This window comes from Helianthus annuus, chromosome 5 (assembly GCF_002127325.2).
Source record: "Helianthus annuus cultivar XRQ/B chromosome 5, HanXRQr2.0-SUNRISE, whole genome shotgun sequence".
NCBI classification, from domain to species: Eukaryota; Viridiplantae; Streptophyta; class Magnoliopsida; order Asterales; family Asteraceae; genus Helianthus; species Helianthus annuus.
Window position 1 is genome coordinate 141,553,941 of NC_035437.2, and position 72,089 is coordinate 141,626,029.

Consider the following 72,089-nt stretch of genomic DNA (forward strand, 5'->3'; position numbering starts at 1 on the left):
GGTGAAGATTATCAAGTAATGTATACAAAACCCCACATACCGGCTGTAATATGGTGACTACAAAGACTTAATCCCTGTAATTATAACTTTGAAAATAATTTGGAGTTTTGTAAAATAGTTGATAAAAAGAGAATGACTCACATTATAAGCATGCAGATTCATACGGGCAAAGTTTAATCTACAGATATGCCTTGATATATTGCAGATTTATACAGGTAGAGCTTAGCCTATTGATTTAGCCTTGTAACCTAGTGCACACGATTAGGTAAATAACTAATACAGCATTTATGATAACTCACGATATTAAAACCCTCACAACGAATGACAAAGTGCAATCACTTAAACATCCATCGGATTCCCAACGAATGACAGAGTATTCCCCGAGTTCGGGTGGTACTCAAACATCATGTCGGAATCACGACTAATGACAAAGGATAGCGCTTAAACATCCTGTCGGATAGTTTACATCGACCGGACATTGAATTGTAGCAGCGATCGAGTTAATACCCTGTATCGTAGCAGCCCCCGCTATACTAATTAGTGATTGTGTGTGTTAATTGTAGTAAACAGGTGATATTTCGACGTAGAAAATGAATTTGAACGTCGTTCCAACTCCAGAACTCAAGTCCCAACATCCTTTATTTATAGCTGAATTTTGTCCTGGCTTACGGACCGTAAGCCTTTTATCCCTTACGGTCCGTAAGAGACACGAAATGGGCATAGGTTTGCCGCGTGTGGGTGTAGGCTTGCTGAGTCGACAATTTCTCGAAATTCAATTTAGACAGCAAGATATATGGATAATCGTCGAGTAGGAAATACCCCCCTGAGTTTTAGGGGCCCTGATCCTGATTCTGATTGTTCTGAAATTTGTAGGGTTTGTGCATAATCACTTGGGTGTCTCAATTAGGGTTTCCAATTGAATAAAATAATAAAATAGATAGGACTTTTAATGAGGGTTGTTACAAACAGTTATCATTCCAGCATTCAAATGGCACCATTTGAGGCAGTATACGGAAGAAAATGTCGATCGCCTATTGTATGGCACGAGTTTGGAGACTCGCAGATAACCAGTCCTGAGCTGTTGCAAGAAACGACTGAAAAAATCCTCCAAATTCGAGACAATCTGCTGAAAGCTCAGAGTCGTCAGAAAAGTTACGCCGATAGACGACGCAAGCCCCTTGAATTTGACGTTGGCGATCACGTACTCCTAAAGGTATCACCTTGGAAGGGTGTGGTCAGATTCGGCAAGAAAGGGAAACTCGCGCCTCGAAATGTTGGACCCTTTAAGATTCTGGAAAGGATCGGAAAAGTGGCCTACAGACTCGAACTTCCAGAGGAACTTAGCAACGTCCACCCGACTTTCCATGTTTCGAACCTCAGAAAGTGTCTGGCTGAGCATGATTTACAAGTTCCACTGGAGGATCCTCAAGTGGACGAAACATTACACTTCGTGGAGAAGCATGTCGAGATCATGGACCGACAAACCAAGCAGCTCTGGCGCTCATGCATTCCCATTGTGAAAGTTCACTAGGAAGGCAAACGAGGCGCAAAGTTCACTTGGGAACTCGAAAGCGACATGAAGGCAAAGCACCCCTAGTTGTTTGTTACGGCTAAAGACTAATTTCGGGACGAAATTCCCTCAACTATGGGAGGCTGTAACACCTTGTGTTTCAAAAGTCAAAGTCAAAGTCAAGATTGAAATCAAAGGAAGAAAAGATTGCTAATTGCGGTCTGCCACTCCCTACTCAACTACTGTTTTGACTTCTTTGACTTGTACTCGAATCTATATTTTATTTGCGTTAGTTGTATTATGTGGAGTATTTGTTAATAATCGAGGTTAAATCGATGTTTATCGCATGTTTTATCGCTTTATCGCTTATCGCATCGCAATCGCATTCGCAACCCGAATTATGCGTTCTGGATATTGTTTACGTGTGTGCTATTTATGTGTTACTTATGCATGTTATTTATGTTTATGTTGTGGTGAATAATCGAAACGTAATCGCAACTCTATCACAATCGAATCGCAAACGCTAAACGCCAGTTACTTATGATGATTCTATGTTAGATATAGTATTTATGTGTTTATTATTAATCTATCGCATCGCTCGCTCGAAACGCATCGCAACGCTCAACATGCGAATCGAAACGACGAAACTCAACACGCCGGACACAAGGATCGAGTGGCCAACCGATCGAGTGGCCATCTGATCGGATTGCCATCCGATCGGACTATCATCCGATCGGTGACCAATCCGACCCTGCACACTTTCCTCTTTTGGAAACCCTATAAATACCCTCCTGTCATATCATTTGTGATGTGACAGCTCCTCCACTCGACCAGCTCGTCTCCAGCACTCTTTTCTATCGATTTCTCGTGATTCTTGTAAGTTTTCAACCTAAATCTTGTACTTCTATGATCTACACGCATTCCTTCATCTTTTTCACCTTTGAATCTTAACTTTTAACCGTGAAATCAACTGATTTGAGGTGTTCTAGGATGATGTCATCATGGAGTCCTTCTGAACCTCAAGTGTTGGCCTCATTCCACCAAGAAAAACTCAGATCTGAAGGATTTCCACATGAATCAACAATGTTTTCGCATAGATCTGCACATATTCATGGTTAAAAGGATTGAAAGATAGTTTTTCAACTTTCTTTCAACTCTTTTACACTCAATTCACTCAAACCGATAGAATCGGAGCTCGTTCTGATCTTCTACTCTTCCTTAGTGATGTGTCGGTTCAAGATCTGAATTCTAACTAAGAGACAACTGATTTCGGGTTGAATGTGAACCACCGTCTTGAACAGTTAACCGATCGGACTTGGGTGATTCCTGTTCGATCGGATCACTTGGGTCTTGATGGGAGTTTCTGTTGTTTAGCACGTTGTCATATCATCTTGAACAAACCGCAAACTTAACGAATTTCCAAGTTAGCAAAACGATCGGATTCAAACATCTTCATTCTTACCATTCATTCTTACTTGTTTGATATGTACTTACTTACGGATTCAAACATTTTCATTCTTATCTTTCTTTCATATATTTAACCTGATTCTTGAAGAATCGTTGGACCCCTTCCATTCCGCACGACCCCTATTTCCCAATTCGTCGGGACATACATGTAATGATTTTCATGGTCTCACGAGCGTCCTATGCTTCTTGCACACTGGCCAGGCGTGCAATCCACATACTAGTCTCGTGTCTTCATAAGAATCATCACTTTATATCCAGGGAACCGGTCTTAAGTTTGTGCCACACTCATTTGAATCCTTCTAGGATTACACCCTCATATTTAAAGGTATGCTAAATACTAGTACTTGCCAAATTTAAAATTTGTGTACCTGAGGTCCGTTTGCCTCACTTATCACGCGCCTTAACCTTCATACTAGCTCGCGACTGCGGAACATCCTCTTTGTCCAAGAAGCTCACCTTACAACATTCATCATTGTTAGTATCATCACACATACTTACTTGTATTAAATTTTACCTTTCGGTCTTGATCGAGTCTCGGATTGTACCAGTCACTAATCACAAGAGCACACGGGTTTGAGTTCAAGTACTCACTTATTTGTACTTGATTTCACTCAAACCTAGGCTCTGATACCAACGAATAACACCCGTCTCATTAAAAACAATATTAAAATACTTTGCGGAAATAGGCCCATAATTTTTTTTATCTTACTTAATAAAGTTTATTATTCCATAAATATATTAATCCACATATTCGGATTAATAAAACATTTACAAATCCTTATCTAGAAAATTTTGCCATGACCTGTTTGCAAAACGACCATTCCTTACGAAGACAAAACCTGCTTAATAACCAAAGTTTTTATAAAACAAACATAACCAACTACTACATTGACATACTAGCGCTTAGCGAAAACGAACATTAAAGTTAAACTCCAAAATGTAAATAACTAGGTCAATTTGACCCGATAAGAAAAACCATATACTTAATGAGCAAATCATCACTAAATGTCACACCCCGATTTCCACGTGTCTCACCGGTGGGCCCGGTGGGGGATTACCGTGACGTAGTTGGCAACATTATAGTCAAACCACACAATATATATGAATGCACAGCGGAAGCATAAAGATAAATATATATTTCAACGTTAAGTGTAATATCAAGGTATCACCATTGTTGAAATAAAATCCACAGGGTATCAATAAAAATAACAAAAGTGTTGTTCAACAGACTTCAGGCATCTTAAGCTTGCGAGACTTCTAATGATGCTAAGGAGAAATCCCAGCCAATTACGCATAGTACCTGCATTTAGTCTTTTTGGGGAAAATACGTCAGTTTACACTGGTAAATACATTCAACTGACACTTCTGTAAAATGTTTAATAAAATTGGTTTAAATGCTCTAGGCACAAACTCTTTATAACTTGGGATAATTTATAATTACTTTCTTGTAAAGAATTACATGTTACTATGCGTTCGGTCGCCCGGGTCGTGCCGGGTTAAAGTTTAATAGACACACCACATAGCATAAAACCGTGGCGGGTAACCAACGGCTACACTTTTATAGTTATGGACAATGCCGGGTGTACGCCGACACCGGGATGTCAAGGTCGTGGCCATTCCTAAATGCTGCCAAGGATATCCGGGACATGGTCATTAAGCCCCCAAAGGCGTCAAGCCAACAAAACAAGTTTTTAAACGGGTCACATTGATAATACCCAACTACTAATGAGTTGGGGTCAATTGCCCGACCAAGCGGTATTTTGAATACCGTAACCCAGCCCGTATAACGGAAAATAAGTTAAAAGTATTTACCTTTGCAAGTATAATTCCTTAATTGAAATAAATTGCAGATAGCTTTTACTGGTCCCCTAATCTGGAACGAAGGTATAAATTAACCTATTAGAATCCTAACGGGTCTTTAATTTAGCCGTAGCTTAGACCGGTCAGTTTCGTAGGATAGTTACGGTTTAATCGCGTGAAAGGCGAAAACCGTGAATGGAGTGTGATTTTGACCCAACAAGTTTGAAGACTTGTTTTATAGGGGTATAATAATCATACTCTGGGTTTTGGGGTCAAAACAATATGGTTTGACCCATTTCGGCTAATTTATGTAAACTAGTTACATAAGCCGAACCGTGTGCGCAAAAGGCGCAATGGGTAACCGTAAGAGTCCTACACTGTTTTCCTAAGTCAATATGCTTTAAAGCGGTTGTGGTATCAGTAGGATACCTTCCATAATGCTCGTAACGAGTTTAAGTTCATATTATGCCCCGTAGGGGTATTTCGGTCTTTTTAAAGATTATAAAAGAGGTTTTAGAGTTCTACATGAAATCTGAGTTTCCCGAACAGTTTATAAAGTCTAAAATACTTTATTTATTATTTAAAATCAGTAGCAAGTGGAATCCGGTCAAAAGACCTTGTAGAACTCAAGTTATGGCCGAAAATGGCATATTCGGTATTTACCGAACCGTTGCCATAACCGCAGGTTATGAGCAGGTTAAAAATAATTAAAAATATTTAAAAATCCCAAAATATTATTTTACATCAGTGAGTAAAAGGTTTGGTGTCAAAATCCGGGTTTAGATAGGCGTTATGCTAATTGCGCTATTTAATTATTAAAGTTTCGCAATTTGCGCTATTTAGCATAACTCATATTCTGGATCTCGGATTGACGTGAAATTTTAGGGACATGCTTAGAAATCAGTAACCAAGGTTATGATCCTTTCACATGTCCGAAATTCTCGTTTTAATTCAAAAAGGGCGTTACGGTCAACTTTTAAGTATTTAACGGAAATGTGTAAAAGACTCGGACAAACAACGAACCGGTCACAGAGGGTTATACCATCATGTAACCTGGTCCTAAGAGAGTCCTAAGGCATATCTAAATCAAACATTACGGGTCAGAACTGAAGTCAATGCAAAAGTCAAACTTTTACGACTTTTGGCTCCGAACCGGGTCTAAACAGAAAATGGTCGGATCAAACAAGCTTAGACTAGTTTATATACTTATTATCATGTTTTATGAGTGTTCAAACAGGTCACATATCATCTACATTACAGATTATGCAAGAAATCGCAAAATGACATTTCTGTTGACTTTTTCTAAGCACGTTTGACTCGATATTTGGACTAGTTAGAGTGGGAATCAGAGGGTGCCCTTTTAGGGGTTTAATGCCCACATGATTACCATCATATAACTATTTTTGATTCGACAAATCACTGGACCATTCGTGATTTATCGCAAAGTCAATCCTTAATTACGACGGATTGACTTTTAGGCTAAAACTATGGAAAAACGAAACCACAAAGGGTTAGGCAACTTACAGAAGCTTGGTGCACGACTTAGAATGTTAGAAGAGTGCTTGAGAGCTCCAGAGATGGTTTAGAATGCAGGTTTGAGGTGTGTTTCACTTATGCACAATGCCTTGCCTTTTATAGTGAAAAAATGGACTTAAGATCATCACACACCAACCTACAAGGCATCATGGATGTTCTGCAGGTGGCCCTGGGTGCTAGGGGGCATGTAGAGGGCACCCATGCTTCATTTATTGCTCAAATGATCGTTCACAACTTCAAACAGCAAGTCTGTCCAAGAATTCTGCATCTGGGACTTGTACGCGGCCCGCATTAGATTCAGGCTACATGCACGCGGGCTGCCTGAATCTTCATGTCAGGAAACGTATCCACAGGTGGCTCGCGGCCCGCATTAACTTGTTTATTTCACTCAGGCGGGCCGCCTGAGGCCTGATTTCCAAGATTTTCAAATCTTTTGTAATCATTAACCTGACCTTTCGGTTTCGAAGGGGTAACTTTGCGATTTGGCCCTCGATTATTTACCGTTAAGGGCCTCGTGACCTTTACTCGCATTATTAAGTCCCCGGTTAGTTTAATTACTATCCGAAAAGCCTTAACTTTCATTGTTGACGCTTTTAACCCCTCTCGTACGAATTTGATCATAACTTTCTCGTTTTAAAACGGAACTTCGCGAAATTTATAGAGTATTTTCTAGTGAGTATATTTTACTGTTACAAAGCCTTGGGTTCGTCAAAGGGTCATTCAGAGGTATAATTAAACATGTTGACACAGTTAACCCCTGCAGCTTGTAATTCCTCACTTTCTCCCGCGTTTCGCTTCGTACGATCCATGATTTATTCGTTTGAAGGTACGAGCATCATTTAGGGTTACTATACAGTATATTTACCCTTCGTTGACATTTATAACCCTCGAATTTACATACTTTCAAGGTTTGTCAACCTTAGTCCTTTATTTAATATTCAATGCCACGTGTAAACTTATGACACGTGTTAACACATTATTGGACACAAAATTTCGAGGTGTTACATCCTCACCCCCTTAAAATAAATCTCGACCCGAGATTTACTCAAACAAATAAGGGTATTTCTCTTTCATCGTGGCTTCAACCTCCCACGTGAATTCGGGACCTCTACGGGCATCCCACTTGACCTTTACTATAGGTACATGCTTCCTTCAAAGCTTCTTTACCTGTCGATCTTCAATCGACAAAGGCTTCTCAACAAATTTCAAGCTCTCATCTATATGCACATCTGTGTGTGGGATCACCAATGATTCATCAGCGAAGCACTTCTTTAGATTGCAGATGTGGAACACATTGTGAATTCCATTGAGCTCCTCCGGTAAGTTTAGCTTATAGGCAACGGACCCGACCCATTCGATAACCTCGAAAGGTCCTATGTATCTCGGGCTTAGTTTGCCTTTCTTACCGAAATGCATCACCCCCTTCCAGGGTGATACTTTAAGTAACACTTTTTCACCTACTTCGAAGTGAAAATCTTTACTCTTTGGATCCGCGTAACTCTTCTGCCTATCTCGGGCAGCTTTGAGACGGTCTCGAATCTAGACAATCATGTCCGTTGTTTCGAAGACTATCTCTGGTCCTGATAATTGGACATCTCCAACTTCCGCCCAACAAACAGGCGATCTACACTTTCTACCGTATAATGCCTCGAAAGGCGCAGCCTTAATGCTGGTATGGTAGCTATTGTTGTAGGAGAATTCGATTAATGGTAGGTTCTTATCCCAACTACCACCCAAATCGATAGCACATGCACGTAGCATGTCTTCCAACGTCTGAATAGTACGCTCACTCTGACCGTCTGTCTGAGGATGGTAAGCCGTACTAAAATTCAAACGTGTGCCCAAAGATTGCTGGAAACTCTTCCAGAAATGCGACGTGTATCTAGTATCCCGGTCAGAGATAATAGACACAGGTATGCCATGCAAGGCTACAATCTATCAATGTATAACTGGGCTAACATGTCGGAGCTATAAGTCTCCTTGATGGGTAAGAAATGAGCTGACTTAGTCAGTCTGTCGACTATAACCCATATTGTGTCATTTCCTTTCCTTGTCTTGGGTAACTTGGTAATAAAATCCATAGTTACACATTCCCACTTCCATTCAGGAAGTTCAGGCTGTTGTAGCAAGCCAGATGGCTTTTGATGCTCAGCTTTAACTTGCGAACAAGTTAAGCATTTTGCTACATAAGCGGCTACAGACTTTTTCAAGCCTATCCACCAATAATTTGCCTTTAGATCCTGATACATCTTATCAGCTCCCGGGTGAACAGAATATTTGGAACTATGGGCTTCCTGGAGGATAACATCTCGTAGTCCTCCATAAATCGGAACCCATATTCATCCATTCAATCGTAATATTCCGTCCTTGCTAAGAGTTAACTGCTCCTCAGTTACTCCCAACTTCTCTTTAGGATAGTTAGCTTCCAACACAGCTTCTCTCTGTGCAGCTAACAACCTCAATCAAATTATTCTTTACTTCAATGCTCTTGGCATTGATTCGGATGGGTTTCACCCTCTCCTTCCTACTTAAGGCATCAGCGACTACATTTGCCTTGCTGGGATGATATCTGATTTCATAATCATAATCATTTAAAGTTTCCATCCAACGACGTTGCCTCATGTTTAACTCCTTCTGATTAAACAGGTGTTGAAGGCTCTTATGATCCGAATAGATCACAAACTTGATACCATACAGGTAATGCCTCCACAGATTTAGTGCGAACACAACGGCACCCAGCTCCAAGTCATGGGTGGTGTAATTCTTCTCATGCACCTTTAACTGTCTCGAAGCATAGGCAATAACCTTGCCTTTCTGCATGAGCACACATCCCATGCCAGTGTGTGATGCGTCGTAGTAAACTACGAACTCTTCGGTACCTTCAGGTAATGTCAGCACAGGAGCGTTGCTCAGCTTTTGCTTTAGAATATCAAAGGACTCTTGCTGCTTAGGGCCCCAAACAAACTTTACTTTCTTCTTGGTCAGGGAAGTTAAGGGCGCAGCAATCCTTGAAAAATTCTCGATGAATCGCCAGTAGTATCCTGCTAACCCCAGGAAACTACGAATCTCTGTAGGCGTCTTTGGCTCTTGCCAATTCATGACAGCCTCTACTTTAGCAGGATCCACCTGGATACCACGCTCGCTGACAACGTGTCCTAGAAATTGGACTTCTCGTAGCCAGAATTCGCACTTGGTGAATTTGGCATAGAGTTTCTCATGATGTAGAAGTTTGAGAATACAACGAAGGCGTTTCTCATGGTCAGCTCGGTTCTTCGAGTAGATAAGAATGTCGTCGATGAAAATGATGACAAATTTGTCTAAGTACGGCTTGCAAACGCGATTCATGAGATCCATGAACGCAGCCGGCGCATTAGTGAGCCCAAAAGGCATCACTAGGAACTCGTAGTGACCGTAACGAGTCCTAAATGCGGTTTTATGTACGTCTTCATCTCTGACTCTCAGTTGATGGTAGCCTGACCTCAAGTCAATCTTCGAAAAATAACTTTCCCCTTGTAACAGATCGAACAAATCGTCGATCCTCGGCAAGGGATATCAATTCTTTATCGTGACCTTATTAAGCTCGCGATAATCGATGCACAGACGCATCGATCCATCCTTCTTCTTAACAAACAGGACAGGTGCTCCCCAGGGAGACGAACTAGGTTTGATGAAACCTTTAGCTAGTAGTTCATCCAGTTGGGTCCTCAACTCCTTCATTTCGGTCGGTGCTAGCCTGTAAGGTGCTCTAGCAATAGGTGCTGCTCCAGGGATGATATCGATCCTGAATTCCACTTGCCTATCTGGTGGTAACCCAGGTAGATCTTCAGGGAAAACTTCTGGATATTCCGAAATGACGGGAATGTCTTCTATCTTCGGTTTAGGCTCTTCAATAATCACATGTGCCATGTAGATGACACAACCTTTCTTTAGACATTTTGAAGCCTTGAGCATAGTCACTTGCTCAGGCAATCCGTACTGGGTATCTCCCCGAATGGTAAGCGATTCACCAGACGGAGTCTTTATTACTACCTGCTTTCTGTTGCAGATGATTTGGGCCTGGTTGTGAGATAACCAGTCCATACCCAATACTAGGTCAAAACCGGCCAATTTAAAGGAAATTAGAGATAGAGGAAAAGAGTGGTTCTTAATGGATACCACACATCCATCTAACACAGTGGAGACGGTTTCTATGGTACCATCTGCTAGCTCTACCTCATAATTCACATCTAAGGTTTTGACAGGCATATTCAGCAATTTGCAAAATTTATGATCTACGAAAGACTTGTCAGCGCCCGAATCAAAAAGTACTCTTGCAAAGATATCATTTACGAGAAAAGTACCTGTGATCACGTTATCATCCAGCACTGCTTCTTTCGCCTCCATCCTGAAGACTCTAGCATTTGTCTTCTTGGCCTCTTCAGGCTTCTTGGCATATTTAGGGCAGTTGCTTTTAATGTGCCCTTTCTCGCTGCAGTTATAGCAGGTTGCATCTTTTATCTTCTTGCAGTCCACGGTCTTGTGGTCCTTGGACTTGCACAACCCGCAAGCATACGACTTCGACTGAGTCTGCGAGTTTGACTCGAGCCTACACTTTCCAAAGTGATGTCTCTTGCAAGTCTTGCACTTGGGCTTCTCACCAGATTGTTGCCCATCCTTCCTTGACTCCGACCCCCTCTTGTTATCACCGTTCCCACGGTGCTTCTTGCCCGACCTCCGTGAAGTATCATCTTAACGCTTTCTCTTTTCAGCTTCTTTGTTCCTTAGCGATCTTTGTCGGACCGCATCCAGAGTAAGGGACAAAGATATATCGGCTACAGATCGAAAGGTCGCTGGCCGAGAGGCCTTCACGCTTGCCTTTATTTCGGGGGCTAACCCACCGATGAAACGGGCGATTCTCTTTGGCTCCGGGGTTACCAGATATGGAACCAACCGGGACATCGTGTTGAAGCTCGTTAGGTAAGCTTGGCAGTCAAGGTTTGTCATCACCAATGACAGGAAGTCAGTCTCTATCTTTTCAACCTCATGTTGAGGGCAGTAATTCTCCTTGATGAGAGAAATGAATTCCTCCCATGTCATGCTGTATAGAACAGCCTTTCCCGAGGCCTGAACCAACGCCCTCCACCAAGCCAGGGCCTCGCCCTTGGATAATTGTGACACATACTTTACCACATCTCTTTCTGCACAGCCGCTGATGTCCACCACGGTGTCCATCTCGTCTAGCCACGTCATGCAGTCAACCGCGCCTTTCTCCCCAGTAAAGTCTCGGGGTTTACAAGATACAAAATACTTGTAGGTACAGCCCCTGGCGCGAGACGCATCAGTATACACTCTCTCTTGACGGACACTGTTTTCATTGGACGAGTGATTATCATCGTCCTTTTTAGGCTTGGACGGTGGCTTGCTGTGTGATTTTGAGTGGGTTTTCGGCTTGGAGTGTGGTCTGGATATGGTTCTGCTCCGAGATTCAGTATATTCCTCATATTGTCGATCCAGAGCTGCCTTAACAGCATTGTCGACAAGAGCTTTTAGTTCTGCGCCCGTCAAATGAACCTGGGCGTTATCATACTCGTCTTCTTTAGAGTGGCTATTTTCCCCACTAGGATCAGCCATGGTAACTTGAATCTGCTACAGAAGATAACGAAAATTTTATTTAGGAGTTTATTATGGAATTGTCTTTTATGGCAATTCATTAACCATGGTAAACAGAGACCATATCTGGTTAATTTGTTACTCACTTTTATTTAGGATTTGAATATAACTTATCCTAATTACAAACAATATTGCTAGTGGCATAAAAGCCTAGTCACGAGGACGTTTTTATAATATTAGCCGAGATTACAGAAAATCAAGGTACGAAGGCTTGAACCGTAGTCATTTTACCTTTTCTGACAGGGAGTCATAGACCACCACTATCTTTTGTCTTTTATGACAATAATTATGGCCCGTAGGCACTACATCACTAATGGATGTTTATAAGTTTGGCCCGTAGGCACTACATCACTAATGGATGTTTATAAGTTTGTCCCGTAGGCACTACATCACTAATGGATGTTTAATAATGATCATCTTTATTGATGATTTAACCCATGATTTATAAATCATTAATTTGGGCTTTGAAATCCTTAGAAGGATTCTTATATAAGAATGACGCGTGCGATTTTTAACGAATCACATCTGCCATGAATGTTAACATGATTACAGAGGTTAACTGGAATTCTGAATCTTTTAATCAGGTCTTACCATCTTGGCCGGATCTTATAAAGACACCTGGCTAGGTTTCACTCTTAAGATTCTTTATTTTAGGCAGGTTTAAATTTAAAAGGAATGATTTTTTTGATTTATTTCATATATAGTAATAACAAAAATGAAATTTATAACATAACATTCCATAAACTTCAAATACGATTACACGCTGCCCTAAGCGGGACTTTTTAATTAAATAATTACCTACGCAGAAGTTTATAGCAAAACAAGTCCACGCAGGGACCAAATACAAGATAGATGTCCGCGCAGGGACTAAAAGATAAGTCCACGTAGGGACTGAAATACAATAAATATCCACGCATGGACTAAATTGCAAATACAACATTACATAAGGAGACTAATGGTCTCGCTTCTTCCTCCCTTTTAGCAGGTTTGCTAGGCCCTTGAGAAATCCACGATTACTCTTTCGTTCTTGTTCGAAGTCTCTTTCCACTCGATTTAAACGGTGGAGTATTTCTTCTTGCTCCGGTGGAGAAAAACGTGGCTGTTGCGACTGTTGCTGAACCGGAGGTCTAGGAGGTACTGGATACCCATGAGCTGAGTAATCTGGTCTCCAAGAGGTTCCATGAAGCGCATTATAATTAGCCGCTACCACATATGGATCGGCATCATAGTTATAGTTGTAGTGCGTGTGAGTCGGCTGCTCAAACGGATTGTACTCCGTGGAAGCGCCGTACGCTGGTATCGGATTGTCATATCCGAATGGTGGCGGAGGTGGTGCAACTGGTGCAGAATTCACCTCTGCAGGGTGACCAGAAGGTTCCCTAAATTGTGGTTCTTCTTCAGGTACTGACGGAAAGTGACTAGCACTCGAGTGGCGAGGGGTGCTGAAATGAAATTCCCCTCCTCGGGTAGACATCCGTGCTCCTGATCTTCTACGCCTTGGCGGATCTGGAATTACTGGTTGAACCGGTGGCGGTGGTAGTGGCATAACTGCCACAAACCGCGAATCCTCAGAAGGATCCTGTTGTTGCTGTTGATCGTGAGGCGAGAAATGATGTGAAGGTGTAAAGTACCAGTTACATTGGTCAAACCTTGCCTGGTAGCTATCGGGACCTTGATCGGGTGTTCCATGAAAGGATGACCCATCGAAGATCTCGATTGGATGATTGGGAGTACCCCTTGCAGGTTCGACGGGGTCTGTATCCTTGTCCATATCCACTGCATTGTCTTCAGAAAAGTGATCCTCAGGTCCTAGAGGGTTATACCCTATTGGCTCTTGGACATAATCCACCGGGTTAAACTGTCCTATGAAGAAAGGTGAAGGATCGCCATAAGAACGGTGCGAAGCCGATCGCTGAAGAGGTATAAAGGATGGTTGAGGGTTATTGGGATTATTTTCCGAATCTGGTCCAAACGAATGGCGGTATGAGGGTGTTGAGCTGTGCGAGGTGGAATGTCTCGCAGGTTCAAAAAGGTTTCTTCTTCGTCTCTGTGGTTCCTCACTTCTTGTACTGGAAGGTGCTCGCATGTTCGAAGGTCCAGCTTCGTGATCATTGTGAGTAAAGATCGTTCCTCTGCCTCTTCCTCCTCTTCCTCGTCTGATTGCAGGTGGCATAATTCCTGCTTTCAAAACTTTAAATAACAACAAATAATAAAAAGACAAACTGGAATAACAATTCGAATTTGTCCTATGTTCTTGTCTAGACTCAAGTATGTGCAATTGTGTAACTGAGATTAAACACAAAGGCTAGTGTTTAATTCACTCAGTGTTGGCTCTGATACCAACCTGTCACACCCCGATTTCCACGTGTCTCACCGGTGGGCCCGGTGGGGGATTACCGTGATGTAGTTGGCAACATTATAGTCAAACCACACAATATATATGAATGCACAGCGGAAGCATAAAGATAAATATATATTTCAACGTTAAGTGTAATATCAAGGTATCACCATTGTTGAAATAAAATCCACAGGGGATCAATAAAAATAACAAAAGTGTTGTTCAACAGACTTCAGGCATCTTAAGCTTGCGAGACTTCTAATGATGCTAAGGAGAAATCCCAGCCAATTACGCATAGTACCTACATTTAGTCTTTTTGGGGAAAATACGTCAGTTTACACTGGTAAATACATTCAACTGACACTTTTGTAAAATGTTTAATAAAATTGGTTTAAATGCTCAAGGCACAAACTCTTTATAACTTGGGATAATTTATAATTAAATCTTGTAAAGAATTACATGTTACTATGCGTTCGGTCGCCCGGGTCGTGCCGGGTTAAAGTTTAATAGACACACCACATAGCATAAAACCGTGGCGGGTAACCAACGGCTACACTTTTATAGTTATGGACATAATGTCGGGTGTACGCCTACACCGGGATGTCAAGGTTGTGGCCATTCGTAAATGCTGCCAAGGATATCCGGGACATGGTCATTAAGCCCCCAAAGGCGTCAAGCCAACAAAACAAGTTTTTAAACGGGTCACATTGATAATACCCAACTACTAATGAGTTGGGGTTAATTGCCCGACCAAGCGGTATTTTAAATACCGTAACCCAAGCCCGTATAACGGAAAATAAGTTAAAAGTATTTACCTTTGCAAGTATAATTCCTTAATTGAAATAAATTGCAGATAGCTTTTACTGGTCCCCTAATCTGGAACGAAGGTTTAAATTAACCTATTAGAATCCTAACGGGTCTTTAATTTAGCCGTAGCTTAGACCGGTCAGTTTCGTAGAATAGTTACGGTTTAATCGCGTGAAAGGCGAAAACCGTGAATGGAGTGTGATTTTGACCCAACAAGTTTGAAGACTTGTTTTATAGGGGTATAATAATCATACTCTGGGTTTTGGGGTCAAAACAATATGGTTTGACCCGTTTCGGCTAATTTATGTAAACTAGTTACATAAGCCGAACCGTGCGCGCAAAAGGCGCAACGGGTAACCGTAAGAGTCCTACACTGTTTTCCTAAGTCAATATGCTTTAAAGAGGTTGTGGTATCAGTAGGATACCTTCCATAATGTCCGTAACGAGTTTAAGTTCATATTATGCCCCGTAGGGGTATTTCGGTCTTTTTAAAGATTATAAAAGAGGTTTTAGAGTTCTACAGGAAATCTGAGTTTCCCGAACAGTTTATAAAGTCTAAAATACTTTATTTATTATTTAAAATCAGTAGCAACTGGAATCGGGTCAAAAGACCTTGTAGAACTCAAGTTATGGCCGAAAAGGGCATATTTGGTATTTACCGAACCGTTGCCATAACCGCAGGTTATGAGCAGGTTAAAAATAATTAAAAATATTTAAAAATCCCAAAATATTATTTTACATCAGTGAGTAAAAGGTTTCGTGTCGAAATCCGGGTTTAGATAGGCGTTATGCTAATTGCGCTATTTAATTATTAAAGTTTCGCAATTTGCGCTATTTAGCATAACTCATATTCTGGACCTCGGATTGACGTGAAATTTTAGGGACATGCTTAGAAATCAGTAACCAAGGTTATGATCCTTTCACATTTCCGAAATTCTCGTTTTAATTCAAAAAGGGCGTTACGGTCAACTTTTAAGTATTTAACGGAAATGTGTAAAAGACTCGGACAAACAACGAACCGGTCACGGAGGGTTATACCATCATGTAACCTGGTCCTAAGAGAGTCCTAAGGCATATCTAAATCAAACTTTAACGGGCCAGAACTGAAGTCAATGCAAAAGTCAAACTTTTGCGACTTTTGGCTCCGAACCGGGTCTAAACAGAAAATGGTCGGATCAAACAAGCTTAGACTAGTTTATATACTTATTATCATGTTTTATGAGTGTTCAAACAGGTCACATATCATCTACATTACAGATTATGCAAGAAATCGCAAAATGACATTTCTGTTGACTTTTTCTAAGCACGTTTGACTCGATATTTGGACTAGTTAGAGTGGGAATCAGAGGGTGCCCTTTTAGGGGTTTAATGCCCACATGATTACCATCATATAACTATCTTTGATTCGACAAATCACTTGACCATTCGTGATTTATCGCAAAGTCAATCGTTAATTAAGACGGATTGACTTTTAGGCTAAAACTATGGAAAAACGAAACCACAAAGGGTTAGGCAACTTACAGAAGCTTGGTGCACGACTTAGAATGTTAGAAGAGTGCTTGAGAGCTCTAGAGATGGTTTAGAATGCAGGTTTGAGGTGTGTTTCACTTATGCACAATGCCTTGCCTTTTATAGTGAAAAAATGGACTTAAGATCATCACACATCAACCTACAAGGCATCATGGATGTTCAGCAGGTGGCCCTGGGTGCTAGGGGGCATGTAGAGGGCGCCCATGCTTCATTTATTGCTCAAATGATTGTTCACAACTTCAAACAGCAAGTCTGTCCAAGAATTCTGCATCTGGGACTTGTACGCGGCCCGCATTAGATTCAGGCTACATGCACGCGGGCCGCCTGAATCTTCATGTCAGGAAACGTATCCACAGGTGGCTCGCGGCCCGCATTAACTTGTTTATTTCACTCAGGCGGGCCGCCTGAGGCCTGATTTCCAAGATTTTCAAATCTTTTGTAATCATTAACCTGACCTTTCGGTTTCGAAGGGGTAACTTTGCGATTTGGCCCTCGATTATTTACCGTTAAGGGCCTCGTGACCTTTACTCGCATTATTAAGTCCCCGGTTAGTTTAATTACTATCCGAAAAGCCTTAACTTTCATTGTTGACGCTTTTAACCCCTCTCGTACGAATTTGATCATAACTTTCTCGTTTTAAAACGGAACTTCGCGAAATTTATATAGTATTTTCTAGTGAGTATATTTTACTGTTACAAAGCCTTGGGTTCGTCAAAGGGTCATTCAGAGGTATAAAAACATGTTGACACAGTTAACCCCTGCAGCTTGTAATTCCTCACTTTCTCCCGCGTTTCGCTCCGTACGATCCATGATTTATTCGTTTGAAGGTACGATCATCATTTAGGGTTACTATACAGTATATTTACCCTTCGTTGACATTTATAACCCTCGAATTTACATACTTTCAAGGTTTGTCAACCTTAGTCCTTTATTTAATATTCAATGCCACGTGTAAACTTATGACACGTGTTAACACATTATTGGACACAAAATTTCGAGGTGTTACACTAAATCTTTCCATGGTTGACCCGCTTCTAAGACTTGATCACTTTCGCCTTTCTACCATCCAAATCTGCCATATAACATTTTCATATCATTAGCCTTGACCGAGAAATCTATACATATATACATTCCTACGGTAAACATAACAATGACAAATATATTAAGTGAACCGATTATTGGTAAACACCTTTTGAATTCTTTTCTTCTTCCATGTTACCGGTTCAAGCCACCCCGTTGTTTCTCACGACTTATCTACCCGTTCATTGTTTTCAAACATACACCTACATGGAAGATACCACAAAAATTTGCTTTTGCTAAGTGAGGACTCATAATATTATATTTTTTTATCAAACATAAAGGAGTTTTCAATGCTCATGACGCCTAATGAAACAACATCAGACCACTACTTCATTATCTCGAGTCACGCATTTGTGACTTTTTCCGTTATAATACGGGAGTCCCTTTTTTCCACACCTCATGTATATCCCTGCTAATATAGAGTCAATGACACTTCAAAGTAAACCATTATTAAAGCAATTCAGTCAATAAAATAAAATGCTAAACTGTCACATAACTATGTTGTAATTCATTAAACAACATATGTGATTATCAACGACCATTGTTACTTAACATATTCTTAATAATTCATGTATGCATTCATAACCTGCTCAATTAGGTTATATAATTTTAACGACACAAGTGTCATTTATTCATAAACACTATACAATGAACACATGCATTTGCACATACGGGTCACAATGCCCATGACTTTTTAGTTTAGCATACACATTCCATATTCATGGAATCACTCACTTTAACTCATGTAAATATATATAATTATGTTGAGGTTTACAACAATAATAAGATCACTTCTGACGGGTTCTTTATAAAATCCCCAAGATTATGCAAGTGTTATAAAATTTATATTTTTCACTCAGCTTTGCGCAGCTGTAGTAATTCAGTATATTCCCCTCTTTACATAGAGTATTTCAGTTCAAACTAAAATTCTTAGTGACGGCATCTCAGAGATCTTTCCGTGGATATAAAATACGCCCCGAACGGACATTCGGTTGATTTACTATGAATTTTTAAAGATCAGCAAAAATCTGGAAATAAGTTGAATTTTCAGTACTTGGGTATCTCGACCCATTAACAATTTGCATTCTTTTTCAATGGGTTTAAACCCGGAAAACGTCACAAAAACAATATGCTATTGTTAATTCAAACCCTATTCAATAATTTGTATTAGACCGTCCACCTTAACTATAAGATTTCGAGTTAACAAGAATACTATTTAATTCAATACAATTTAAACACATTCGAGTCACTCACCTTCGCCCGTAGGAGTGTTGTTGCTTTATCATTCGTTTGACCCGTTGCCATCCAAACGTTACCTCACCTATCTTGACAACAAATCAAACTTGCAAATCTAATACCTAAGTATTTATTCACCCATCATCAATCATGCGTTCTAAATCATTCTTTTACCCCAAATTTGTTAATTGATTTATTACCATTCATTTGACCCGTTATCACCCATTTTGTATAACCACAAGTTACGGGTTAATACTATCATATTAAGATTTAAAAGCATACTTAAAATCACAAATTAATAATAACACATAAGTTATTGTTCTAAACCAAACCATATACCTCCATTTACCCAAATGACCCATAAGGTCGATTAGCCCATTCTTTGACATAACAAACTCATATGTGTCATTATGATAATATATAATAAACCAATTAACCAACTAGGTTTGTCATAGACTTGCACCCACTAATTAACTCTTGATTATTAACAAATCATTTCATGAAGTAAATATGGCAAATCTTTCAAAAATTCATTTTTATTTTGGTTTAGGCATTTAATCAAACACTTGTCGTGCGTACATCATCTAATGCACAATTTTCAAGTATTCTAAGCATACTTTTACTAGTTCATACCATGGATTATCATAGTCAATCAAATTCATCAATTCTTCTTAATCTACATCAATTTTGTCTATAATTTCCTACTCATAGAAGATTATACATCAAAGTTACTTATAGTTACATCTACATAAACATCACATTCATCATAATACTACATCAAATGGGTTTCTACTTTAAATCATCCAAATGACCAAAATCAAACATAATTCTTGTTCTATAGTGTAATCCTAACTTACAATTACACAAATTTTTACATGAACTCATGATTGGGTTGAAACACACTTTCTACAAAATCATGAAATTATGAAATTCAACTTACCACTTGTTGAGTAAACTTAGATGATTGCAAATTAAGGCTTATGCATATGATTTGCTTTGAATTTCCTTTTCAATTTTACTAACTTCTGATTTGTGAGGGTTTCCATCCTTTTTCTCCTGCCTGGAGCGACACACACACACACACCAGATATGTGTGTTTGTGTTTCAAGTTTTATTTTTAATAAACTTCTTTTTCCATGTACAAGTTTAGTCCCCCCAATTGAAGTGTTTACTTATTTTTTGGTCATAGTTCATTCATAAGATAATATTTCACATATATTCTAACTAAGTTATGCTTTCTAATTATTTTTGCACAAGTGTACGCTAAAACATTTTTGGGGTGTTACATTAAGGGCTTTACTTCACGTGTCCCAGTGGGGATATGTGTTGTGCATTCTACAACTCGCAGTCACGTCTGTGCATATTTCTCTGTCGATAACCTACTAGCCTTCACTTTATACATGTTTCATGTTGGTTATGCGTAAACGATTTCGAACTCTATTATTATTATCAAACTTGTATGCTCACCTTTACACTATGTGTATTGACCTCTATTTTTAACGTATGTGACAGGTGCTTAGGATGTTTTGCTGCTATGTAAGAATCAAGTTAGGATGGAGTCTTAGAAACAAACAATTTAATGAAATCTGAGTTGTCGGAATGGATAATTTGTCTTTGAGAACAATGTCTGTAATAACTGTTTTTATTTTATATGTTTGTGGTATGGGACATGAACCTTTAATATATTATAACTAATAGTTGTTATGGATTCTCCTGGACAATTTGTTTCGCTCAGTGCCGCGCCCCGATGTTTCCGCCATCGGTTGGGGTGTGACAGTTGATGTGTATTAGGAAGACTATCCTTCATAGACTGAATTAATTGCACCAATGCTTCTTGATTCGAGTTTATTTTAGTTTCCAATCTAGCGAAATTAGCATCATGATCATTGAGTCTCTGTTCCAACGACTGATTTCTCGTAGCCATTGTTGATTGATTCTGATCGAAAGAATGATCAAAATTGAGTTGAATTGAACTGAAATTGAACGAACAATTGATCAATTTCGATTGAAATGAACTGATTAGACTGAATTCTAACTGAATTGGAACAAAATTGATACCGAATTGAACGAATTATCGAAGTATTTCAACACAAGAGTGTCCAAGGATTGAACAGCTCTGATACCACTTGATAAGAATGAAGAGAGAATCTAGAGAGAAAGAAAAGATTTCATTATCACCAAGCTAGCTACTAAGGCTGTTACATCTTGTTATTATACTCACTAACTACTAACTACCTTCTAACAACAAACTAACTAAACATTTACCATTCTAGTCCCTCATCAGTCCCCTGTTTTACACTTTAGGCTTACAATCAATATTACATTTTAACCCTTTGACTATACATCCGTAACAGTGATACTTGATACTCATCTCATCCAAACATTGGCTGTTAAATAAATAACGTAGCTCTGGTTAGTTGATCAACCCATTTGTTGATGATCTGCCTCCACCACCTATTGTAGCATGATTGATACTTGCGGTGCTTTGATTCCCCAACAATGGTGAACGCTAACGAGTGTTTTGATCCAATGCTGATATCCTGAACAAAGCACTATCAGTTAGGGTGGTAAATGGAGATATCGAAACGCGTTTGAACACCGTATCTGACTTTAGTTATGGATGTGGTCATGCCTATATCTATAAGACATATCCAAGGGACTACTTAAGGTAATTTGCCACTTCCCTTAAAACTCCTTTCATGCATGATGTGCAAGTGTTCAAAGCACATGAATATCAAAAGTAAATCAACTTTTCAATAATACCCTTCACTCAAAAAAGAAAAACACGGGGTACAAGTCTTTATACTTATTGTACAACCCATGAAAGCCTTAAAATACTTAGAGATTAAATGAGCGGGACTTTAATGGGCTCCGAAAAATTCAAAATTTGAAACGCTTCATATCTCCCCCCTAGAACTATACTCCCATCTCTCATTTCACACAACCGCACCTCAAGGCTAGAGAGAGAAAAAGATGAATCCCCACCGCCCGAAACTCACCAACCTAAGTGATATGTTTCCCGCCGCATCGCGCGGGTAAATGGCTAGTATAGATATATAGGGGAAGGTTCAATTAAAAACTCCTTTTATCACGAGAACTCGAGAACTAACTAAAAAAGCCTAAAAAACATACCAATATATATATATATATGTGTATATATATATATATATATAGGGTTAGGTTAACGTATAATACCCCTTATCGTACAATATGTACACGCTCATCTCAGCCGTCAGATCTCCATCCCACATTGAAATCGCATGTTGGTTTTTTGTAACAATTTCGCATGTTGGTTTTTTAACATGCGAATTCATCAAAAATACCACATGCGAAATTGTTATAAAAAACCAACATGCGATTTTATCAAAATTATCACATGCAAAATTGTTACAAAAACCAACATGCGATTTCATCAAAATTGCAATTTCATCCATGCTATTTTATAACATGCGATTTTACATATCGTACGTTAAGAGATATTGTACAGTACACACACTCTCTCTCTCTCTATATATATATATATATATATTTCTTCTACCAATTTTCACTAGTTTTTGTGTATAAATTTTTTTTTTCAGAAAAAAAAAAATTGTAGTGCACATGTGTAATAATACACATGTGCATTACAATTTTTTTTGAAGAAAAGTTTTTTTTATATATAAAAAATAGCGATTTTTAATAAAAAAATTGTAAAAGAAAAAGTTTGGTATATTTTTTAGTCTTTTTTAGTTCCTTTCCGAGTTCTCGCGATAAAGTTAGCTTTCGCTTGAACTCTCCCCTATATATATTTATATATTTTAAATCAATCAAAGGGCATTTTGGGCAAACAAAACTTTTACGTTATCCTGAAAACCCCCCCTTTGCACACAGATAAACTTCATCTTCAACCAAATCTTCTTCTTCCCAGAGAGCACAACTTACGAAAATGGCGATTGCCCTCTCATCCCTCACATCCTCCTTCTCTTCTCTCTCTTTCTCCTCCCAAATCTCCCAAAAACCCTTTTCTCTTTCACTCACCCCGTCCCTAAAATCAACCAATTCATCTCAATTCCCCAAATCAAAACCCTCATCTCTCACCGTAGTTGCCACAGTCGCCGCTGAGCCTCTCACCGCCGATTTGGAGACTTTGAGTCTCGAAAAATATGTCAAATCTAGACTCCCTGGTGGCTTCGCTGCCCAGACGCTTATCGGCACCGGCCGCCGGAAATGTGCCATTGCTAGGGTGGTTATTCAGGAAGGTACCGGAAAGTTTATAATTAATTACCGTGATGCCAAGGTAAGTTTTTTTTTTTTTTTTTTTTTTTTTAATCAATTTTTTTATATGTTATTGAGTTATGAAGTATTTAGTTTATAAAACTACATCTGTTTGATAAAAGGATATGAAATATGTTGTGTTGCTAAGCACTCCAGGCACAGAATCTTAGGTAGCGTTCGTTTCATTGAATGGAATGGAATTAGGAAGTTTTTCTTTGTAAAATTGATCTTGGTTTGGGGAGGGAGGAATTTGAAATCCAATGAATTTCTTTAATCAATGAAATTTGTGACTATTTCAACATTCCATTCCATTCCTTCATTAGAGTGAAGGATTTCTAAGGAATGTTGAAATAGTCACAAATTTCATTAGAGTGAAGGATTTCAAATTCCTCCCTCCCCCAACCAAGATCAATTTTACAAAGAAAAACTTCCTAATTCCATTCCATTCCATGAAACGAACGCTACCTTAAAGTTAGTATTAAGTTTCAGCCACCACCCCTAAATAAGCCTGAAACATGTCTAAATCCCCTAGGAATGGTATTTTATAGCTTAAAAAAACCGTCGCTTTAAAGTGCGAGGAGCGCTTTTGGCAACATAGACTTGTTATCCTGCTAACCCATTCGTGTTATGGAGTCATAAACAGGTTAGACGGGTTGAACCTGTTTAGTCACATGTTTATAATCATGTCATTAGGATTAGGCATGTAAACGAAGCGAACGTTCGTGAACTGTTTGTGAACTTGTTCGACGGGAAGTTCGTTTATTTAATAAACGAACGAACATGAACAAAATTATTTGTTCGTTTTATTAAATAAACGAACATGAACACGTGTGTGGTTCGTTACATTTATGTTTGTGAACGTTCGTTTATGCTTGTTCATTTACGTTTGTTTGTTTGTTTATGTTTTAATAAATATATATGGAGTTGTATTTGTACAAATATGAACATAAAAAAAGAGGCTTTCTAACTACTTATATGTATATAACTAATTGATAACTGGGCTTTCCAATAATAAAAATAAGCTTTCCAATAGAACTTATTGTAATTAATCAATCATTTATATAAAAAAGCTACTTTATGTTCGTTTATGTTTGGTCATTAATGTCCATGTGTGTTGTTTTATGTTGGTGAAATTGTGTTCATTTAAGTTTGTTTGTTTATGTTCGTGAACTGTTCATTTAGGTCTTAAACGAACACAAACATGCCCATTTTCTTAAGTAACGAACACAAACAAAAAAACCTGTTTGATTATATGTTCATGTTTGGTTAAACTGAAATGAACGGTCACGACTGTTAGTGTTCGTTCGGTTCGTTTTCAGGCCTACATGTCATTAAGGTGTCTTTGTTATAGACCCAATCTGCTTACACCAGACCTGAACATTATATTTATGTCGAAAATCATGTCACGATAGCAAGTGGTGGAAAAAAAATCGCCAATTCTTTTTAGATCATAAGATGCAAAATTATATTTCTTGTTTCATGAAGTTCCTCATTTGGCAATTGGCATCATCAGTTGATCAATATAATCAAATTAATAGTACTGTAATTCTGTAAATATATCAAGATTTTTCTGTTTCATATTTCATCGATACCTTTAACCACTTCGCTGCTTCAAACCATAGTTGTTAATGGCGATGTATGTGCTACATAACGAATTGCGATAAATTAAAATAGCGATACACTAGAAAAAAGAATATTATATGTATATTATATCAAAATGCCCTGGTATATACGCTATTTTTCATATAGATTTAACAAAACCTAAAATCCAGTTATTTTATAGCTATATTTAATCGCTATTTATATTTAAAAAAATAATAACTAAAATCCCGCTATTTTTGGCTGCATACCCTGTAGCGACCTTCGACCTATACGCTACGCTATAGCGACCATAGCCACCGTTATTGACAACTCTTCTTCAAACATTAGTCGAGTTTGTTGGTGATATACGTGTACAAAACATGAAATAAACACTTAAAGATTGAGCTTTGCTGTTTTTTTTTTTTTTTTTTTTGATTTTTGATAATCTTTGACCCGTCATTTAAATATTGAATGTTATGCAGGAATATCTTCAAGGCAACCCATTATGGCTTCAATACATCAAAATCCCATTGGCAACATTAGGATACGAAACTAGCTATGATGTGTTTGTGAAGGCACACGGAGGTGGTCTTTCTGGGCAGGCTCAGGCAATATCTCTTGGTATCGCTCGTGCATTACTAAAAGTGAGTGAAGATCACCGAAAACCCCTTAGAAAAGAAGGCCTTCTTACTAGAGACGCAAGAATCGTTGAACGGAAGAAACCTGGTCTCAAGAAAGCTCGAAAAGCCCCACAGTTCTCCAAACGTTAAGATACGTTTTGGAAATTCATTTGTTGTTTTCTGCTGTAATTTGTTTTTAAATGTTACCTGTTTAAGGTTTCGGCATACTGGTTATGGAATGCAGTTGTAATTTGTTACAGCAGATTTTTATGATTATTGTAGAATATGGTTCTACTTATTGTATATTAGATGAATCTGTTGACCAAATGTTATATGTTCTGCTTCAACTTTGAGCTTATGCGTATTCTTGAGCATTTTGTCTGTAATAATTTTTCACTGCGTGTCGGATTTGTTAGAGATGGAGCGTGAAAACGTGTGAACTCAGTGAAGTTGATTCGGCCATATGGGCCAATCTCGCAGCATTTATTTAGGATGGTTACCTATAGGGTGTAAACGGGACGAGCCACTCATATGCAACTCGGGACTAGATCAGTAAAAGCTCGAAATGGGCTCGAGCCTAGACCTCACATAAAGCTCTTTTATTTATAATAAATTCATTAGCAAAAGCACCATATTTATTTGATCAAGTTGAAAATTTGTAATAAATTCGTGTGGAGGCGGCACGGTTTCCGGGCGAAAGCCGTAGCCAAGTCTGACTACCCAGCGCGGGCCCGGTTAAAACAACGTAAGTCTGGGCAGATCTTGGTTAGGGTCCCCGATTTGGGGATGTGAATAACCTTGAAAGAAGTTCACCTTTCAAAAAAAAGTTGAAAATTTGTAGCATTTAAAAACGCAAGGATATTAATATGGGCCACACTAAAAACTTTTATAAGGGAGTTTATTTGGTTAACCTTAAAGAGTTCTATGAGTTAGTCCATTTGCGAAGGGGTTCAATTCTTTAGAATCTTTAGTGGTAGTCACCTTTTCTCTCCACTTGTAATATGATTCCCTAAGAAATTCCTCACATGATGCTTGTTACACCACTAATTTTATGACTAGTAACAACAGTATAAAATATTGCACCCAACTCTTTCCTATTTTCAGCAAGTGATTTGAAATTAATAAATTCAAATTTATGTTTTTCTTTTATAACTTTTGATATACATGTTTTATAAAAAAACGAATATGATTTTGCGATGTGCTTATTTTTATCTACGTTCTGATATAAATTTTATCAAAAAACGGAATCGTATCAAATATAACGTTTTATAAGTCGTTAGTAACATTTTATATTCCGTCCTTTATAAAATTCATTTGTCCACACGAAAGGATGGTGGACTACAACTCCGCAGGAAAACCACGACTGATGATAGATGACTCGCACTATCAGAAGAAAACTCAAACAAACCACCAAACTAGGACATCAACATCAATTGATGCCCAATTGACGAACACGAATATGTGAAATGGGATTTATTTAAAAGTAAAAAAGAAAAACTGTAACCAGTTTTCCTTGATAGCAGAAGCCGTTCGATTTGATGGTTCTGAACACTACATAGACTGCCAGATCGAATGGTCGTTAAAACAAGATTATAGGGGAGTGTGTATAGAAAGGGCCCTTTTCCTACCTTTACTTTTTATGATGGGATGATGCTATTATTGAAAGTTTTAGAGATTGTTGCCGACATTTCACATATTTCATTTAACAAATCCCATTTATTCAAAGAGAAAGAACACTCAGACTCTAGACTCTTGATAATCATTGTGAACTTGAGAACATGAAACTCAACACTCAGACTCTTGATAATCATTGCGTTTTTTAGCAAGCACGACTGATGATTCTGAAACTCGTTTTCCCTGATAGCAGAAGCCGTTCGATTTGATGGCTCTGAACGCTATATAGACTGCCAGATCAAAACCCTATCTATACGATCATATACCATTATATGGCCCGTATAAAGCAATATATGATCATGATTGTTTTAACATGGTGTATACGGGCCGTATAAGGTTATACAGAATCATATAAACTGACAAAGGCTGCGCCCATAGACTTTGTCAGTTCATTTTATTCTATACGAGTCGTATAACCTTATACGGCCCGTATACACCACGTTAAAACAAGATTTTACCATGTGTTAATATTAACACCCCTTAACTAATCATGTGTGCATTGATTTTACCGGTAAAAGACCGATTTTTACCTATAAATACCGATACCGTACCACTCCAATACCGGTACAGTATCGGTCCCGTACCGTACCGAACGTTTTCAGTACCGGTACAATTTTGATGATTTTAGGTACCAGTAGCATGCTCATCCCTAGTGGTGATGGTGGTGGGTGGGATAGAGAGGGTGTGTATGTGTATGTTTAGTGAGAAAGGGTGGGTGTGGTGGGTAGGTTTTATTTGTTTTTTTTTAAATGATTTATGCATTATGACAGAAAAAGACAGTAATACCTTCATATGGATTCCACATGATATGATTTAAATAAAAAAGTTAACTGAATTAGGGTCATAGGACAATTTTTGCAATTTGGTATAAATATAAATGCTAATTTTTTTTTTGTAATTTACCCTATTATGATTCATATAAATAATAGACTCCTGAACCTAATAAAAATGGTAGAAACTTCAACTTATGTATCAAAGAATTAATTACGTGGTTAGTACCTGATGTTTACTTGTTTTGCCATTTTGATACTTTTTTAGGAATTACACTACCGGTATCAACTTTTACAAATTGTTTCATCATTGGTACTCGTGGTTGTAAAAGTTGTTACCAACTGTGTAATTTTCAATAAATAAATAAATATGAAAATCATAAAATTGAAAAACCACATGTACTAACCATATAATTAATTCTTTATTAAATAAACTTAATTTCGTTCGAGGTGATGTAATGTTGGCTGGATTAGAGTTTTTAACAATCTCATAAGTAATATCTGCAAGGGGCAGACTTGCTCAACTTCGTATCGGTAGTGTATTTTTTTCGGTTTTGTACAAAGGATACCCCTAAACAACTATGAGGATACCCCTGAAAAAATAAGTTTGTAAGCCCAAAAGCTGTTTAGCATTTATATCTAGCCCAACAAAAAATACAAAAGTAGAAATCAGTTTATAATTGATAGGCAACCCAATTCTTATTTAAAATTGTAAGCCCAAAACATTTAATTGATAAGGAAGCCCAATTATATTGATTAATAGCTAGCCCAATAGTCTAATACGTAATAAACTAATAACCCTTTGAATATGATTAATAGCTAGCCCAATAGTCTAATACGTAATAAACTAATAACCCTTTGAATATGAAGTGGCTGTGGCACGACATTTGTGGAAGACTGAATGATTAGGAAACGAAACAACAAAGACTCAAAGTCGAACAGGGAGCACTCCTACGTGCAAAATTGTTCAATTTGAATAGGGAACACTGTCACACCCCAACCGATGGCGGAAACATTGGGGTGCGGCACTGAGTGAAACAGATTGTCCAGGAGAATCCATAACAACTACAATTACCAAATATTTAACATCATGTCCCATATCACAACATATAAAAACAGTGATTACAGACATAGTGTTCTGAAAGACAAATATTGTTCCAACAACTCAGATTTTATTTAATTCGTTTCTAGACTCTCCTAGCTTGATTCCATGACATCCAGCAAATAAAAGCGTCCTAAGCACCTGTCACATACGTTAAAATAAAAGTCAATACACATAGTGTAAAGGTGAGCATACAAGTTTAATAGTATAATAGTAGTGAAAGCGGTTTACGCATAACCAACATGTAACACGTAGAAATGTGAAGCAAGTAGGTTATCGACAATGAAATATGCATAGACGTGACTGCGAGTTGTAGAATGCGCAACACATATCACCACTGTGACACGTGAAGTAATACCCTTTACAACCCCTGTCCACCATAGGTGCTGAGTCCAAACTATAGTACTATCGTTGCTAAGGTGTCAGGCAACAATCACTGTGTAAACATAACATACAAGCATTCATCGAATAACACGTATAACATGCGAGAGCGGTTAGCGCATAAAAAGGTGTTTGCGTTGTGTGATCGATGTGATTTAATATAGGTAACGTATGTAACACCCAAAAGTGCTTAAAGCAAAAAAAGGATCGAGTATACTCACAGTTCGTGTTTAATAAATAAACACAAGCTTGGATTGAAGGGAGCGCTTGAAAGATTAGCCTGATTAGAGAACGATAGTGTGAGTGATAAACAGTGTGTAAAACAGTGTGTCAATGAGTTGTGGGACGGATGGTGGTCCGATCGGATGACCGTCCGGACGGACCATTCGGTCGGAGGGTCGTCCGTTTGGGAGGGTTGTGTTTGTGTATTGCTTGAACTTTGAAGTTTTCGTTGTAGCATTCTAAAAGGTGTGAAGTGTATCTACTTATCAGGTCGTCCGGTCGGATGGTCATCCGAACGGATGGCCGTTCGCTCGGATGGTGATCCGTTGGATACTGATATACTTTGAAGTTTTTGTGAAAATTGTTTAAGTGCTGATCATACAAGTCACCTGGTTGAATAATCGTTTAATCGGATGGTGGTCCGATCGGACGGCTATCCAATTGGCAACCTTTTTGTTTAAAACTTGTAAAATCAGTTTAGAAAGTTTGCGGTTTGACGGAGACGGTATGACGACGTGTTAAATAACAGAGATCTCATCAAGTCCAACTCATCCGTTCGGACGGGAATCACCCCGTTCGATCCGAATCAGCGGTTCTTGACGGGATTTCATGTTCAAACCGCGAATCGGTCGTCTTCTCCGATAGGAATCCATTCTCGGTCTGGCACTTCACTAGTGAATGAGTAAAAGGCCCGAACGAGCTCAGATTCTATCGGTTTTGAGTAAAAAGTGAAAGATGTTGAAGAAAAGTGGAAATCAGTTGGAAAATGTTTAGTTTTAGGTGAAATCAGTGTTTAAACATTATAGAAATCCTCTAGATCTGAGTTGTTCTTGGTTAGATGAGATCATACTTCCATGTTTATACGAACTCCATGATGATGTCACCTTAGAACAGCTCGAATCCAGTGATTTCACGGTGGAAAAGTGGGATTTGTTGGTGAAATCGATGAGAAAGTGTGTAAAGATCAAGGAAGTACAAGAATTAGAGTGGAAACTTACAAGAATCGCGAGGAATCGAGAGAAAATAGCCTGAGAATGCACTAGGTCGGAGGGAGCTGTCACATCAAGTGAATAGTGATGTGACAGGTGAGGTATTTATAGGTGAGGAGGAGAAGAGGCGGTGGAAGTTTAATGGGTCGGATGGCTTTTCGATCGGATGGCCATCCGGTCGGATGACCATTCGATCGAATGGTCCTTCGATTGAAGGGCTTGTGCGAGTTAGTTTCCGACTTCCATTTCGTGTGTTGAGCGTTGCGTTGCGAGTAAGCGATGCGATAGTATTAAACAATAGTTACACAAATAACATAACTCCTAATATTCACATAAGTAAACTTTAATTTCGAGTCCGCGATGAGATTGCGTTGCTATAAAGTTGCGATTGCGTTTGTGAATAATCATCCCAAAACAAATATAAGCATGCACAAGTAACACATAATAGCACACACACATAAAACAATACCAATAACTGCGATTCGAGTTGCGATGCGTTAGCGATGTGATTTAGTATTTAGTAGATTAGCGTTTGATTGCGTTTATCGCATTGTTAGTTCATATATTACAAATCGTACATCAAAATAGCGGTAACTAACGTACATCGATTATCGGGTTAAGAGTACAAGCAATAATTAAGCCAATAATGATAGATCTGATTAGCAATCTTTTCTTCCTTTGACTTGTACTTTGACTTGTACTTTGATTTTAAAAATCGGGTTGTTACAAACACTCATCAGCACTGATTCATTATTCATCTTTAATCGAACAGGAGGGAAAACAAAAACAAGCAGCACCGTCCATCGATTCATCTAATTCGAACAAGCAGAAATCGAAGTTTGTTTGTGAATTGTGAGTATTCTTTATTCCTTTTTTTCTTGTGCTTTTCGTTGATTGTTTGATTATTTGATTTCTTGGTAATTTGTAATTTTTATATTTATACTTTTGTATTTTTCGTTGTTAAACTAGGGATTGTTGTTCAATCTTGAGTTCTTTGAAATGATGATGATAATTTTGCAAACTTGAATGTAATAAGTGATCTTGCACGTGTTATGGTTGAAACGGGAACACATAGTTCTTGTCCTTTAGTTTATCGAGTAGTGAAACTAGCTTTGCTTTTACCGGTTGCAACCGCAACTGTTGAAAGATGTTTTTCGAAATTGTAGCTTGTCAAGACGGATTTACGCAATCGAATGAGCCCGGAATTTTTTAACAATGCTATGGTTTGTGCGGTCGAAAATGATTTTTTACATGAAGTAAAAGATGCCGATGTGATAGAACGATTTCATGCTATGAAAAAAAAGAGACCAAATCTATTAGGTATTTGTTTTACTGTATTTATTTATTTATTGTCGTTTCTTTTAATATTGTATGATTGCACAGTGAATTTTTTTTTCCGGGATACCCCTGAGTTCATGTTCTAGTTCCCCTCACTATATATGTGTCATTTTATAAGATATTATACATAGGGTACGTAAATGTAACTTAAAATCCTATATTAACTCTAAAAATCTTCTTGTAGAATAATGTAACAGTAAATGGATTCTGATAGTAGCGATTATTACGATGACGACGGTATCGACGTTGAAGTTTCAGATGCTGATTCAGAGAGCCCCAATGGTTCGTCTTGTAAGGTAATTAATTAACCGATTAACATTTATCACCCACTAAAATCTCATGCAAATATTTATTAATTTCCCCTGTTTTTTTAGTACCCTAATAACAGGGTTTAGGGTTTGTTTTCTGTACTCTTTGCAAACTAATGTTTTGCAACTAACGTTTATTAATCTGTATTATATAATTATGTTTACATTATAATAAATATGTAATTACAGTTACAAAATTGATCTGGGATAAACAGGGTACTATTTATTTTTGTGTTGTAACTCTGTTTTTTCTATTGGTTTATTGTAGTTAAAATGATATTTACTGACTTTTTTCTTTTGGCTTTGCATAGGTTATCACAAAAGAGTGTCTGTTGGCTGCACAGGTGAGGCCTGTTGTCTGTCTACACATGGTGATGAATAAAAAAGTTTGGTGGCAAATTAGTTTTTAATAATTCAAATTATAACTCATTGGCGGATAATAATTCATGCCGACTGACCAATGACACTTGGCACTCCTAGTTTTGACTTTAGTTGCTAAAGGCAATCTCACTCTAAGGCTGCACGGTACGGGGGCGTCCTTGGGACGTCGTGGGGCGGCGCCGGCCCTCCTCTCCATTTCCTTTGCATCGTCGGCGTCTTCTTCGTCTTGCTGCTGTCGCTGAGGCCAGGACTCCCTCCTCTCGCACACATATACATACAACACATATATACATATTTTTAGCCCCATCCTCCATTTCCCCTGGTCCATCCTTGGAGGGGCATCCTCCTTGAATGTTGACGTGACGCTGACGTGGAGGGGCATCCTCCAAGGACTTGCCTCCTCCACACCGAGTAGCCTAATGAAAAAGTGACCTAGTCTGCCCAAAATGAACAACTGATTGATTTTATCCAAATCAGAGTGTCATAAATTGTTTTGAACAACATAAATGAATGTTCGGGTCACACAACGTTACGTTTTTTTTTGTTAGAGTGGGATTTCTGAAAGTTGGGAGTGTTGTAGGCCACAAGGCCGGTGTGGATTACTATCCACCAGTGGAGTGGGACAGAGTTTGGATTATTAAAATCTAATTTGCCATAATCATATCGGTATGAGTCTAAGGTCATTTTGTTTACTTATGCAGAGAGAAGACCTGCAAAAAGTAATGGACTTGCTATCTTTAACAGAGCATCATGCGCGAACTCTACTTATACATTATAGATGGGACGTCGATAATGTCTCTGAAGTGTTGGTGAACAAGGGAAAAGATCGGCTTTATGAAGAAGCATGCGTGACAGTACGTAAAAATGGCCGTAGTTCTTCATTACAAAGCTCTTCTTTAACAACTTGTGAAGTCTGCATGGAGGAAGTTCCTGTCAACAAAATGACCACAATGGATTGTGGCCATTGTTTTTGCAACAATTGTAAGTAAAAAAAAAAAACTTTTTACATCAAATGTTCCATGTAACAAGAATCTTAACACTGTCTTTAAATTGTTTCCTGATTTCAAGGTTGGACAGAACACTTTCTGGTTAAGATAAATGAGGGACAAAGTAGGCGCATTAGTTGCATGGCTCACAAATGCAATGTAGTTTGTGATGAGGGTAAAATTAGAATCAATGTCGGTGAAAAGGACCCTGATCTTGCGGAGAAGTTTGATCGGTACATTTTAGAATCGTATATTGAAGATAACAAAAGGGTAAAATGGTGTCCTAGTGTTCCACATTGTGGATATGCCATTCGGGTAGAGTATGATGAATTTTGTGAGGTCGAATGTGCGTGTGGTGTTCAGTTTTGTTTTAGTTGTTCTTCTGAAGCACATTCTCCTTGTTCCTGTAAAATGTTGGAGCTTTGGAACCAAAAGACAAAGGATGGTATGGATTGGATAAAGATTAATACAAAAAATTGTCCCAAGTGTCATAAAACAGTTGAAAAGCATGGAGGATGCAATCTTGTACTATGTATATGTGGCCAACCATTTTGGTGAGAATCTTTGCCAATTATGTGATCATTACATTTTTTTTGCAAATATATTGAATGTTAGGTCATTAAAGTTTGATTAGTTTAAGGTAACCAGTTATTATTTTTAATTTGTAATTACGTGTGTTCTAAACAAGTTCAGGACTTTAGTATGCGTTTTTCGTGTTTTCCTAATCAATTTACGGAGTTTAATATACAAACTTCGGTTTTTTCTGTGTAAAATAAGGAACCATGTTGGATTTTTATGATACTTACCGAAACTATTTTTACTGGGGTTTAAAAGATGTCGTTTTCTTCTTCTTTTTTTCATAAAATATTTATTCATTGAATATCATATAACTATTAGTTGTCCTCAGGGGGGACATCCTAGTAGTTAGTGGTGTGCTCCACAACCAGAAGTTTGAGAGTTCAAATCCTGTAGAAAGCATGTATTGTTGTATTTATCTTAGAAAAATATAGGAATTGTTGTTAAAAAAATATAAATACTAGCTATTTTCTGTGATTTTGTAGTTGGTTATGTGGTGGAGCAACTGGTTTACGACACAACTGGACCAGCATACACGGTCACACTTGTGAAGAGGAGCATATGGCTAAGGCTGCACGTGCAAAATCCGATAGTTTACGTTATATGCACCATCTTGATCGTTTTAAAGCTCATATAGACTCTTTGAAGGCCGAAACCGCTCTAAAGAAGAAGTTACAGTCAAAGATATTGAGTATGGAAGCTCGTGACAAACAAATCGTGGATTATAGTTGGGTGACAAATGGCGCTGAAAGGCTTGTCATATCTAGGCGAATTCTTTCGTATTCCTACCCGTTCGCGTATTTTATGTTTGGTGATGTTTTTGTCAGTGAACAAATGACAAAAGATAAACGAATCATCAAACAAAACTTATTTGAACAGCAGCAACAGCAAGTTGAGAGTCATATCGAGAAACTCTCGCTTTTTCTTGCGGAACCGTTTGATGAATACCCTGAAGATAAGTTTAAGGAATCAAAAATGAAGATCATCACACTTACTGGTGTTATGGATCGCCTATGCAAGAATTTGTGAGTACATGTTTTTGATCCTTTTGACTTTTAGTGCTTTTAGTTTTGAAGTCAAACTTATATAGTTGCATGCAGGTATGATTGCATTGATAATGAGATATTGCTTGATTTGGGAACAACAATTAACATAGCGCCTTACCGATCCAAGGGTGCAGATAAGGCTGAGGAGATTGATTAAGGTTAAAGTAGTTTTCTTTATGAAGTTGTCTAGCGGAATATGGCTGTAGATAGTTATTTATTAGAGAAAATTACTAAAATAGACGTTTGATTTATCAAAATTACCATAATAGACAAACGTCGGCTAAGACAGCAAATTTGACGGATAGCCCGGCAAATTTGTTGGCAAAAAACACCATCTAAGCCTTAGCCGGTGATTAATGTCTTTCAGGAAATTGGTAGTCAACTTTGTCTATTTTTTTAATTTTCCCAATTATTATTTTATTTGGAACAACCTTTTGTGAATTTCTGACATGTATAACAATTGGTTTGTTTGAGTCAAGCATGTGAACATATTTTGGTAAACAAGTCGTGTTTGTGTTTATCGGATAGGTTTGCACATTAACCTGATTAATTGTTTATTTTTTTAAATATGTTTTATATAATAGTTTAAACTATGTAGGTATGTTTTATGGCAAGATTTATAGGTTAAAAAATAAACAAATTAAAATAATATGTAAATTTAGATGTTTAAAGTAATAATATGGAAAAATAACTATTTTTGGGTTAAACTGTGTGTTCGTTTTAACATAATTATACGTGTTGTGTTCATGCTCATATTTCATATTTGTGTTAGGGTTGGTATAAATCTTTTGGATTCGTGTTGGGTGAACCCGCGCACACAACCAATTAGCAGCCATATTTTTATAACATGTCTTTAAAAATATATTAATCACCGTTTTAACTTGACATGATTCTCTATAAAAGTATACATACAAAGCCGAAAACAAAAAGTTCCTTAAAAGCACAAAATTGATGGAAACGTGTAATCGAGCATCATTTTTGGTTGTGAGTGCATTTAATTCCTTGCATTGGAATAGTCTGACTGAATAATTTTCTCTGGGAAGTGCTGAAAATTTTGATTCATGCCGGAAGTCCAGAAAGAACATGAATTTGATGGACACGTGACATAATTTGGTCGCGGCCGCTAAATATTATTTTATTAACAAAACTAAAATTACTCAATATGTAAGCACTTGTTTAACAAATTTTGATAATCGTAAATATTTGATCAAAGAAAGGATCCCCATAATTCTCTCTGATTCACCAAAAATATGATAAAAAGTTATCTTCTAAAAAATCATTCCATGTCATCATATCCCTTGATCCATAGCAAAGTTCTTCTTAAAAATCATTCTATTGTTACAAATATAAGAAACTGTTAAAACCGTTAACAAGATTCATATCTGTTATTCAAAAACAATGAGAGAAGGAGGAAGAAGGCTTTCGGATCCAAACTTTTCATTCCACTTTTCCGACACGGATGGAGAAATCAGCGACCGTCATAGCGACTTCTCTGGTAACGAACCCGTGGGCTCTCCAATGATGAAGTCACCGTGGAACCCGGGTACACCATGGACCATGGCTAGCCTGGATGAGGACTCAAGTTGTCCCAAGAACACGCTCGTAGGCTCGTTGGTGAGGGAAGAAGGGCATATATATTCCCTTGCAGCCTCGGGTGACCTCCTTTACACGGGATCCGACAGCAAGAATATTCGTGTATGGAAAAACATGCAGGAGTTTTCGGCCTTCAAATCCAATAGTGGATTAGTGAAGGCCATTATAGTATCCGGAGAAAAGATTTTCACCGGACATCATGATGGTAGGGTTCGGGTTTGGAAAGCTAGCTCCAAGAACCCGAGCCATTACCATCGGGTAGGTACATTCCCATCTGTCTTTGGCGTCTTTGGTGTCTCAATAAGGCCGATTCATCGGAAACATACCGCGGTTTGGATCAAACACTCCGACGTCATTTCGTGCCTTAGTTTAGATCAAGAAGTTGGTTTGCTTTATTCGGGTTCATGGGATAGGACGTTTAAAGTATGGAAAATGTCAACCTCGAAATGTGTCGAATCGGTAAAGGCTCATGATGATGCGGTTAACTCGGTCATCTCGACAGTTGAAGGGTTTGTGTTCACTGGGTCCGCAGATGGGTCGGTCAAGGTCTGGAAACGAGAAGGGAAAGGAAGAAAATCATTAAAGCATATCTACGTGAAGACGTTATTGAATCAAGAAAGTGCGGTAACCGCTTTAACAGTGTCGAAAAACGGATCGTTTGTGTACAGCGGGACGTCAGATGGAATAGTAAATTTTTGGGAGAGAGAAAACCAGCTAGCGCACGGTGGTTTGCTTAATGGGCACAAGTTAGCGGTTCTATGTCTTTCGGCTGCTGGAAGTTTGGTGTTTAGTGGGTCCGCTGACAAAATGATATGTGTGTGGAAAAGGGAAGGGCTTATCCACACATGTATGTCGGTACTCACCGGCCATTCTGGGCCGGTGAAGTGTCTGGCGGTGGTCAGGGAGATGGAGTCGACCACTGCCAGAAGATGGAAGGTATATAGTGGGAGTTTGGACAAATCAATCAAAGTTTGGAGTGTGTCGGAATTGGCCCCAGTCATGCAACAAATGACTGTTGTGCAGAATGGAAGTCAAGTACGGTCGGCCAAATATTGATTGTTCTTGTTTGTTTTGTTCAAGGGGCTTATTTTGTGATCTACTGCCTTGTGTATATGTGTGCTTCCGGTTGTAATTTCTTCCTGTACAATTGTTGGTTTCAAATTTTTCGTTTTCATGTATATTTCATGATTGTACCAAAAAGAAGTAACTTGATATGATGGAGACCGAGTTGCACTACATTTGTATCTTGTCTTATTGTCTAACTAGCCTAAGACCCCGCGAGCTTCGCGGGTGGCTAAACACCAACTAAACACATAAAATAATTTAAACGTAGAAGCGTTAAAGTGCGATTTGTTAAGCCTAATATTTTGAGACAGTTGAGCACGTCCCAATAGTACATCTACATAATGTTCGTTACAAATTAAGTTTTTGTCAACTAAACCTTCATGATGTTTTCATGATGTCTTCTTTAACTCCACTATCGCATTCATCCTCTGACATTATCAATTCCAATCAGGACGACTTAAAATTTAAAGCTCTATTGCTAGATTATTGGGTCGGATATTTTCTTTAACTACACTACCAAAAACTAACTAAGGGATATACATGATATGCAATGGAGCCCAGTGGCGAAGCTTGACAATGAAGACCGGGGGGTCGAAAACGTATATACCCAAAAATTCTATAGAACCGGGGGGTCGAAAACGTATATACCCAAAAAAATTTATACGAAAACTACATATATAACACTACTGAGCGAAAAGTTCGGGGGGTCAGGCGCCCCTCCCGGCCCCTCTTAAGCTACGCCCCTGATGGAGCCCCTAGGGCTCTATCGCACCCCGTCAACCAGGGGGCTCTGTTGTCTCCTCTCAATAACATGCATGCCCCCTCCCCCCTATTGCCTCTTCACACCAATGGCGCCCCTTTATTGCAGAGAGAAACCATAACTTCACACACACACACACACATCTCGTTATTCATCGCCATTGCAACCACGAAGAACCAATAGCGCCCCCATAGTAGCTCCTACGGTATGGATTGGGGGAGGGGCGCTATTGGTGAGAACATGGCTTGAGGTTGATGGGCAATGGCGCCCCATACCACCCAGCCGGCAATGTGGGGAAAAATGGGGCATGTTTTCATCTAGTGCTATGTGTCCCATATTGAGTTTACTCCGGCGAGATATTTTCTCTAATGACAATATTTGAAGAGCAAAGTTGACAAAAAAAATAATTATAGCATTGGTTTTTGTTTATAAGATTTGAAGACATAAAAAGGCAAAAATGGACACTTTGTTGCTGCTTCACTAAAGAACATAGCTGCTAAACTTCAACTACTTGACTAAAAAGTGTTTGCTGATTTCTTCTTGTTTTAATGGGAAAACGGCTTAACTTTCTTTGATACAACTGCTTTGGTTTCTGTTGACCAATGACAGTGTGTTGGTATAAGTGAAAGAAAATAATATTTGAAGCTCTATTTTATGTATACATGCAATTGTGTTGGGGTGATATTTAGTTAGTAGTAGGTCTAAAAGGTAACTAACTACTCTTTACAGCAAATCCATTATTAATACTATTGCAGATCCAATACTTAAGTTTTAACCGGTTTGCTTGACAATCAGATTTACAAACACATCCATTCTACAATCAGTTGAATCAATCTACACTTGACCCAGTCATAGAAACATAGAAATGCAAGAAAAGTTCATTTAATTTATAACATTTATGTTAACTACCCACTTGAGTTAGTTATCCCAATCAAATACCCGTATCAAATTTGACTTTTTTGTAGCAAAAGCTTAGTTTCCAGTTGACCAGAAGGCACATTCCTTCAATAATGCATCAACAAAAAAGCAATCAACTTCATCATATTTTTTGTCTTCTAGGCAAAGTGATGATATTTGACTACCTAACATACTCCACACAAGTAGGCCTGCACTATAACAATTACATGACCAAAAGCAAACCAACAGGTCTGGCTTGAAATGACTAAAATACCCTTATTGTGCAAAAAATGGTCTAACCCGAGTATCATATACCGAGGAAGCTGATTGCACACCAGAAAGATGAAAAGAGAGATGACAGTGTATATGAACTTCTCTCTAAAGGGAACCTTCCTATCCGCACTTTGCACTTCCGGTAAAAAGGAAACAAACGGCCTGACCAGATGATAGATGTAGCAGTCGTAAACCACACCAACAAACAAAAAAAAAAAGAAAAAAACGATTATAAGTAATAAGAAAACAATCATTGTTACATAATGTGCCACAATTAGCCATAGTTAAAAAGTTCTACAGGGAAAACATGCAAAATGAACTTATGTATCGCACACAAACGAAAGTACGAAACATTTAGATTCCGTGGTTATTTCAAATTGCTATAGATACCTATAGTCCTGCAAACTAATCGTCAAATTTACTACCAAAGCAAAAAAAATCATACAAATTTTCACTTTCCGGAACAAAAATCGGTCAGGAAATCTAGATAAAATATATATAGGTTCAATAGACTTACGTATCAAGCATAAACGAAACATCTAGAATCCGTGGTTATCTCATATTGCTTCATGGCATTGCTAGATACCAATAATCATACAAACTACATAGTCAACTTTACTACAAAAGCAAGCAATCCATACAAATTTTCGCCTTCCTGAACAAAAAAAATGGTCACGAAATCTGGATAAAATATATATAAGCTCAATAAAACCTCCTTGTACTGCTACCTAAACTGTGCAATAAATTCAAAGGCAAAACTACTTACGTCTTTCACGTGCTTGAGATGAAAATATCTGACTAAGCACCATTTTCCTTCGTTCATCTGCCTCACTGAGTGGCTGTATGACTTTTAAACTGGTTCAAATCAGCACGTTGCAGGGTTATATCCCTCTTTAATCTTATATAAATATAATAACGTGTATCTCATACCTTCGGTTCAATTTGAGAATATAGTCTTCCTCTTTGTCAACAGCAAAAAAAAAAAAAAAAAAAAAAGAAAACGAATTCAACCTCTCAACCCACTGTTCCAGCAAATGCACAAAATCAACTTCATCCTTCGACAACTCACTACAAGTAGCCACCGTGCACTCTACATCGGAGATCCGCAACGTCTTCGTCTGTCGGTTACTGTTGTCATCGTGCGGTTTAGTGAACTTCAACTTTTTTTTGAGTTCTTTGGAAGATTGTTTCCCAATTATTAGAAATATCTCAAGTGGTTCTCGAGCTATTGCCAACTTCATTTGCCCAAGTTGCAGGATCATCTCGGCCTCTAAAGATGAAATAATAAAGATCATTTTACCACACTATTTTCAACTTCTATATTTAATAAAAAGAAGATCGACAGTCTTTTGATCGGTATTAAATAATATTTCATATAGCATAAACTCTTATTTCGAAACTGAAATACTCATGGTATAACAACTTAAAAGAATTAAAAAGCAAAACTTTTGATGGCAAGTAAACACGAAGCATCATATTTCAAGTGACAAAAACTGGCATGGTCTAAATTGGTATCAATTTTATAATAACATGAAAAAGACAAACTTTTGATTATTGAAGATAACAATAACCAACATATTTCAAGTTAGGGCCTAAAGAAATTCAAAATATTTTGATATTTTTATAAGCAGCCATCTTCTATCTTTCAATTGTAAAACTACACCATCCAAAACTTCATATATAATTAACCCAATAGGGAAAAAGTTTACTTGATTATTTTCACCTATTAACTAACTGATGTATAAATATTAGCCATCTTTTGTGTAATTAAAGAACCAGATTAGAATAATTATTATGAAAGACCTGTATGTTGGTTGTGGAGAGGGTTCATGGTCTGCACATATGTACAAACCACTAAATCACGTGTTACCTAACTCAAATCATTTTCATTATTATGCTCATTATTTACAAATTCCTCTCAACACACAAATAGTAGTACAATAACATTTTTTTTTTATAAATTAAATATTATGTTCAACCTAATTTCATTTTACCCTCTATACAGAGATTCATGAGTGACTGGATTAAAAAAAAGACAAACCTGGAACCTCATGATGTGAGAAGATGAGGAGAGAAGATCGTAGACTACCCATTATGAGTTTCTTGACCCGCCTTGTGTGCCTTTTCTCTCTCTCTCTCTCTCTCTCTCTCTCTCCTCTAATCTAACCAAAAGAACATCAATAAAATCAAAATAAGATTAACAAAAACATCAACTGCGGCTAAATTACAAATCCATTACACCAAAACCATTCCATCGAGCTTAAAATCATATAGAAACCTAGCAATAAAATTAAAATTCAGATAAGTATACTTCAAATCTAGGAACAAACCAAGCGAAAAATCGAAGAAGCAAGAAAGAGCACGCTGCAGAAAGAAAACCTGCGATCACCATAGGCGCCGCAACTCATCGTACGCCTTCAAAAACTGAGCCTCATTAGATATGTACTTGAAGATCATCTAAACACAACCACCCTTTAAACCCCCAATCATCCACCTACGTATCCAGTAAAAAAACTTAAAAAAAACTAAATGATAATCATCTAAGTTCTTTATTTTGTAAAAGTGGGTAAAGTTTATAGAATTAAGCTGAAAAGTGGGTAAAGTTTATCTAAAATAAACTAAATAAAATAAATCACAAAAAAAGCACTGTGAAATTGTGGCTTACTATCTCGTTGAACAGTAGTAACTCCAGAGCAAAGAGGAAATCTGAGCAGAGAAAAATACCACATCAGTGAAACAGAAGAAAATTAGGAGGATGGTTTCCTTCTTCATGGAAGGATGGAAGGGTGAGGGGACATCCTTGTAAAAAAGATTGTTGGTAAAAATAAGAAATTTGATAAATTAGTATAAAATTTGAAGTTAAAAAAATTATTATACTTCAAAGAAAAAACGAACTAAGTATAGTTACACAAACAACATAATCGAATTATCACAATAATAATCTTTTTTTTTTTTTTTTTGTAAAAAACGAACCTAAAAAGTCATATACATTAAATACACACATTAGGTGCTTTTGAACCATTCGAACCATATGACTCGTTACCCGTTCCCCTTTTAGTTAGTTATTTTAAAATTGACCCATTTGAAATAGAGAAAAAAGAAGAGAAACATCACCTCTGTAGCAAGCTCCTATTTGTTCAGGAAATGTTTCAAAGATTGCAGCACGCATAACATTTACTCGAGCTTCCTTCCGATCAATTTATGGATCAAGCACTCATTATAAGTACACATATATAAGTTCACCAGAGAATTAGAAATGTAAATTCATAAAAACATAATTTCCTCTAAAGCGTCCATACAAAATACAACTGGAATAATTATATCATTCAATACAAAAAAAAAACATGAAGCAGAAGATAGAAGATAAAAGATGATAGTAAACATAATTCTTAAAAACACATTTAATCAACATTAAAGTACATAATAACATCGATTGAAACTGTAACAAACAGCTATGCAATACCCTATTAATCATGAAGGCTAAACCACATATACTTCTCACGTATAATTTATGCTTGAAGAAAAGGGGAGTGAACTCACTATAAACTTCCAACACACACTTGTTATACTATAACAATTTTAAAAAGATTTAATGCAAGAGATTTTATCAGATTTTGGTTAAAACCATACCTACAGTGGATTTGAGACCAAATCACCTCATGATCTACAGATCGGCGACTATCGCCGCTAACAAACATCATTAACGGTCTTCCCAATAACCCAAAAAACATCGGCGCCATCGACCCACCATTCACCAATGTGCTTGTCAACCTGTGTATGCAAATAGTATGTCATTATTTTTTTAAATTATACAATAACTTTCAAATATTGTTATGTATTATTCCAAAATATTTTTATTAATAATTATATATAATAACTTACTCCTGATAAACTTGATTTCACCATCTTCCTGAGATCCATTTTCGATAAACCAAGCTGGAAAGGAATCTGTAACGAAGACATGTTTCTTTTAGTTTAAACTTTGATTTAAAAGCATATATTAAGATGAATAATATAGTTTGTTTCATCCAATAATATTAAGTTAAGTACCAACCTCTTCAGGAGTGATGGTGTACATCAAATCTTTGATTTTTCGAGCAAATTGAAAAGGACGCTCAAATTGCTATATTATTATGCTCAAACATTCTTCGTTACAAAGTATTACAGCCACCCAAGTATCATCACATTATTACAGAGCACCCAAGTATCAATTAAACTTCGTTTATGCCAACTCCGGCCAAAAACTTGGGCCCAACTTGAAAACTTTTCCCATATTTAGAGTTGTAAAATATATATTATGCCTTTACACATACTAAATTATTACTTTTATAATCCATATTATGGGTAGTTTTGACATTTTACACCTCTACATGTGGCAAAAGCTTTAAAGTTATTTATCTGGCAATTTATTTGCTGAAACCAAATCAAACCAAACCAAACCAAACTAATACTTGGGTGATGACTGAAGTGAAATTTAGGTGGCCTTAGGCCGTGGGGTATGGGGCGGGAGTTTTGGCGTGGGTTGGGGTAAAACGCCCAAGTCACCACCCCGGGTGGGCTTGGGTTGTGGCGTGGCCCCTTGGGGCTTGGCTTTCAAGCCGGGCATGGGGCGGTATGACGAAGCGAGCTGGCTTATTCTCATTGGGTCACCCGCCACGTCAGGCGGGTGTTTAAAATTTTGAAATTTAAAATTCAAACTGGTCCCCCCATCCCCTATCTTCTATAACCGCCACCCGGGTCACCCAAAGGCCCTATATATTTCAAGCCGGGCATGGGGCGGTATGGCGAAGCGAGCTGGCTTATTCTCATTTATAAATTTTTTGTATTTTTTTTTAAAAAAAAACCATTTATGCCACGCGGTTCACCCAACCCACGCCCCGCCATACCCCGCGGACACGTAACCCGGCAGTGGGCTGGCTCCGCGGACACGTGTCACCAAATGCCCAACCCAAGCCCCAACCCCAACCCCCGCCCCACCAAACGAAGGTTACCTTTGAAGGGTCATTGGTGGTTTTCTTAAGCCTGTCAGAAAGACGAATATAACCAAACGACCAGAACACCGAGAGGAAAGCAGCTACAATACCACCAGCCGTAGCATAGAAGGTAGCCGGTGATGTGATTTTCCCCCAGTGATGACAACAGAAAAGGAAAGGATGACTGCAGCTACAATTGTACAAGCAAGTTGTCCCCAAAATCCTAAGCTACCCAATCTCTTGAAATACCTTGAAGTAGCATCTAATCTCTTTGCAACCTACACAACATAAAGTATTAATAATATTCTTATCAGTGAGGATAATCATCCTAATATTCTTATCAAATTGCTAATGTTTCTGACTTTGAATCAAACATATAATTAAAAAGATATCAGTTGGTTGTTTACGAACCGGGTCAACTTGTTCGGAAACCACAATAGCTTGACTTTCATCTTTCTTTGAACTCAACTCCTGGACCTCCCTGTTTACACACATAACCAAACTACCTAAATGAATACATTATCATTTTATTTATATAATTAATAAACAAATTAATTACCTTTTTAGTTTTCCTAATTCCTCCTCATAATCCTTGTGAAGGGACCAAAAAATTAAACCATCGATTAGACCTTCAAACTGTTTTGAAAATGAACATTATATAAGAATCTTTTGAATATAGTTAAGTTTTATCACCTTTAGAAATTTGAAATTACTTCTTGGAGATTCCTGATTTCTTTTGCCAGAATGGGATCCTGGACCGGAGAATCACCGGGCTTCCAACCAGGTCGTGGAATCCAGAAAGGGTCCTTCACTCCAGCACCTTTCCTGATTTTAAGAAGATCTGCACTTTCAAGCCCGTATTCCATTGCACCATTGGCATTGTGTGATTGCTCAGGCCTCGTAATTGGATTCCCAATCATTGATTTCTTCTCCTTCATTGATTCTAGAAGATTCAATTAATGCTAAACACACCAAAAATCACCAAAAACATGTAAGTGGAGGTGATGATCAATGGAGGACAACAAATTTAGGATTAGGGTTTGGAGGAGGCGACGATCAATGGAGGATAACTTACTCCTGATAAAGCCTCAACAAATAACAATCAATTCTAGGTTTGAAGAAAACAATTGACAGAAAGATTGATGGTGAAATCGTTTGGCATAGGGTTTGTAATTGGAATTAAGATTAAAAGGAAACTGATTTGAAAATTATGGAAAGTCCGGAATTTGTATCAATCTTTGATTAATTGATGTTCAGCTAAAAGAGCGGATGAAGGAAAAGAGGGGAAGAAGATTGTAGGAGAAGGAACAGAGCCATCTACGCGTGTTTTGATTTAGGGTTTTAGTTTGAGCGGGATTTTGTAAAGTTAGAAGCTGTAGAGAGGACAGGTGGCAATTAGAGGTGTAAGAACATGCCATGTGGCTTAAATTTATTTTGCTTTATTAGAAGTAGTAGATATATAACGAGAGTCAAATATCACAAATTTTATATACTTATACTTTAGAGGCTAGACGTATTTAATTACACAACTTCTGGCAAGGAATGCACACGTGACATGGATGTAGAGTATATAAGGCCACCTGGTAAACTCTAACACCCATAGGTGTTAATCCTAGTTGGCATCCGTTAACATCTGTTAAACCGCTCCTGAATGATGTTAAGAGGCATTAAAAGCTTCACATGTTAAGAAGTTAACTAGGAGAGAGAGGGAGAGAATCAAACATTGCAAAATTTACACACACACAACAACAACATGCTATATACAGGCCGGCTCAAAGGGCTTCAGACGCTAGGCCCAAACCTAGGGCCACCCAAATTAAAAGGCCTCCAAAATTTGGTATGCTTTGTTTATACTAAGCTCAATTATTATAAGATAATACACCAAGAACAACCCACTAAAAAGCCTGCAATTGAAACAAATCATTAGTCCGTTACCCAAATTGAAAGACCTACAATCATTAGCTATTATATCAATCGAAAAATATTTTTAGAAGAACTTGATTACGATAATTTCATCATACAATTTGCCTCAGTTAAAGTTAGAAAAAATATTTTTTTAAACATATGCTATATCTATAAAAAATGTAGCTTAAATTTTTTTAACTACGCCAATTATAAAACTGTTAGTTTTTAATTGCATGTCCCAAGCCCGGGTAAAGGAGGGTTTTGTTACTAAATATGTTGTAAAGGATAATTTTGCAAAAGGGCCTCCACTTTGTAGTTCGCTTAGGACCTCTGAAAACGTAGGAACGACCCTGGCTATATATATGTATCTTAATTAATTTTAAAGGGCGTTAATGGGGTTAAACCATTTCCTTGGTGTGCAGTGAAGTGAAAGAGGGTCAAGTAGGTGATGTGGTAACTACGTGTAGTTAAAGGGCGTGAAAGTATACCTCATAGAGCCTAATGGTTAGACACATCATGTATATGTGGGAATGTAAATGCATAATAAATACCCATTGCAAACACTAACAGACGACAAAGAACGACGTGCCAATCATCGTGACACAAGATGCTGTGGCTAAGGTCGACTACTCGACCGCCGCCAGTCCCTTGGCTCCCCGAGATGCGTGGAAACCCGACCTCCACCCGCCCAAAGGCACGGTAGTGGAATAACCGGTAAAACCTCGCCTCCCATCCAAGAGGAACCAACGACACCCGTATTGTCACACCCCCAAAATACCACATGCGGAAACCCCCGCGAGACGTGTGACATGCCAGGATCTAGCCATCAATCACATTGAACTATCAGTAAAGTAATAAATAAAATTCCCATTTTAATATAAATAGTGCAATTCAGAACATTTAACTTAAAACACGTTTACGTTCAGCAGAAGCATAATTTAACTGTTCAAGCATTTCAAAAACCATAATATTCAAGCAAGACAACATTCAATGTTTCTCCAAGCATCACGACCCATGACCTCTCCAACATCTCAGACTGCAAGTCCCATACCACGTATCTAACGACCTGCAAGCATGCAGAAGAAGTGTATCAGCATAAAGCTGGCGAGTTCACAGTTTTACAAAACGTTTAGTTGCCAAGTGTTTAGTTTAAAAGCATGTTGATAATAACTCGAGTACCGCAAGATGGCGTCAGTTTGTTTGCCCTTCCCCAATTCCTATCAACATTGGTCATGTGGTTAAGGTCATTGGTTCACGCCCGTCCTCCCCGGTACGGTGTGAGGTTGCCAAGCCTAATAGCGCTATCAACTAATACCCCGTTGCCTCCCCGGCAACTAGTTTGGTAGTAAGATGGTGTCACACCCCTTTAGGCAGAAGCACGAGGTGTGATCATGAAAGATTCTCATTGCATACAAAGGGTAAACATACTACATGCTCGTAAAAATAACTTCAAATACCCATAACATTACGTTACTGAAAACATAGTTTAAGTGTTTACATCACGAGACAGCATATTGTCTGAAAGTTTACAACGTTATTTAAGGATAAATATAAACAACATCCAGGAGCATGAGTAAGACCCGCGCACACTTCCACTTTAGTTACATGAAATACATGTAAGTTTTTGGAAAAACGTCAACATAATGTTGGTGTGAATTCATGCAGTTCTTGTATTGAACGTTTGTATACTTTGTATGAAAAACATGGTATGTATCTTGTATAAATCAAGTATTTCTGTATGTATCTAGGGCTGACGTGTTACACAATTCGGTAATCAGAGATAATTAATAGCTTAATTAGACCATAAACTCTATAGGTTAAAAACAAAAAAAAAATCCCCAAAATGACATAACGGTCTCAACAGAGAAACATAAGTGTCTAAATTTATTGAATAAAAGGTTCTATTAAACTCCTTGTTCCAACTCTAGCTTTTTATTATCACTCTTCACACAATTCCCCGATTTCCCTGAGTACCTGTTTAAGACATAAGCAAAGAAAACGACAAAAGGAAACGACATAAATGATAGAAGCAATACACAAAACACTTTAACGATGCAAACAATACAATACGCTGAATGATCACTGCTGAATACCATAAAGGTATATTAGAAATACCCATGTGAGCCACTAACAATAAACATTAACACTTTGTACATTAGCTGCAATTCCAATGCACCATTATGTAGAGGGGATGTGGGCACTCACACCTATCCCACTACCACTAACACTTACACTTACACTCCTAGGATCGATCCATACGCCTCTCAATAATCAATAAGTGCAATCACTTAGCACACAATACAATATAGAGACGTCGTGGCCTTTCGCACCGCCACGGATGGTGCACGTCAACTGTGCCTATGATGACGCCCTATGTCCCCATAGGTGGATATGCTCGGGTATTGAGGTCAATAAAACGATTCATTCAAGTCAAGGCAAATACACTATCGATACACTAAGGCTATATCACATCTAGCCAATGATCAATAATAAATAATAAAAACTTGTGGGAACATGCGACAATGAGAGAAAAAAAATGTCTATCGCATGCGTATTAAAGGCAATAATTCAATACGAGATGTATAACAATAAATCATAGATCGGTGACGATGGATACTACAATATTATGAAGCGAGTGAACACTTTACACTACGAGTGACAAACCAAATATCCGTGCACTATGAGACTAGAAAACAATATTATGCTAAAAGCAAGAGACCACAAAATCCATACCTTAATTAGCAAAAGCAATAACCTTAGCTTCCGATTAATGTGACACTAGCGTCTCTCTTGAATATGGTGACCTAAAAATATTTCAGGTGGGTTTAAAGTTGTGTTCGGAACCGTTATGATTTATTTCTACATATAATTATATAGTTTGATTAGTGTCTATGTAAAATTATGTGGATGATATATCCGTAGTTACTTATTCGGCTTCATAAAAAAAACCAACCACCCAAGGTCCTTATGATTACATATATATTGATTTATAAATTAAAATACCTTACTAATACAATCACTTTTAGAATCTGCCAAAATAGGTAAGCATGTATATGGATTTACTATCCAAAGTCTTTAGGTTAAAAAAAATCTCTATACTTATTTATTAATGTTTAAAAGGTTATGCATCTGTTTATCGTGTAATTGCTCTCTCAATAATCCACCATTCCTTCCACATAATTATGGCTATTATCATATTCTTATTTTATTTTTATTTAGAAAGAAATATATATTATTATTGTTATTTAATAACAAAAGATAAAAACATCACAGTGGATCTCCCATTAAAGAGCTAAGTTATGGTTCCGGATGATCGGAAAACTTTTTTTTTTTAAAAGAATGTTCAATTCATATTCTCAGTTTGGTTCTCAATTTCATCGCTGGTTACAAAATTATGAGAATGGAACTAGCAGGCCAAAATGAAAACAAACAGATGGAGATAGCTTTCTTATCTTATACAATCCATTTGTGTGTTGTGTTCTGTTCAGAGCACAAGGAGATAGTGTCGATACCTTATGTCGTAAAGGACAGGCGAATGGTGCGATGCAATGCGGATACACCGGAGATCGTAGACTACTAGTCCGTGGTTACGGGGTGATGAATCGGAGTTTCTGGGTTGTCGTCGGTATAACGTGACAACAGAATCTATCACCGGTAAATCAGACGACAATGGGTTAAATTTTATAGCTACTCTATGAGAGACTATCGAATGAATAAAAAGGCTTACCGAATACTGATCAACGTGGTGGTGGTATTCGGCAGTTTTATTGCGGCTCCAACTGGACGAATCGTAGGCGAAACGGACCCGTGAGATAGGTTCAAACTTGTTGTTGGCGGAGGTGATTTCGTCGGTAGTATAGACGGTGTGCAGAGAGGTGGAATGAGATGGGAGATAAACTTTTTGGGAGGGTTTTGGTGGAGATTGAATTGACTTAAATGGGATCGATTAGTATGATCGGTTGCTTGCAAGGGATTTGAAATCCCATAATTTACGTAAGTCTATGCTAGAAAAGGAATGAACTGTCAATATGGTTGGAGATTTTGAAAGGATGTTGAAACAACTTGTTGTACATGATTTTCACCATATATAAATCCTTTTTTTCTTTATTATTATTTATATATTATATATTTTCTTTCCTCTCTTTGTTTTGTTCTAATTAAAACATCATAATTATTATTATTAAAAAATAGTACAGAATTATAAGTTTTACATGTAAACATATTAATTGTTAATACTTTAATTTGATTAGATTTCTTAAAACATGTTATTATTATTATATTTAATTAATTTGGGTTAAAAAATGACTAAGGTTCTAGACAATGTATCAAACACAATAATATGCCGCACTACTTATGACATTTATTATAATAAGGTTTTGAAAGTTTCGTATGTTGCAATTCTACCTCCCTTAAAATAAAATTTCGTCCTCGAAATTAGCATTATATAACACTATACAATACGGGTATTTCAACTCTCTACCCCTTAAAATAATTTCGTCAACGAAATTAGCGATTACAAATATGGTATACTATTAATGTTACATATTAACGATGCAAAAAACGATAACGTAGTTGCAAACACGCTGAGCGAAAAAAGTCGAAAAGACACACAAGTGAGTTTCATACACGAAAATTTAACTATTAGGAACACTAACCTTAGGTTTCGAATAAATACGGATATTGAGAACGGATCGCTTCCTCCGATTCTCAAGTGGCTTCACATTCTGGATGATTTTCCATAAGATTTTGACGAACGGAAAAGATTTCTTATGCATCACGCGTTCTTGTCGGTCCAAGATAGCCTCGGGTTCTTCTTCGTATGATACGTCCTCACGAATCTCGTGTAGAGAATAGTTCACAACATGGAGTGGATGATAATTATACCCACGTAACAGTGAAATATGGAACACATTATGCACGTGCGACAATTGTGGCGGCAGAGCTAACCGATAAGAAACTTCGCCGACTCTTTCCAAAATTTCAAATGGTCCGATAAAGCGAGGACTCAGCTTTCCCTTTATGCCAAAACGTTGGATACCACTGCATGGTGAGACTTTTAAGAACACTTTTTCACCAACATTAAATTCCAAAGCCCTCCGATGGCGATCAATATAACTCTTCTGTCTACTTTGGGCTTCCTTAAGTTTCTCACGAGCAATAGCAACCTTTTCATTTGTGATCTGTACCAGTTCAGGACCCTCAATCATCTTTTCTCCGACCTCGTCCCAACATGTGGGAGCTCGACATTTACGCCCGTATAACAATTCAAAAGGTGCCATGTCGATACTAGCTTGCCAACTATTGTTGTAGGCAAACTCCACCAAGCACAAGTATTTATCCCAGTTTCCCGTCCACTCAAGTGTACACGATCTAAGCATATCCTCCAGAGTCTGAATAGTACGTTCAGATTGTCCATCAGTTTGAGGATGGAAAGCTGTGCTAAATCTTATCTTTGTATCCCAAGCATTTTGGAAACCCTTCCAGAACCGTGATGTGAAACGTGGATCTCTATCACACACTATAGAAGATGAAGTACCATGCAATCGAACAATCTCACGAAGGAATATCTCTGATAGCTTACTCACCAAGTACCCTTTTCGAATGGGTAAGAAATGAGCATATTTTGTAAGTCTATCTACCACAACCCAAATAGCATCGTTCTTCATACGGGTTCTTGGTAGAATAGTTACAAAGTCCATAGAAATATCATCCCACTTCTAGACAGGAATATCTAAAGGCTGTAATAATCCACTTGCCCGTTGATGTTCAATCTTCACTTGCTGACAGATCAAACACTCGCTCACATGTCTAGCTACATCTTCTTTCCTACCGCTCCACCAAAAATGTTGCCTCAAATCCCTATACATCTTTGTGGATCCAGGGTGTATAGAACAAGGTGAACTGTGTGCCTCCGTCAGGAATGATTCGCGAAGAGAGGAATCATCTGGCACACATAAACGCTTCCCACACCATATTGTTCCATGTTCATCCACTCAAAACTCAGATTGCTTTCCTACTCCCATATTTTGTAAGACCGCCCAAAGCTCACCATCTTCTTTTTGAGCTTCCTTTATCTGAGTGATGAGGTTCGGTTCGATCTTTAGTCTAGCCAAATAACCACCAGACTCACCAAGTTGTATACCAATATCCATGCGTCTCAGGTCTGATTGAATTTGAGGCTGCACAGTCAAGCATGCCAAACCCCCAGTATTCTTCCTACTCAATGCATCTGCAACAACATTTGCTTTACTAGGGTGGTACTGAATGTTGGCATCATAATCCTTGAGTAGCTCTAACCATCTCCTCTGCCTCATGTTAAGCTCCTTCTGAGTGAAAATATACTTGAGGCTCTTATGGTCGGTGAATATGTTACATGTCTCCCCATACAAATAATGTCTCCAGATCTTAAGTGCAAAAACAACTGCCGCTAACTCAAGATCATGCGTTGGATAATTCACCTCGTAGGGTTTAAGCTGACGCGAGGCATAAGCAAGAACCTTTCCATGCTGCATGAGAACACAACCAAGCCCTTTCTTCGATGCATCACTGTATATATCGAATCCGCCTGTGCCAGAAGGTAGAGTAAGAATAGGAGCGGATACTAGCTTCTGCTTCAATGCCTCAAAACTCTTTTCTCGATCATCGTTCCAAGTAAATTTTACTCCTTTCCTCAAGAGTTGAGTGAGAGGTAAGGCCAAAATAGAAAATCCCTCTACGAAACGTCGATAATAACCCGCTAGACCAAGAAAACTTCGAACTTCGGTAACTGACGTTGGTTTGAGCCATTTAGTGATAGCTTCCACCTTTGATGGATCCATTGTAATACCTTCCGCTGATACAATGTGTCCTAGAAACGCCACTTGTTCAAGACAAAAGTCGCACTTAGAAAATTTTGTGTATAACTTCTCCTGGCGTAAAGTTCCTAGAACAGTGCGAAGATGGTCCTCACGCTCTCCTCTACTTTTAGAAAACACCAAGATGTCATCGATGAATACAATCACGAATCGATCTAAGTACTCATGAAATATTCGGTTCATAAGATCCATGAAAACAGTAGGAGCATTTGTCAAACCAAAAGGCATGACTAGAAACTCATAGTGACCGTACCGGGTATGAAATGTTGTCTTATGGACATCTTGATCTCTGACCCTCAACTGATGGTACCCTGATCTGAGATCAATCTTTGAGAAAAACTTCGCTCCTTGGAGTTGGTCAAAAAGGTCATCAATACGCGGTAATGGATAACGATTATGAATGGTGATCTTATTCAACTCCCGGTAGTCGATACATAAACGCATGCTACCATCTTTCTTCTTCACAAAGAAAACCGGTGCTCCCCAAGGTGAAACACTAGGTCTAATGAATCCAAGTTCTAGAAGTTCTTGCAGCTGTTCTTTCAATTCCTTTAACTCCAATGGGGCCATATGATAGGGTGCTTTAGAAATAGGTTCAGCTCTGGGAGTCAAATCATAGTGAACTCTACTTCACGTTCAGGTGGTATCCCTGGAAATTCTTCTAGAAAGACATCAGAGAAGTCTCGAACAATAGGAACGTCTTCGACACGTGGTGTATCCACTGAGGTATCTTTAATAGCAGCTAAGAATCCCTCGCATCCATGGGATATAAGTTTTTGAGCTTTATGAGCAGAGATGATTCTAACGGATTTTCGAGGTTGAGATCCTTGATAAATACATTCAGGATTCAGAATATCACCAAAAATGACTCGCTTGGAGTGATAATCGATGGTAGCACGATGCGTGGATAACCAATCCATGCTAGTATGACATCAAAATCTCCCATTTGCATGGGATAAAGATTCGCTATACGAATAACATTTCCGATCACAAGCGGGCAATCTTTATAGATGTGAGTAATAACCGAAGGATTTCCCATAGGTGTAGAAATAACTAAAGCTTGATCCAATAGAGAAGGCATAATTTTAAGATGTCGGGCAATTAGTTGTGAGACTATTGAGTGGGTTGCCCCAGTATCAAATAACACATACAAGTCACGCTCACCCAAATAAATACTACCCGAAACGGTACCTAGTGAATCGATAAACAATAAGGCACAAACGATTGTATGAAAACCAAAAAAATAACAAAGCAAGAAAAATGATAATAATAAAAGGAACATTTATCAGAGACGGTACCTGGAGCATTAGCAGCTTCCCCTGCAGTCAATGAGAAAACACGCCCACCAGTAGTAGGTGGCACAGTAACTCCCTTAGTGGTATCAGTAGGTCGGTTACCAGCCTTTGGGCACTCACTAATCTTATGCCCGATATCCCCACACTTAAGGCAAGCCCCAGTAAGTCGACGATACATGCCTGGGTGACGCTTGTTGCAATGGTTACACACTGGAGGCTGGGTAGGGTTCGAGTTACCTTTCTGATTAATGGGTTGAGCTTGGGTTGGTGGCTGGTAAGGTTTGATCTGTCTCTGATTTTGTGTAACACCTCGAATTTTTGTGTCCAATAATGTGTTAACACGTGTCATTTGTTTACACGTGGCATTGATATTAAATAAAGGACTAATTTTGACAAACCTTGAAAGTATATAAATTCGAGGGTTATAAATGTCAAACAAGGGTAAATATACTGTATAGTAACCCTAAATGGTGCTTGTACCTTCAAACGAATAAATGATGGATCGTACGGAAGCGAAACACGAAAGGAAGTGAGAGATTACAAGCTACAGGGGTTAACTGTGTCAACATGTTTAATTATACCTCTGAGTGACCCTTTAACGTTCCCAAAGCTTTGTAACAGTGTTATACACTCACTAAAATATAATATATAAATTTCGCGAAGTTTCGTTATGAAACAGGAAAGTTACGATCGAATTCGTATAAGAAGGGTTAAAAGCGTCAATCATGAAAGTTAAGACTTTCTGAATAAATTAATAAACTAACCGGGGACTTAACAACGCGGGTAAATAACACGAGGTCCTTAGTTGTAATTAACCGAGGGCCAAACCGCAAAGTTACCCCTTCAAACCCGAAAGGTCAGGTAAATCATTACGAAAGATTTCGTTATTAATTACCAGGATTTCGTAATCATTTCAAAAGATTTTAAAAATCTGAAAAACAGGCCCCACGCGACCCGCATTGCATTTGTGGTTAAGTTGAGGCGGGCCGCGAGCCTCCTCTTTTACTCGCCTGGTATTTAAATCCCAGGCGGCCCGCATTAGAAACGCATGGAACTCCCATGCGGGCCGCATTAGACGCCCAGATGCAGAAAGTTGTAACTACTTGCCTTTTGGAGCATTTGAACGACCAAACATCAATCAATGAGGCATGGGTGCCCCCTACTCGACCCATACACCTTAGGGACACCTGCCCATGATCCATGATCAAATGTAGGCTGAGTTGTGATGATCTTGAGGTCCTTTGAGCACTATAAATAGCAATGTTGAGGTTACAACATTCACACAACTCAAACACTTCCATCTGATCATTCCAAGAGCTCCCTAGCATTCTCTTCTGTTCCATAATCAGGATACAACTTCTGTAAGTCGTTCATAACCATTTTGGTCATACATTTCCATAGTTTTAGCCTATAAACACAACCGTCGTAACTAACGGTTGTCATTACAATAACTTGCAAATGGTTCAGTCTTATGACGGATCAAAAGTAGTTTTGAGTAGGTAATTATGTGGATAATAAACCTCTAAAAAGGTTTCCCCTGATCACCACTCTAACTATGTCAAATATCGAGTCAAACGTGCGGTTAAAAAGTCAACAGAAAGCTATTTTAGCGATTTATGCATAATCTGTAATGTATATGTTATGAAACCTGTTTTGACACTTATAAAACATGAAAATAAGTATATAAACTTGTTTGCGCTCGTTTGAATCGACCATTTGCTATATTGACCCGGTTCGAAGCCGAATGTCGCAAAAGTTTGACTTTTGCATTGACTTCAGTTCTGACCCGTTTTAGTGAGGTATAGATATACCTTAGGACTCTCTTAGGACCAGGTTACATGATGGTATAAACCTCTGTGATCGGTTCATGAGTTATCCGAGTCTTTTGCGCATTTCCGTTAATCGCCTAAAAGTTGACCGTAACGCCATTTATAAAATAAAACGAGTATTTCGGACACGTGAACGGACCATAACCTTGCTTATTAAATTATAAGCATGTCCTTAAAGTTTCACGTCAATCCGAGGTCTAGAATGAGAGTTATGCTAAAAAGCGCAACTAAAGTAAACTTTAGTAATTAACGGCTCAATTAGCATAACGACCATCTAAACCAAGATTTCGTCACCAAAACTTCTACCCACTATATTAAAATAATATTTTGGGAATTTTAAAGATTTTTAATAATTTTTACCTCGCTCATAAACTGCGGTTATGGCTACGGTTCGGTAAATACCGAATATGCCCTTTTCGGCCAAAACATGAGTTCTACAAGGTCTTTTGACCCGATTCCAGTTGCTACTGATTTTAAATAATAAATAAAGTATTTTAAGCTTTATAAGCTGTTCGGGAAACTCAGATTTCCTGTAGAACTCGAAAAGCCCTTTTAAAGCCTTTAAAATGACCGAAAAGCCCCTACGGGGCATAATATTAACTTAAACTCGTTACGGGCGTCACGGAAGGTATCCTACTGATACCACAACCCATTTAAGGCATATTGACTTAGGAAATAAGCGTACGACTCTCATGGTTAACCGTTTCGCCTATTGCGCGCACGGTTCGGCTTATGAAACTAGTTTTCATAATTTAGCCGATACGGGTCAAATAATATCATTTGAACCCCAAAATCCAGAGTGTGAACCATTAACCCATATAAAACAAGTCTCTGAACTTGTTGGGACAGAATCACACTCCATTCTCGGTTTTAGCCTTTTCGCGTGATTAAACCATATCTATATATATCGGAACCAACCGGTCTAGGCTACGGCCATTATAACGACTCGTTAGGATTCTAAGAGGTTAATTAAAACCTTCGTTCCAGATTAGGAGCCCCAGTAAAAGCTATCGGTGATTTAATCCAATTAAGGAAATATACTTGCAAAGGTAAATACTTTAACTTATTTCCCCTATATGGGCTTGGGTTACGGTATATTAATACCGCTTGATTGAGCATTATATTCATCCATCGCTTAGGTGGTTAATTAAATAATATGATCGGCTCATTTAAACAGTTTTGTTGCTTAAAAGCCTTTGGGGGGTTTAATGACCGTTGTCCCGGATATCCTTGGCATCATTTTACGAAATGGCCACGACCATCGACATCCCGGTGTAGGCGTACACCCGGTATAAAGTGTCGACATTAAATTAAAAGACGTAACCGTTGGTTTTTATACTACGGTTTTACGCAAACGTGGTGTGTCTATAAATCTTTAACCCGGCACGACCCGGGCTACTGAACGCATAAAAGAACATGTAAAACGTTCACAAGATTTTATTATAATTTTCCCAAGTTATAAAAGAGTTTGTGCCTTATGCATTCAAATCAATTTTAAATAAACATTTTCAAATGTGTCAGTTGAATGTATTTACCAGTGTAAACTGACGTATTTTCCCCAAAAAGATTAAGTGCAGGTACTAGACGAAATTGGCTGGTATTAGCTGCCTAAGCATCACGAATAGTCTCGCAAACTCGATGCCGTATCTGAATGAACAATATTTATTTATTTTGATCCGCTATGGATACATTCGACTTCTGTAATACATTTGATATTACAATCAGAGGTTGAAATATATTTATTTATCTTTAAGCTTCCGCTGTGCATTATATAATTGTGTGGTTTGACTATATTGTTGCCAACATCGTCACGGTAATCCCCCACCGGGCCCACCGGTGAGACACGTGGAAATCGGGGTGTGACAGGTTGGTATCAGAGCCAACATTGAGTGAATTAAACACTATCCTATTGTGTTTAATCTCAATGACACAATTGCACATACTTGAGTCTAGACAAGAACTTAGGACAAATTCGAATTGTTATTCCAATTTGTCTTTTCTTTTATTATTTGTAATTAAAGTTTTATAAAGCAGGAAAATGCCACCTGTTATATTCCGAGGAAGAGGAAGGGGAAGAAGAGGCAGAGGAGAAATCATGACACATCACGATAACGAAGCTGGACCATCTGGTACAAGACATCCTTCGATGACACGGAGCGAAGAGCCACAACGACGAAGGGATCTTTACGAACCCGCGAGGCATTCCACTTCGCACAGCTCAACGCCATCCTACCGGCACTCCTTTGGGCCAAACTCAGAGAATGACCCCAACAACCCACAACCTTCCTTCATACCTCTACAACGTTCGGTATCGCACCGGAATTATGACGACCCTACTCCATACTACATAGGTCAGTTTAATCCGGCTGACTACATACAGGAACCTTCAGGTTTTGTTCCACTAGGGCCACAAGACCACTTTTCTGAAGATCCCATGGAGGAAGATGAGGATCCTACTGAACCAGCTCGTGGTACGCCCACGCATCCGATAGAAGTCTCTGATGGGTCATCTTTCCATGGCACGCCCTATCAGGGACCAGACAGTTTCCAAGCGTTGTTTGACCGACATGAGTGGTACTACACGCCACCTCAACAGACATCTCAACAACCGCGACATCCACAGGATCCCTCTGAGGATTCACGCTTTGAGGCAGTTACGCCACCACCTCCGCCACCGGCGCAACCAGTAATACCTGATCCGCCAAGGCGTAGGAGGACAAATGCTCGTATGTCTACACGAGGAGGAGGGGGTATCCACTTCAGCACTCCTCGACATTCTAGTAGTAGCCACTATCCGCCACTACAAGAGGAAGGACCTTCAAGTCCTATACAGGAGGCGAACTCCGCACCAGCTGCACAAAATTCGCCACCATTTGGGTATGACCAACCCATACCTGCTTACACGGGTCCAACGGCTTACAACCCGTTCGAACCGTCACAAGCACAATACAACTATGGCTATGAGCGCGACCCATATGTGGTGTCGGCAAGATATAATGCGCGCTACCCTGACGGAGCACATGGAAACATGGGACCACCGGACTACTCAGCTCATGGGTATCCGATACCTCCCAGACCTCCAGTTCCGCATCAAGCGCCACAACCACGTTTCTCTCCTCCTGAACAGGAAGAAATACTCCATCGACTAGATCGTGTGGAGAGAGAGTTCGAGGAAGAGAAGAAAAGCCACCGAGGATTTCTCAAGGGCTTGGCAAACCTGCTAAAGGGCAAAAAGAAGAAACGTGACCATTAGCCCTTAATAGTTGTACTAATGTAATTTCTACTTTGAAATAAGTCCCTGCGTGGACACTTATCGTATTTCAGTCCCTACGTGGACTTATCTTTAGTCCTTGCATGGACATCTATCTTGTATTAGTCCCTGCGTGGACCTGTCACTTCTTTTTAAACCTCTATGGAGGTATGTACTATTTAAAAGACCCGTTTAGGGCAATATGTAATTGTATTTGAGATTTTGGAATGTATGTTATGAGTTTTGTTTTAATATATAAAATAAATCAAAACCATTCCTTTTTATTGATCTGCCTAGATAAAGAATCTTAAAAGGTGAAACCTAGCTTGATGTCTTTTAAGATCCAGTCAAGATGGTACGACCTAATTGAAAAGATTCTGATTCCCTGTTAACCTCTGTACGCATGTTAACAATCATGGCAGATGTGATTCGTTAAAATCACGCACATCATACGTACACAATAATCCTTTAAGGATTTCAAGACCCAACTAAATGATTTATAAATCGTGGGTTAAATCACCAATGAAGTGATCAATATTATTAAAAACATCCATTAGTGATGTAGTGCCTATGGGCCAATATTATTAAAACATCCATTAGTGATGTAGTGCCTACGGGCCAGTATTATTAAAACATCCATTAGTGATGTAGTGCCTACGGGCCAGTATTATTAAAACATCCATTAGTGATGTAGTGCCTACGGGCCAACCTTATTAAAACATCCATTAGAGATGTAGTGCCTACGGGCCAACCATATTAAAACAACCATTAGAGGTGTAGTGCCATGGGCCGTAATAATTGTCTTATAATGACAAAAAGGCAGTGGTGGTCTATGACTCCCTGTCAGAAGGAGATAAAAGAACTACGGTTCAAATCTCTATGCCGTTGATTCTCAGAAATCTCGGCTAAAATTATAAAACATCCTCGTGATTAGGCTTTATGCCGCCAATACTATTCATATAGCTGAAATAGGATATATTCAAATCCTAATATGAAATGATATAATAAGTTAACCAAATATGGTCTCTGTACCATGGTTGACAAAATTGTCATAAAAGACAATTATATAATAATCTCCTAAATAAAATTTTGTTATCTTCTGTAACAGATTCAAGTTACAATGGCGGATCCCAATGGAGAGAACAGCCACACAAATGAAGATGACTATGACAATACGCCAGTGCATCTGACAGGCGCACAATTGAAGGCTCTGATTGACAATGCTGTTCAGGCAGCTCTTGATCGTCAATATACTGAGTCCCAAGGCAGAACCGTGTCAAAACCACCCTCTAAACCAAAGACACACTCCAAACCACCCTCTCAACCCAAGAAAGATGACGACAAACACTCGTCCACTGAGCACAGCGTTCATCGCGATAGAGAATATACTGATGCATCCAGTGCTAAGGGTTGCACCTACAAATACTTTGTATCATGTAAGCCCCGGGAATTTACAGGGGAGAAAGGTGCTGTTGATTGCATCACCTGGCTAGATGAGATGGACACTGTAGTGGACATCAGCGGGTGTGCAGCGAGGGATGTGGTGAAGTATGTGTCCCAGTCTTTTAAGGGCAAGGCCCTGTCATGGTGGAGGGCGTTGGTGCAGGCATCTGGTAAGTCTGCTTTGTACAAGATGACATGGGAGGAATTTATTGCTCTCATTAAGGAAAACTACTGCCCTCAGCATGAGGTTGAGAAGATCGAGGCTGACTTTGTGTCACTGGTGATGACGAACCTGGACTGCCAGGCGTATTTGACGAGTTTCAATACCATGTCTCGTCTGGTCCCGTACCTTGTAACACCAGAACCTCGAAGAATCGCCCGTTTTATTGGGGGCTTGGAGCCCGCAATAAAGGCGAGTGTAAAGGCCTCTCGGCCGACGACCTTCAGGTCAGTTACTGACCTCTCCTTGTCTCTCACCTTAGACGCTGTCCGTCTGAGGACACTAAGGAACAAGGAGGCTGAGAAGAGAAAACGTGAGGATGATACCTCACGAAGATCAGGGAAGAAGCACCGTGGAAGCGGTGAAGGCAAAAGGGGGTCGGAGGCAAAGAAGGATGGGCAAACTGATGAAAGGCCCAACTGCAAGATCTGCAAGAAACCCCACTCTGGGAAATGCAGATTTGCATCAAACTCACAGTCGCAATCAAAGACTCCTTCCTGTGGACTATGCAAGTCCAAGGATCATAAGACTGTGGAGTGCAAGAAAATAAAGGATGCAACCTGCTATGGTTGTAATGAAAAGGGGCATATCAAGAGTAACTGCCCAAAGTATGCCAAGAAGGCGGAAGAGACAAAGAAGTCAAATGCGAGAGTTTTTCGCATGGATGCAAAGGAAGCGGTCCAGAACGACAATGTGCTTACAGGTACTTTTCTCGTAAATAATATATTTGCAAGAGTACTATTCGATTCTGGCGCTGATAAATCCTTTGTAGACCAGAAATTTTGCCAACTACTAAATATGCCTATCAAAACCCTTGATGCGAAATACGAAGTAGAGTTAGCAGACGGCACGATAGAAACCGTCTCTACTATTCTAGAGGGATGTGAAATGTCCATTAAGAACCATTCTTTTCCTTTATCTCTACTTCCCTTCAAATTAGCGGGTTTTGACATTGTGCTAGGCATGGACTGGTTATCCCATAACCAGGCCCAGATCATTTGCGGCAAAAGGCAGATAGTTTTAAAGACTCCGAGTGGTGAATCTCTTACCATTCGAGGGGATACGCAGTACGGATTGCCCGAAGACGTATCTATGCTGAAAGCTTCAAGGTGTTTGAACAGAGGCTGCGTAATTTACATGGCTCAGGTGATAATTGAAGAACCTAAGCCGAAGATCGAGGATCTTCCTGTCATTTCTGAATATCCCGAGGTTTTTCCTGAAGAACTACCTGGTTTGCCACCAGATAGACAAGTGGAGTTCAGAATAGACATCATTCCTGGAGCAGCTCCGATAGCAAGAGCGCCTTACAGGCTAGCTCCAACGGAAATGAAAGAACTGAGGACCCAGTTGGATGAACTGCTGGCAAAAGGTTTTATCAGACCTAGTTCATCTCCCTGGGGAGCTCCTGTCCTGTTTGTAAAGAAGAAGGACGGATCAATGCGGTTGTGCATTGATTACCGTGAGCTGAATAAAGTTACCATAAAGAATAGATATCCTTTACCAAGGATCGATGATCTGTTCGATCAGCTGCAAGGAGCGAGCTACTTCTCAAAGATCGACTTAAGGTCGGGCTATCATCAACTAAGGGTCAGAGATGAAGATGTACATAAGACAGCATTTAGGACTCGCTATGGTCATTACGAGTTCCTAGTGATGCCTTTTGGGCTCACAAATGCACCGGCTGCGTTCATGGATCTCATGAATCGCGTCTGCAAGCCGTATTTGGACAAATTTGTCATAGTCTTCATCGACGATATCCTTATATATTCCAAAAACCAAGCAGACCACGAGAAGCACCTTCGTTGCATTCTCGAATTACTACAGCGTGAGAAACTCTACGCCAAATTCTCGAAATGTGAATTCTGGCTACGAGAGGTTCAGTTTTTAGGACACGTTGTGAGTGAGCTTGGTATTCAAGTAGATCCCGCTAAGGTAGAGGCAGTTATGAACTGGCAAGAGCCAAAGACGCCTACCGAAATCCGTAGTTTCCTGGGGTTAGCAGGATACTACCGGAGGTTTATTGAAAATTTTTCGAGGATTGCTGCGCCCTTGACTTCCTTGACCAAGAAGAAAGAAAAGTACATTTGGGGCCTAATGCAGCAAGAGTCCTTCGAAATACTGAAGCAAAAGCTAAGCAACGCACCTGTGTTGACATTACCGGAAGGTACAGATGAATTCGTAGTTTACTGCGATGCATCACACACAGGCATGGGATGTGTGCTTATGCAGAAGGGCAAGGTGATTGCCTATGCTTCAAGGCAATTAAAGGTGCATGAAAAGAATTACACCACCCACGACTTGGAGTTGGGTGCCGTTGTATTTGCACTGAAGTTGTGGAGGCATTACCTTTATGGTATTAAATTTGTGATTTATTCTGATCACAAAAGCCTCCAGCACCTGTTCAACCAGAAGGAGTTGAACATGAGGCAGCGCCGCTGGATGGAGACCCTGAATGACTATGATTGCGAGATCAGGTACCATCCCGGCAAGGCGAATGTAGTCGCCGATGCCTTGAGCAGAAAAGAAAGGGTAAAACCCATTCGAATCAATGCCAAGAGCATTGAAGTCAAGAACAACCTAATTGAAAAGATACTAGCTGCACAGCGAGAGGCTGTGTTGGAAGCTAATTACCCTAATGAAAAGCTAGGAGTAACCGAGGAGCAGTTGACTCTTAGCAAGGATGGAATTCTTAGGCTGAACGGACGTATATGGGTTCCGATTTATGGAGGACTACGGGATGTTGTTCTCCAGAAAGCCCATAGTTCCAAATACTCAGTTCATCCTGGTGCTGATAAGATGTACCAAGACTTAAAGGCAAATTATTGGTGGATAGGCTTGAAAAAGTCTGTAGCCGCCCATGTAGCAAAGTGCTTGACTTGTGCTCAAGTCAAAGCCGAGCACCAAAAGCCGTCTGGCTTGCTACAACAGCCTGAACTTCCCGAGTGGAAGTGGGAATGCGTAACTATGGACTTCATAACCAAGTTACCCAAAACCAGGAAAGGAAACGATACAATATGGGTCATAGTCGATAGGCTGACTAAATCAGCTCATTTTCTGCCCATCAAGGAGACGTATAGCTCCGATATGTTAGCCCAACTTTATGTTGATAAGATTGTAGCCTTACATGGCATACCTGTGTCTATTATCTCCGACAGGGATACTAGATACACGTCACACTTCTGGAAGAGTTTCCAGCAATCTTTGGGCACGCGTCTAAACTTTAGTACGGCTTACCATCCACAGACGGACGGTCAAAGTGAGCGTACTATCCAAACGCTAGAAGACATGCTTCGTGCATGTGCGATCGATTTAGGTGGTAACTGGGATAAAAACCTACCCCTGATCGAATTCTCCTACAATAATAGCTACCACACCAGCATAAAGGTTGCGCCTTTTGAGGCATTATATGGTAGGAAATGTAGATCGCCTGTTTGTTGGGCGGAAGTAGGAGAGGTCCAATTATCGGGACCGGAGATTGTTTTCCAGACGACGGACAAGATTGTCCAGATCCGGGAACGTCTCAAGGCTGCCCGCGATAGGCAGAAGAGCTACGCTGATCCAAAGCGTAAGGATTTTCACTTCGAAGTGGGTGAAAAGGTATTACTTAAGGTATCACCCTGGAAGGGAGTGATGCGTTTCGGCAAGAAAGACAAACTGAGTCCGAGATACATAGGACCTTTTGAGGTCATTGAACGAGTCGGGTCAGTCGCCTATAAGTTGAACTTGCCTGAAGAGCTCAATGGAATTCATAACGTGTTCCACATCTGCAATCTCAAGAAGTGCTTCGCCGATGAATCGTTGGTGATTCCGCATACAGATGTGCATATAGATGAGAGCTTAAAATTTATAGAAAAACCTTTATCGATTGAAGATCGACAGGTGAAGAAGCTTCGCAGAAAGCACGTACCGATTGTAAAAGTCAAATGGGATGCTCGTAGAGGTCCTGAATATACATGGGAAGTCGAGGCTACAATGAAAGAAAAGTACCCCTATTTATTTGAGTAAATCTCGGGTCGAGATTTATTTTAAGGGGGTGAGGATGTAACACCTCGAATTTTTGTGTCCAATAATGTGTTAACACGTGTCATTTGTTTACACGTGGCATTGATATTAAATAAAGGACTAATTTTGACAAACCTTGAAAGTATATAAGAGGGTTATAAATGTCAAACAAGGGTAAATATACTGTATAGTAACCCTAAATGGTGCTTGTACCTTCAAACGAATAAATGATGGATCGTACGGAAGCGAAACACGAAAGGAAGTGAGAGATTACAAGCTACAGGGGTTAACTGTGTCAACATGTTTAATTATACCTCTGAGTGACCCTTTAACGTTCCCAAAGCTTTGTATCAGTGTTATACACTCACTAAAATATAATATATAAATTTCGCGAAGTTTCGTTATGAAACAGGAAAGTTACGATCGAATTCGTATAAGAAGGGTTAAAAGCGTCAATCATGAAAGTTAAGACTTTCTGAATAAATTAATAAACTAACCGGGGACTTAACAACGCGGGTAAATAACACGAGGTCCTTAGTTGTAATTAACCGAGGGCCAAACCGCAAAGTTACCCCTTCAAACCCGAAAGGTCAGGTAAATCATTACGAAAGATTTCGTTATTAATTACCAGGATTTCGTAATCATTTCAAAAGATTTTAAAAATCTGAAAAACAGGCCCCACGCGACCCGCATTGCATTTGTGGTTAAGTTGAGGCGGGCCGCGAGCCTCCTCTTTTACTCGCCTGGTATATAAATCCCAGGCGGCCCGCATTAGAAACGCATGGAACTCCCATGCGGGCCGCATTAGACGCCCAGATGCAGAAAGTTGTAACTACTTGCCTTTTGGAGCATTTGAACGACCAAACATCAATCAATGAGGCATGGGTGCCCCCTACTCGACCCATACACCTTAGGGACACCTGCCCATGATCCATGATCAAATGTAGGCTGAGTTGTGATGATCTTGAGGTCCTTTGAGCACTATAAATAGCAATGTTGAGGTTACAACATTCACACAACTCAAACACTTCCATCTGATCATTCCAAGAGCTCCCTAGCATTCTCTTCTGTTCCATAATCAAAATACAACTTCTGTAAGTCGTTCATAACCATTTTGGTCATACATTTCCATAGTTTTAGCCTATAAACACAACCGTCGTAACTAACGGTTGTCATTACAATAACTTGCAAATGGTTCAGTCTTATGACGGATCAAAAGTAGTTTTGAGTAGGTAATTATGTGGGTAATAAACCTCTAAAAAGGTTTCTCCTGATCACCACTCTAACTATGTCAAATATCGAGTCAAACGTGCGGTTAAAAAGTCAACAGAAAGCTATTTTAGCGATTTATGCATAATCTGTAATGTATATGTTATGAAACCTGTTTTGACACTTATAAAACATGAAAATAAGTATATAAACTTGTTTGCGCTCGTTTGAATCGACCATTTGCTATATTGACCCGGTTCGGAGCCGAATGTCGCAAAAGTTTGACTTTTGCATTGACTTCAGTTCTGACCCGTTTTAGTGAGGTATAGATATACCTTAGGACTCTCTTAGGACCAGGTTACATGATGGTATAAACCTCTGTGATCGGTTCATGAGTTATCCGAGTCTTTTGCGCATTTCCGTTAATCGCCTAAAAGTTGACCGTAACGCCATTTATAAAATAAAACGAGTATTTCGGACACGTGAATGGACCATAACCTTGCTTATTAAATTATAAGCATGTCCTTAAAGTTTCACGTCAATCCGAGGTCTAGAATGAGAGTTATGCTAAAAAGCGCAACTAAAGTAAACTTTAGTAATTAACGGCTCAATTAGCATAACGACCATCTAAACCAAGATTTCGTCACCAAAACTTCTACCCACTATATTAAAATAATATTTTGGGAATTTTAAAGATTTTTAATAATTTTTACCTCGCTCATAAACTGCGGTTATGGCTACGGTTCGGTAAATACCGAATATGCCCTTTTCGGCCAAAACATGAGTTCTACAAGGTCTTTTGACCCGATTCCAGTTGCTACTGATTTTAAATAATAAATAAAGTATTTTAAGCTTTATAAGCTGTTCGGGAAACTCAGATTTCCTGTAGAACTCGAAAAGCCCTTTTAAAGCCTTTAAAATGACCGAAAAGCCCCTACGGGGCATAATATTAACTTAAACTCGTTACGGGCGTCACGGAAGGTATCCTACTGATACCACAACCCATTTAAGGCATATTGACTTAGGAAATAAGCGTACGACTCTCATGGTTAACCGTTTCGCCTATTGCGCGCACGGTTCGGCTTATGAAACTAGTTTTCATAATTTAGCCGATACGGGTCAAATAATATCATTTGAACCCCAAAATCCAGAGTGTGAACCATTAACCCATATAAAACAAGTCTCTGAACTTGTTGGGACAGAATCACACTCCATTCTCGGTTTTAGCCTTTTCGCGCGATTAAACCATATCTATATATATCGGAACCAACCGGTCTAGGCTACGGCCATTATAACGACTCGTTAGGATTCTAAGAGGTTAATTAAAACCTTCGTTCCAGATTAGGAGCCCCAGTAAAAGCTATCGGTGATTTAATCCAATTAAGGAAATATACTTGCAAAGGTAAATACTTTAACTTATTTCCCCTATATGGGCTTGGGTTACGGTATATTAATACCGCTTGATTGAGCATTATATTCATCCATCGCTTAGGTGGTTAATTAAATAATATGATCGGCTCATTTAAACAGTTTTGTTGCTTAAAAGCCTTTGGGGGGTTTAATGACCGTTGTCCCGGATATCCTTGGCATCATTTTACGAAATGGCCACGACCATCGACATCCCGGTGTAGGCGTACACCCGGTATAAAGTGTCGACATTAAATTAAAAGACGTAACCGTTGGTTTTTATACTACGGTTTTACGCAAACGTGGTGTGTCTATAAATCTTTAACCCGGCACGACCCGGGCTACTGAACGCATAAAAGAACATGTAAAACGTTCACAAGATTTTATTATAATTTTCCCAAGTTATAAAAGAGTTTGTGCCTTGTGCATTCAAATCAATTTTAAATAAACATTTTCAAATGTGTCAGTTGAATGTATTTACCAGTGTAAACTGACGTATTTTCCCCAAAAAGATTAAGTGCAGGTACTAGACGAAATTGGCTGGTATTAGCTGCCTAAGCATCACGAATAGTCTCGCAAACTCGATGCCGTATCTGAATGAACAATATTTATTTATTTTGATCCGCTGTGGATACATTCGACTTCTGTAATACATTTGATATTACAATCAGAGGTTGAAATATATTTATTTATCTTTAAGCTTCCGCTGTGCATTATATAATTGTGTGGTTTGACTATATTGTTGCCAACATCGTCACGGTAATCCCCCACCGGGCCCACCGGTGAGACACGTGGAAATCGGGGTGTGACATTTTGGCTCCTTCCCTGCCATGGTCTATTATTCCTTCCCGATGACCTATTCCCCCAAATTTTTTGATTATTTCAAGTAGGTGCTTGAGACGACTCACTAGTGAACGGAGTGCGGTATTCGTCTCTGTTTCTCTTCCTACTATTATTGGAACCACCCAAAAATTCTTTGTTCTCCATATCAACCTTTTTCGCAGCCTTAGCAGCCTCTGCAACAGTGGGGAACGTTCACTGGATGATTGCTCTACTAATCCGATCATAAACTGCCCATTGATATTTCTCTGCTTGTTCCTCTGGTGTTCCAGCGGCTGACCCAAGAAATCCAACTAGTCGATAAAATCGATCAGTGAAGTCAGAAAGTGGTTCATCATTCCTCTGACGGATATTGTGATACTCTCGTGTGTAAGAACTCCTATCCACGCTGTTAAAATATTTCTCGAAGAAAATAGCACGAAAATCTGCCCAAGGTAAATTCTCCACAAATGGGTCTCCTCCTCTTTCCTCCAAGACACCTTCCCACCAAGTTTGCGCATCTTCTTCTAGTTTATACGATGCTAATCTCGATTTAAATTCATCACCAACTCCTAACGCCGGAAATATTTTCTCGATATGAGCAATCCAATCCCTTGCTACAATTGGAGTGGTTGCCTTTGTGAAAGATCTCGGTTTCTGTTTTATGAACTTATCTAGCCAATCCCCAATTACACCGTTTGGGTTTGGGTTTGGATTACGGTTCGGATTTGGATTGGGATTAGGGTTCGGATTAGGATTTGGATTAGGGTTCGGATTAGGATTGGGGTTAGGGTTTGGATTAGGATTCGGATTCGGATCAGGCCCACATACAGCCTGAACAAGTGCAGGCAACATAGCAGTAAAGGCCTGAGTGATAGCAGCTACGATATTTGGATCAGGCTCATTTGGTCCACCACCATTACGACGACCAGAGTTGCGTGTCTCATGATGAGGAGGCATCTAAAAAAACACATTAAGAATTTAGATAAAACAAATAATAAGGACTTTTCGCATAACGAAATACCTAACCCAATGTCTACCCAATCCTCACATGTCTTAATTATTTAGTTAAAGTTTTCTATAGGATAGAGCCTAAGCTCTGATACCATAACTGTAACACCCCGCCCCGATTAGGGCTGACGTGTTACACAATTCGATAATCAGAGATAATTAATAGCTTAATTAGACCATAAATTCTATAGGTTTAAAAACAAAAAAAAAATCCCCAAAATGACATAACGGTCTCAACAGAGAAACATAAGTGTCTAAATTTATTGAATAAAATGTTCTATTAAACTCCTTGTTCCAACTCTAGCTTTTTATTATCACTCCACACAATTCCCCGATTTCCCTGAGTACCTGTTTAAGACATAAGCAAAGAAAACAACAAAAAGAAACGGTTGAGCCAAAAATTTGCCCAGTGACGGAGAAACAATAGCACTAACACATAAATGATAGAAGCAATACACAAAACACTTTAACGACGCAAACAATACAATACGCTGAATGATCACTGCTGAATACCATAAAGGTATATTAGAAATACCCATGTGAGCCACTAACAATAAACACTAACACTTTGTACATTAGCTGCAGTTCCAATGCACCATTATGTAGAGGGGATGTGGGCACTCACACCTATCCCACTACCACTAACACTTACACTTACACTCCTAGGATCGATCCATACGCCTCTCAATAATCAATAAGTGCAATCACTTAGCACACAACACAATATAGAGACGCCGTGGCCTTTTGCACCGCCACAGATGGTGCACGTCATCTGTGCTTATGATGACGCCCTATGTCCCCATAGGTGGATATGCTCGGGTATTGAGGTCAATAAAACGATTCACTTAAGTCAAGGCAAATACATTATCGATACACTAAGGCTATATCACATCTAGCCAATGATCAATAATAAATAATAAAAACTTGTGGGAACATGCGACAATGAGAGAAAAAAATGTAACCTATCGCATGCGTATTAAAGGCAATAATTTAATACGAGATGTGTAACAATAAATGATAGATCAGTGACGATAGATACTACAATATTATGAAGCGAGTGAACACCTTACGCTACGAGTGACGGACCAAATATCCGTGCACTATGAGACTAAAAAACAATATTATGCTAAAAGCAAGAAACCACAAAATCCGTACCTTAATTAGCAAAAGCAATAACCTTAGCTTCCGATTAATGTGACACTAGCGTCTCTCTTGAATATGGTGACCTAAAATATTTCAGGTGGGGTTAAAGTTGTGTTCGGAACCGTTATGATTTATTTCTACATATAATTATATAGTTTGATTAGTGTCTATATAAAATTATGTGGATGATATATCCGTAGTTACTTATTCGGCTTCATAAAAAAAAACCAACCACCCAAGGTCCTTATGATTACATATATATTGATTTATAAATTAAAATATCTTACTAATACAATCACTTTTAGAATCTGCCAAAATAGGTAAGCATGTATATGGATTTACTATCCAAAGTCTTTAGGTTAGAAAAAAATCTCTATACTTATTTATTAATGTTTAAAAGATTATGCATCTGTTTATCGTGTAATTGCTCTTTCAATAATCCACCATTCCTTCCACATAATTATGGCTATTATCATATTCTTGTTTTATTTTTATTTAGAAAGAAATATATATTATTATTATTATTTAATAACAAAAGATAAAAACATCATAGTGGATTTCCCATTAAAGAGCTAAGTTATGGTTCTGGATGATCGGAAAACTTTTTTTTTTAAAAGAATGTTCAATTCATATTCTCAGTTTGGTTCTCAATTTCATGGCTGGTTACAAAATTATGAGAATGGAACTAGCAGGCCAAAATGAAAACAAACAGATGGAGATAGCTTTCTTATCTTATACAATCCATTTGTGTGTTGTGTTCTGTTCAGAGCACAACGAGATAGTGTCGATACCTTATGTCGTAAAGGACAGGCGAATGGTGCGATTCAATGCGGATACACCGGAGATCGTAGACTACTAGTCCGTGGTTACGGGGTGATGAATCGGAGTTTCCGGGTTGTCGTCGGTATAACGTGACAACAGAACCGATAAATCAGACGACAATGGGTTAAATTTTATAGC

General features: G+C 38.7%; 4 protein-coding genes across 18 annotated transcripts; 3 read left to right on the forward strand and 1 right to left on the reverse strand.

Moving 5' to 3' along the window:
• The first annotated feature begins 22,768 nt into the window (after positions 1–22,768).
• Positions 22,769–25,766, forward strand: LOC110941474 (30S ribosomal protein S9, chloroplastic). The gene is made up of 2 exons (XM_022183108.2): positions 22,769–23,229; positions 25,271–25,766. The coding sequence occupies exons 1-2, from the start codon at positions 22,879–22,881 to the stop codon at positions 25,556–25,558; spliced, it is 639 nt and encodes a 212-aa protein (XP_022038800.1). The 5' UTR covers positions 22,769–22,878; the 3' UTR covers positions 25,559–25,766.
• Positions 25,767–32,050: 6,284 nt separating this feature from the next.
• LOC110941473 (probable E3 ubiquitin-protein ligase ARI2) lies at positions 32,051–35,659 on the forward strand. The gene is made up of 6 exons (XM_022183107.2): positions 32,051–32,180; positions 32,504–32,536; positions 33,275–33,554; positions 33,642–34,113; positions 34,621–35,160; positions 35,236–35,659. The coding sequence occupies exons 1-6, from the start codon at positions 32,085–32,087 to the stop codon at positions 35,336–35,338; spliced, it is 1,524 nt and encodes a 507-aa protein (XP_022038799.2). The 5' UTR covers positions 32,051–32,084; the 3' UTR covers positions 35,339–35,659.
• A 760-nt stretch (positions 35,660–36,419) lies between these two features.
• Positions 36,420–38,010, forward strand: LOC110941472 (protein JINGUBANG). The gene has a single exon (XM_022183106.2). The coding sequence runs from the start codon at positions 36,580–36,582 to the stop codon at positions 37,828–37,830; it is 1,251 nt and encodes a 416-aa protein (XP_022038798.1). The 5' UTR covers positions 36,420–36,579; the 3' UTR covers positions 37,831–38,010.
• Positions 38,011–39,453: 1,443 nt separating this feature from the next.
• Positions 39,454–46,099, reverse strand: LOC110941471. 15 transcript variants are annotated; one of them, XR_002594103.2, is made up of 15 exons: positions 45,818–46,099; positions 45,436–45,704; positions 45,302–45,333; positions 45,154–45,223; positions 44,761–45,020; positions 43,652–43,717; positions 43,400–43,540; positions 42,884–42,956; positions 42,435–42,475; positions 42,149–42,263; positions 41,811–42,047; positions 40,700–41,039; positions 40,536–40,624; positions 40,287–40,424; positions 39,454–39,931 (listed from the first exon to the last, which is right to left on the reverse strand). XR_002594103.2 is itself a non-coding variant. In XM_035990740.1 (10 exons), the coding sequence occupies exons 6-10, from the start codon at positions 42,175–42,177 to the stop codon at positions 39,804–39,806; spliced, it is 756 nt and encodes a 251-aa protein (XP_035846633.1). In that variant the 5' UTR covers positions 42,178–42,263; positions 42,435–42,475; positions 42,884–42,956; positions 43,400–43,540; positions 43,652–43,717; positions 43,824–44,706; the 3' UTR covers positions 39,454–39,803. The 15 variants fall into 15 exon arrangements, 3 of the variants coding, with proteins under 3 accessions (XP_035846633.1, XP_035846634.1, XP_035846635.1); XR_004894471.1 differs by having other exon boundaries at positions 39,454–39,705; positions 39,797–39,931; positions 40,536–40,616; positions 45,436–46,096; XR_002594109.2 differs by having other exon boundaries at positions 39,454–39,705; positions 39,797–39,931; positions 45,436–46,095.
• Between the last annotated feature and the right edge of the window lie 25,990 nt (positions 46,100–72,089).

Coding starts and splice junctions, on each gene's coding strand:
- LOC110941472 (XM_022183106.2), top strand. CDS start 36,580: ATGAGAGAAGGAGGAAGAAGGCTTTCGGATCCAAACTTTTCATTCCAC.
- LOC110941473 (XM_022183107.2), top strand. CDS start 32,085: ATGGATTCTGATAGTAGCGATTATTACGATGACGACGGTATCGACGTT. Junction 32,181..32,503: donor CCAATGGTTCGTCTTGTAAG/GTAATTAATTAA, acceptor GGCTTTGCATAG/GTTATCACAAAAGAGTGTCT. Junction 35,161..35,235: donor GATCGCCTATGCAAGAATTT/GTGAGTACATGT, acceptor AGTTGCATGCAG/GTATGATTGCATTGATAATG.
- LOC110941471 (XM_035990740.1), bottom strand. CDS start 42,177: ATGAGTTGCGGCGCCTATGGTGATCGCAGGTTTTCTTTCTGCAGCGTG. Junction 41,040..41,810: donor CTCACATCATGAGGTTCCAG/GTTTGTCTTTTT, acceptor TTTCATCTTTAG/AGGCCGAGATGATCCTGCAA. Junction 40,625..40,699: donor ATTCTCAAATTGAACCGAAG/GTATGAGATACA, acceptor GATTTGAACCAG/TTTAAAAGTCATACAGCCAC.
- LOC110941474 (XM_022183108.2), top strand. CDS start 22,879: ATGGCGATTGCCCTCTCATCCCTCACATCCTCCTTCTCTTCTCTCTCT. Junction 23,230..25,270: donor TTAATTACCGTGATGCCAAG/GTAAGTTTTTTT, acceptor AATGTTATGCAG/GAATATCTTCAAGGCAACCC.